The 72089-nt window shown below is 38.0% G+C and overlaps 3 protein-coding genes, 1 long non-coding RNA gene and 1 pseudogene across 4 annotated transcripts in view; 1 reads left to right on the forward strand and 4 right to left on the reverse strand.

Annotated features, from left to right (window-relative positions):
* LOC6051769 overlaps positions 1–2914 on the reverse strand; it is a 5901-nt gene extending 2987 nt beyond the window's left edge. Inside the window, exon 1 of the long non-coding RNA XR_005277378.1 lies at positions 2664–2914. This is a non-coding gene — a long non-coding RNA (uncharacterized LOC6051769). The remainder of the gene's footprint in view (positions 1–2663) is intronic.
* Positions 2915–10778: 7864 nt separating this feature from the next.
* Positions 10779–12678, reverse strand: LOC6051766 (annotated as a pseudogene).
* A 1364-nt stretch (positions 12679–14042) lies between these two features.
* On the reverse strand, positions 14043–14676 carry LOC6051761 (transmembrane protein 234 homolog). The gene is made up of 2 exons (XM_001868113.2): positions 14216–14676; positions 14043–14163 (listed from the first exon to the last, which is right to left on the reverse strand). The coding sequence occupies exons 1-2, from the start codon at positions 14577–14579 to the stop codon at positions 14096–14098; spliced, it is 432 nt and encodes a 143-aa protein (XP_001868148.2). The 5' UTR covers positions 14580–14676; the 3' UTR covers positions 14043–14095.
* Positions 14677–14941: 265 nt separating this feature from the next.
* LOC6051762 lies at positions 14942–51411 on the reverse strand. The gene is made up of 10 exons (XM_038253826.1): positions 51382–51411; positions 22074–22158; positions 21535–21951; positions 17080–19040; positions 16893–17021; positions 16550–16839; positions 16349–16490; positions 15982–16292; positions 15829–15920; positions 14942–15772 (listed from the first exon to the last, which is right to left on the reverse strand). The coding sequence occupies exons 3-10, from the start codon at positions 21695–21697 to the stop codon at positions 15270–15272; spliced, it is 3591 nt and encodes a 1196-aa protein (XP_038109754.1). The 5' UTR covers positions 21698–21951; positions 22074–22158; positions 51382–51411; the 3' UTR covers positions 14942–15269.
* Positions 24611–26583, forward strand: LOC6051763 (trypsin-7). Its single transcript, XM_001868115.2, has 5 exons — positions 24611–24813; positions 24870–25272; positions 25328–25472; positions 25743–25935; positions 26215–26583. Exons 1-5 carry the CDS (start codon positions 24611–24613, stop codon positions 26537–26539), a joined length of 1269 nt encoding a protein of 422 aa, XP_001868150.2. The 3' UTR covers positions 26540–26583.
* Positions 51412–72089: the final 20678 nt, after the last annotated feature.

A 72089-nucleotide genomic window follows, 5' to 3' on the forward strand; every position in this document is an offset into this window, starting at 1 on the left:
CAACAATGCCAACGGTCGTTACCACTCGCCTAGGGTGGCTCCTCAGACCATTCACCTTCCCAAAAATCGTCCAACTCCAAGCGAAACTTACTTGAGGATACCGTGGAGATTTTCCCTTAAAAAGTGGAGCATCAACACTTCCCGTCTTCCAATTCCCTTTCCTTGTCCCTGGTGCGCGGTGGAGATGGGAGCGGCCGGCAATGGACGGCTGCCATGGTGGTGAGAATCTGGTTCAGGTGGAATTGGTTCTATTCCCAATTATCGATTCCTAGGCAACTTGGGCTTAGACAATCATCACATCACATGGCGAAATCCAGTCTGCAATCCGCTAAAATCACCGTCTCCTAGCGAAGCGAAGCGAAGCGAAGCGAAGCGAAGCGATAAGATTTAGTAAAGCACATCAAAAGTTATGCTTAAAAAACTACTGCATATAAATTTCACAATTTGCAAAAAATTGTGGTTTTTGTATGGAAACCTGCCATATTATATATTTTTAGAAAGGTTCTGAAATGGCCTTTCTTGTGGATTAAGAATTTGCAAGATCTGACTAACCTATCTAAAATTACAAGCAGTTTAAAAAATGGTCTGGATTTACATAACCTCAAATGGTCGGGTCTGATCGCCACAAAAAAGCCGTGTAGAGGGATGCTATTTTCCTCAAAAGCGGTGTCTGTATAATCTTGACAAAAAGTCTGTAGGTAGTCTGTTTTTTTTTTACTCATCACTTTTTTTTTATTAGGACCTATTAGGTGCTGCAATCACGGTAGGGGAGATCCATAAACCATGTGGACACTTTAGGGGGGTTGGAATCACTCTATAAATGAGAGGAAGGCGTCAACCATTAAGTAACGTTTTTTTTTTATCTGAAAAAGCACACAATTTTGAATCAAACTGCCTCGAAAGCTCAAAAGTGATGAAAATGCATATGGGACATTTATGCGATCAGGGGCAGTTTAAGTGTACAAAAATTTCCAATCCTTGAGCTATAGTGCACGATGGATGAATTAATTTCTGAAAAAAATATTATTAATTTGACAAACTTGATTTTTTTAAAAGCACTCGATAAAATTTAGAATGTTATTAACGTTGAAATCTTTAAGTATTCACTTAGTTTACGGAATGGTTCTTGTCTGTTTCAGGGGGATCATCATCTAATTAATTTTTAAATTCTTGATTTGCTTAAAAATACTGCCTGCAAATTTATTTCAATTTTTCTATGATCAAACTAGAGAGGAGAGAGCAATCATTAGTTTTCAAAATATCTAATTCGATGCCTCTGGGCTCTCTTGTACTAAGCTTGTAGGCATTACTATCTTGTTAGCACAAAAGAGTACAGAGGCATCGAAGTATTGACAAAACCTATTTTTTCTGATTTTTTTTTTTTTGCGGTATTGTACATTTGAATTTCTCAAAATTGAGAATATTTATTTAAACATGCAAAATATGATTCATTTCAAATTTAGTTCAGTCGATTAGAGTTCTTTAAAAGTTGTGATGTTTTTCGACAATTTTTTTATGCCTCCCATTTTTTAGGCCGATTTCGAAGAGACAACGTTAACTTTGAAAAATATTTGCAATCAAAATTGAAGCTAAACGACGAAAAAAAATTGGCAATGGCCTTAGTAGACATAGATTAATTCAATCACCATCAAAAAATGGTTTTAGCATTAAATTTTCTGTTAAAAATGTACTTCCTTATCAGCCAAGATAATGAATAATAGAAATTTATGTAAATTTTAATGTAATAGTTAAAATAACGTACTAAGCTACCAACTAAATTTAGACTGAAGAAAAAACAAGCAAATCAAATTACAACTCTGTCTCTACATTTTCAAATTTCAACATTTCCCCATTAATCAAACCAACTGCAGCAACCAACTGAAACCAGGAAAACTGGTCAGCAAGTCAAACCACCGGCACGGCGCACCACCACTGATTGCAGTTCTCGGGAAGTAAAATTGACGTCAATCCAACTCGAGTCCACAACTAATTTCCCATCCTCACGCGATATCCCACGATGTGGGGAGCAGAAAGAGAAAAAACAAAACTTTCACACCGGCAATCAAGGATGCTCAAATAAATATCTAATTTCTTCCAATCGATCCCTCCGCGCACCACACGTGTTCCGCGCGACTGGAGTTTTTCCTGGGAAATTTGTACTCCTCCCAGTGCCCGTGATTAGCGGGTTAAGTTGTAACTCTCGCTCAGGACTTCGTGCACTCAAACAAACAGGATAAAAAAACTGGGGAAAACGGGGAAAATCTCCCATCCGTCCGTCACTCACATCAGGACACAGGCAGCGATAAAAACAAACACACGCACTCAAAAAAGGGACGAGGAGGAAAGACACTTGTGGATGTTTCACAGCGCGATGTTTCTCTTAAAAGGATCGAATTCAAATGGGGTTTACACGCGTCACACGAGGGGTTTGTTCTTGGAAGAGATAAATATTTGAGGAAAACTTTGCCGGGATTCGTCTTAGGTTTCCAATTTTCCCCAAAACGTGTTTGTTCTGTAAATTTGTATTGTTTTCCTTGATTTACTGCTATTTGAGATCAAAATTGATATTACTTTTCCACCGAAATCGCTCAAATGTTTCTTCTGAAGCTTCAATAAGTCACACTTTGAATCAATTTTCCACGACTTTTCCGCCGAATTCTCACCTCACAGGTCGCGACACAATAGGCCCCCACAAAGACCGTGCACACAATCTGGTTTTTTCCTTTTAAAAAAATCTTCAAACACTGACACAAATTGGCTAGAGCAAAAAAGGGTGGACAGAAGGTAGAAGAGGGAAAGTACCACCACCCACGACGGGGAGAAACACGAGAGACGAAACAAGCTTTTCTTGGCGAGAGTTCAGCTGGTGGCCGCACCGCTCAAAGTCAGAGCTCGTTATGAGACGATTCGGTCGATGTCGTCGGCTAAAATACACAAATTTTCCACGAGGAGACTGGCTGGCGAGACACGGAGGGAAAAAGCAAAGTTCCAACATGTGCGGGAAAAGCTCGCTCGGTTCCAGGTTGGGAGAGCGAGCGCGAAAGTTGCGAGAGAGTCGATGGAACTGGGGGAAAACTTGTGACTTCATTCATGAAAATTTTCCGAGCTTTATGTGCTTGTGTGTCGTTGGTAAATAGAAAGGGTGATTGGAAGTTGAGAACATGAAGGTCCTTTAGCTGGAAATCATACAGCTCGTTTTTTCTGCATCTTTTATTTGTTTATGCACAGAAAAAAAAGATGGTATTATTCATCAGGAAATGGTGCCAGATTTTGTGGCAAAAAATGATTAATTTTACCCCAGAAAATGATGAATATTCATCAGTTTTTTATGAATATTCATCAGGTTCACATTTTTACACATTTTTTATGTAATATTACTCAAAAAAATAGGTAATATTTAACCTACCAAATTTTCAACATTCCAAAATTCAACCTTTTTTTTTGTGTGGCTAACGAGAATTTTTGAAGCGTTTTGGCCTAAAATAATTAGATACGTACTTTTTTTTTTGTTTGACAATTAGCGTGGTTCTATCCAAACTAGGCCTTTTAATGAAAAAAACTAGTACATTTGAAAACATAGTGGAATAATGAATACACTTACAGATCAAATGAAAGCTTTGTCTGCTGATTTGAAGATCTCAGGACCAAACTCACTACTGTAAAAATGTTTAAATGATTTTTTACGAAATACGAATATTTTACGAAACAAATCCAAAAATTCATTAGCAGGATTATGAGATAAGATTTTTTGAAAAAATAAATCAGGTTTCGGTATATCAATCGAGATCAAAGCGCCGTGCTTCTCCATCGAAATGAGTTTCGTGAACATTTTGCTGGAGGCGCTTGGTACGTTATGTTTAGTTAATGTACCAAATTCGGAAAATTTTATTTTTCAGAATATCATGTATCAAATTCCTGGTAATATACCTTAGATTTTTTTTTAAGTTTCAATAAATTTTATTTTTTTGTGTTTTTGAATACCTTTTTTTTGGCGGTTTCAAGAACATCAGAAAGGAAAAAAATAGTTTGAAGGACCTCCAGAATTATTCACAATTTTAAAACGTGAAACATACTGAAAAATCATAGAAAAATAATTAATGCTATGGGGAACAGAAACAGCCGTCAGTTTTTTAACGTTATTTTCGTGAAAATCGATAGAAAACGTATGTTTTAAAGAATCCAATTATGTAAAAGATCACCCTTATCGCCAAACAAAAAACAATGATTCAATAATTTTGGCCAAGAACCTCGCATGAAAAATTTTAGCAAATCGGAACACTTTTTATCGGGTTCCAGCTGGTTTGACGTGTAATCGCTGTATAGCCTTATTTTATTCAAAAACATTGATTTAAAAAAATAAATAATTTGACGATAAACAAATCAATTTAAAAAAAAAACTAAAATGTTGATGGATTTTTTCTGGAAGGAAAACCAGTCCATGCTATCAATTAAATAATCTCGTCATATACAACTGCAAAATTGCTGAAACAATTTTTTTTTTAATTTCAATTGATTATTTTCTGTGCATTTTTTATGAGTTAATAACGTATACAATTTTTAAAATTTGTTAAATAATTGCATCGTTCTCTTAAAGATTTAAAGCTTAAAAACCAAAAAAGATAATCTTCAAATACCTGCTTATTATGCGTTGTTGTTATATTAAAAATTTACGTTAAAAAATCTATTATAAAATATAACAATAAGCAATCATAAATAAATTGCATTTCCTTGATGTATTTGTTCACTAAAGAGATTTATTGCATAAAACAATTTTAATAATATTCAAAACAAAAAGTATTCTATACAAACATGCATCAATTTTGCTGCTATCTTTTATTTTATTTATATATTTTCTACAGAAAATGTCAACAATAGACACTAACATTAAACCGTCAAATCTTCTGAAACTTGGCCCAGAGACACTTAACAGTCGTAAACAGCAAATTCCATAATAATCTCGAATGGAATATTCTTTAAATTGCTGAAATTTAATTGGTTTAAATATTTTAAAATCGGTCGTAACATTTATGATTTCTTGTAATCATCCAAAACCTGCAATTTTTTTGATTTAATTTCAAAAGTAAAACTAAACCTTGCATTGAAATACCCTCTGATTTTAGGTGTTGATCTATTCCAGAATGTCCCTCTCCATGATTTTTTTTTAAATATGCAAAAACACAATTTTAAACCATTTCAAATATTTGAGCGGATTTTTTTGATTGAATTTTTTTGCATTGATTCAATTTTAATCATTGATTGTTGCAACTTAGAATGTGTGTTCCACCGCTAAAAAATATATTTTCAGCTGAAATTCAATACATGCTCAGAAGAATTTGATTTGGCTAACTTTAAAAATCCATTCCAACAACTCTTTCCAAGACACAAATTAGATATGAAAATCTTCTCTTTAAAATATTGTTTTTTTTATTTGGTAATCAGGCCGTTGCCAACATTTTTCCAAATTTATGTGAACCCCTCCCCCTTCAAATATGATCCGAAAAATCGAGGGGCAAAAAAATATTTTTTTTAAACTAAAATTTTTCAATGGAAATAGCAGTTTTAAAAATCTAGCGGAGTTTAGACGTTACAAGTTCGAAAAAAGTTTAAAAAAAGTATTTTTTCATAAATTCAAAGAATTTTTTGAACTACGCTTTTTTCCTTCCTCATCATACTAAGGAAAAGCTACAAAAATGTACTTCTTAATTAGACCTCTCAGACCCCCCTTCACGTATACATATCTACTAAGGACCAAAATCCGAACAAATGTCTGTGTGTGTGGTAGGATGTTGATCAAAAAATTGTCACTCGATCCGTCTTGGGGTCTCATAAGTCACTAATGAATATTTTTAATTTTAGTTATTGCGGGAATCAGGATTAATTATCATTCCGCTGCGATCGTATCCCGCCGTTGCGGAAATCGCAGAGGTCCCTTAGTAGGCTCAATTGTTGACAACCTCGATCAACATGCTTGATTTCATATCTGAATTAGTCACGTGGCTGCAAAAAATCTGACATAAGCAAAGCATGCTCGGGATGCCATGCTGGTTTTTGGTACCTTGAAGTGACACGTGGTCGTAAAATGCGTTGCGCTGATCAAAGTACGCTTTATAGTCGCAGCCAACCAACAGTTCAGAACAGACCGCCGCACTTTGCGCAGTAGCCAGACTGACACTCTCTAGAACCGCAGAATGTTAAAATATCTTTAGCTATGCTAAAAAAACTAATTTGACTAAAATCTGGAAGATTCCAAGGTAATCCAAGTTTTTTTCCAAAATTATTCGATTAAAAAAAATAATGTTGAGTCATTGAGCTCAACAATCCTTTCATATTTTTTTTATTTATATGGAATAAATAACATTTTTAATTAAATACATCATTTTTGTTGAAAAAGGATTACAAAAAATCGATATAAAGTGTATTAAATTGACAAATTGTGCATCCGCCACTCTTTCAATCACTTGAGACCATCATTTTGTCCGCTGATCAAACATCATCATCATCCCGTCCCGTGACAGTTGAACAACCAAGTTTCGGTTCTCCGTGGCCCCTCTCCATCCTCGTTTCCCACCACACCTCCCACGTGGCCCAAACGCGACCGTGACACGCTTTCACCCCGCCCAAAAAAAGTGGAGAATCCTGGACTCTGTGTTCAAAACTTCTGCTCTCTTCAAGTACATGAACCAGCGCGTGCTTGCACTCCTCAGATGCCCCAAAGCTCCGAGACCAAAAAGCTTATCAAGAGAGAGAGAGAGAGAGAGAAAGAGCTGGAGAGCATAACAAACATAAACAAAACCGGACACACTCCGGAGGATGCTCTCGTCGCGTGTTTGTGTGCTGCGGATGACATTCTCTCCTGAAGAAACAGGACCAACTAGGAAATGTACCGGAAAATCTAGGAGTTGGGAACGTCCTCGTGTGTTTGTTGGTTCTTGATGCCTCCCTCGCTGGTTTGAGCACGTGTGCAGATTCATTTGCTTGAAAAAAGTTATTTATTCATCAACAAATCTTCTTAAATTTTAATTTCTTATAAAAAATCATTTTATTATTTCTCTTTTTTCAAACTTGACTTTACAGAATAATCCTTTTCGAAAAGTTTAGCAAGAAACTGTTGTTGAAAACGTTTTCAAACCCAAAGTCCAGCCAAAGCCTCACTCGAAACTATGTTGGCAAGGTCTAGGGAAGCTTTTGAAGCTCGGCTGAACAAAACATGTTTTTCCACCCTCCGAATGGTGGCGAGTTGCGGAGGAGCCGCAGAACAATAAATTTTCATCTGTATTTTTTTTTCGCTTTGAACACGAATGTTTGCTGAGTCGGCTGCCGCGCGAAACAATTGCGGACGAATGCAGTGGAGCTTCGTTTGAAAAAGAAGGATTTCAACTCACAGAAGAAGGAAAAATGATGCGAGAATAGGACAGCACGTGTTCGGATTGAGACTTTTTTTATTGATGTTGTATTTTGTATTTGGCAAACACTTATCTACATTGATCTCGGCATTGACAACGAGGAAAACTTCAAATGAGAAAACCCAAAAATTGTAGTAAAAGCAAACAAGTTGTTTAATGTTTGTTAAAAAATATTTCAACACAAGTTTTTAAATGTGTGCAATAAATTAACATTTTAATTAAAAATCCAATGAAAAAGTTGTAACACAAATTTTCGAAGCTTGCAGGAAATGAATCTTCTAAGATTTTTCCCAACGACTATAATTAGTTAAATCAGGGTCAAGGATGCAAAGAGTTTCAAAGAAGACGGCAGTTGTTTTTCCAGCCCCTTTTTGGCTTATGCAACGCAACGTTTTTTGATGTCGAGAATTGTGCTCAATCAGCATGGAATCGATTGGATGCCAAGGGAGATTTTCACTTGCATCCAACAGAAAGAGGGTAAAAAGTGGAAAGTACAATCTAGATTATTTTCATTTTAGTTTTGTGATCAAATACTGGAATTAAAAAAATGTCTTTCTTTATGGGTACGGTGGCAAAAATCGAGAGGCGAAAAAAAATTATTGTTTTTTGAAGCTTAAAATCAGTCAGAAATAGAGCGTCCAATTTCCCGTCCCGGGAAAAAAGTTCCCGGGATTTCCCGGAAAAAATATTTTCCGTTTCCCGGGAAATTTGTAAATTTCCCGGGAATTCCCGAAATACAAGCGGAAGTAAACATTTTCTTACCTTTTTGGCACCCATGTTTTGAAATCATACAAAAAATAATAATTAGAGAACCTTATTTGATTTTATTCATTTCAATCTGCTATTCATATTGAAATAATCAGCTAGTCTGTAAATTTCATGTCAAGGTTTGATTCAGATAATATTTATTTCTGAAGCACAACTAGGAATATTGTTTGCTTATATGTTGGGCAACAAAAATTACGCTATTATGGAATGAATATTACCTTTTTTATTTTCGACAACCTATTTTAACATTTTTTTTTTGTTAAATCTTTTGAAAATAAGATATTCATCATTTTTGTTTACCTTGACCATATTGGATGAAAATTGAATTGATATAATTTAATTTTTCAAAAAGGGTTGTTCGAGAAGTGTTCGAGAAATAACTGTTTAAGTTATAAAGTTTTAAAATGATAAAATATCGGTTAATTTCAACCACTTTAACACTATAAAAAATTGTTATAATCTAATTAATTTATTAGGCCATATAACTAAAATCATACCATAAACAGAACCATGAAAAATCATTTAAAAACAACTTCGTATCATATGAAATTTACCCGAAGAATGCAACCATATTTCAAAAACTCGCTTCAAATATTGTAAAACTTTGTGTTGTGATTTCATGAAGTAATGTTTCAAGTTAAATAAAGCTAGAAATTAGATTTTTAAAGCAAATTCAATGATCATCTATTTATTCAAATGTTGAAAATACTTGTTCTGAAATAAGTAATTTGCCATAAAAAACATTATTTCAGCATGATATTTTTTTCCATTTCAACTTTATTGACACTGAGACAAATTTAAAAGCAATTTTATTGTTGTGGAGCGTAGATTTTCACTCTCCAAACACTTTGATTAAAAAAATACTTCTCAACAAAAATACCAAGATTTTTTTTTGATTTTGTACGATTTGAAAAACAGCATAAAAAATTTGAAAATATATAATATTTTCTCAAAGATGCATGATTTTTTTAAAAGCATTCATCCATTAATTGATCCTATCACTCAATATGACCATTAAAGTTGCTGTTCTATACCATTCTGTTGCAAAATATTAATCAGCAGGAGCAGAATAATTTTCGCTAAATTAAAATTTTCCGGGAATTCCCGGGATTTCCCGGGAAATTTGTTGAAATATTTCCCGTTTCCCGGGAATTTTGTAACCCTGGTAAATTGGACGCTCTAGTCAGAAATGCATTTCCCTGCATTGATAATTATATTTAGCGTGTTTGAGCTCGTTTTATTTTTTTTTTAATTTCTGTGAAAAACGAGCCCAAACATGCTAAATATGATTATCAATGCAGGAAAATGCATTTCTGATTGTTTTCAGTCGATTAGACTTCTATTTCCATTATAATTTTGAAGATCTTTGAAAAAAATATTTCTTTTGCTCCCGCATTTTTCAGGCCAATCTTGATATAATCTTTTAAAAATATTTGCAACGGTCTTATTTGAAAACAAAAAAAAGAAAAATTCTAAAAAATCCAATTCAAAGTGATTTTTGGATTTGAAAAAAAATTCTAATCGTAATTATTTTGCTTTGTAAAATTAGTGTAAGACTTGTGCTAAAAAATATTCGTTTTGCAATTCGTTACACACACTATTGTAGCCGAGTTGCATAAATACGACGAGTGCTGAAAAATCGAGTTTTGCAACGAATTCCATCCAAAATTTTTGCAATTCTGAATTAATAGTTTTCCGAAATGTTCAACTTTTCAGCATTCAAAACAGTGCTGAAAAGTACTACTTTTCACAATTGTGTTTTTTTTTTTGTGTGGAAAAGTAGGCCGTTTCGTCTCTCCCGAAGGACAGGAAAAGAAAAAGCTGAATTCTGGAGCAATACGAGAAAAGGGCGGATTAGCATTTTGACAGTTTGAACTATTTTGTTAATACTCAATTTTTAGGATTTTTATTTACAAAACTCGAAGTGTAAAACAATAGCTGGCCTTCCCAGCTACTTTTCAACATTTCATTGTTTGGTAAATAGTCAGTTGTTGTCTCGGAGTTTCGAAAACACTCGAAAATGAATTACAAAAATTAAAGCGGCCAGCCCTACTGCGCCGTATTTACCGCAGAGAGGATTTTGAGAACGGATCACGTTTCACAGAATCTACAGGGGAGGAAGGATGCGTGGACATAACGCTCCGATTTATGATTGCATTCGTGTTGTGCAGGGTGTGTTGTGTGTAATAATATATGATTTAGGAGGAAGGCGTGGGGCCAGGCCAAGACCAAAGCTGTCCCAAATCGCATTTCACTCCACTCGCTGGCCACCTCTTCAGGAAAACAGGATTCATCAACGAAGCAGCCCACGAACACTTCCAAACTCCCTCATTATGGCGCTGGCCGGTCGGCTGCTTGATTCGAGCTTTTAGAACTTTTTTTTTCCTTTCACAAAAAACACAAAAACCTTACAAGCTATTTGTTTTTCCTTTCCATAAACACATCTTTTGACGTTTCGGAAATAGGAGGGTGTCTTTTGAGCTCAAAACAATTTTATTTTTATTATATTTAAAATTTTATTTAGTATTCAAACATTTTCAAACAGTGCAAAGGTTAACTAAAAATCACGAGCAGTTCAACAAGCATAACACAAAGTCAAGGAACGCATTAGTACAAGCTTCGCACGGTCGTGATCCGCTCGGCCGGCAGGGACCCACGACCTTGACGAAGCATTAGAACCGGACGCACCAGACAGTAGTACAGCAGCTCAACGAGGCTAAGCAAGCTGACTCCCATGCACAGACCCAGAACTCCGCCACAGTTGGCAATAAAGTCCGTCCAGCCAAACAGCTCGTTGCGCTTCATAGCCATGTACTGAGCCTGCTTGAAGTAAATCCCCAGCTTGGCGAAGTTTATGCTGCAAATTAAAAAGATCCTTATACATCTGGACGACTGTTCAAATAGTTACAAACCTGGTAATGTTCTTCAGCACATCCGCTGGGATTCGTGATTTGTAACGCAGCTCAAACGACTTAAGAAAATCGTACTTGGTTTGGGTGATCTCGGTGTCGTACTCGATCGAGTTGCATGCTGGTAGACAACGGCACTGATCTACGCAAAGCGATTCCTTCCCGATACTTTCGCTCGCGATCAGCAGTTGAACTTTATTCTCAGCCTGGATGCAACACTCAAGTTGATAGCTTTCGCAAATCTTAGTCCTTCCATCGTGAGGCATCGAGAACCGGACGCAACTGCACAGCTTACGAGTGTAGTTTGTGAGGCATTCCAGCTCGCAGTTGGCCTGATTGTAGATCGCAAAGAACTGGAGCTTGCGTTCGTGGCTGAAGAAGCAGCGGCGTCGGGAAGGGGTATAGCTGTGTAATGATTTTGACGTAAGAATGATCTCTGGTTTGATCACGATTGTAACTTCGTGGTTGAACGTTAAGCGGAGAAATTTTTTCGAAGTTACGGGATATTCTGCTGGGGAGTGCAGCAATACCTTGAAACCTTGAGCTTCACGACAGTGGTAATCCTCGTATGATGTTGGGATCTGCAGCTGTAGGTAGATTCCTGATTCGAATCCTGAACCTAAGATTCGACTCGGAAAGGTTAGAAGGCCTGCTCGTGGATCGTACCCATCGTCTAAAGATCAGCTTGACGAATTGTACAAATTCGTAGAGTAGTGGTAATCGTTATGAAGATTCTCCTCCCGGAAAATCTCCTTCTGTGGTAGAAGATTGAAGGTATAACAAATGCCTTCATCTGTTAACGTTTCCTTGAACCTATCTATACAAGAGTACATGCTCATTCGGCACTGCAACAGGACTTTCTTGGGCTTTCCTGGGGATATCCGCCGTAGCGTTTCCACGATGTTACCTTGCAAGTTATACTTTGCCAGCATGGATTGATAAGGTTTGTGATGGTAATGGCGATCGCAGATTTGAATCAAACTCAACAATGTTTGAATCCTGAAAGCATTTCCCATCATTCAATGAATCAACTCATTTAAAATACTCACTCTTCTTCATTAACGGTATCTTTTCCTGTATTCCCTTCGAAAACCTTCTCCGACAGAGCCGAAAAGTTCAAACACTCCGGGCGGAACTTTGTCTCCGGGCAGATCGTCACCGCTGGGAAGGGAATCTGCAGCACGGACGTGGGCTTCTCGTCGAAGCTCACAATGACCGGTTTGTGCTCCCAGCGGTAGTAGATGTTCTGGATGAGTCGCGCACAGCCGTAGATCGATAGGATGAGCATCGCGACCCACCAGAAGCGTTCCCAGCGGGATCGTTGCGCGGATCCAATGTAGTTGATGCAGTGGATTGAACTGTGCGAGCAATATTCTCGGAACAGGTCACCGATTCGCTTGCGGAGGGTGGTTAGAGGATTTATTGATTTTGATTCCTTAGGGTTTGGGAATTCCTTGATGTAGAGTGGCAAAACCGTGTTAGGGGTTAATTTATTATATGTTTGTACTTTTGTCTGGAACATTTTTGCTTCTATTCTGTGACAAATGTGAGTATGGAATGATTTGTGTTTCAACAAATTTTGACCAGGATACATCCATTAGTTAATCAATTTGACTAACGACTATTTCATTGCTTTAATGCTAGTGCACTCTGTTCATTAGGTAATCACAATGTAAATGAAAAAACCAAATCGACATTAACACCTTATAATGTGACCCCTCTGAAACCTTGCGTGTATCGTTCTTTTTGCGACAAGACTCCGCCTCCCGGGACTCCTAAGTGTGAGGGTATATGGCACAAGGAGAGGGCACCGAATTCCTATACACTCAAACTACGATGGTTTAACACTGTTTGTTTGTTGTTAAACGAACGGGGTTACTTTTTAGTTTGACACCATGGCTTTCTACCAAAGCAAGATGGCGAGTACCTATGATATACAGCCTTGGTTTGACACCCCTTTTACACGGAATGCACACACACTACCAAACGTTTCTTTTCTTATAGTGTGCGTGAGCGCCGTGTAAAAAGTGACAGTTCGTCACTTTTTAGTTTGACTTTGACCAACCAACGGGGTACAAAGTAAAAAAGGGTCAAACGAAAAAGTGAGTAACCACCGGGTAGAGTGTATTTACAATTGTAATTCTTTGCGTCCGCCTCGGGATTCGAACCGGTGACCTCTGGATTGTGAGAACAGTGCGCGGCCTGATTGATTCACACAGGCAGACGTAACAATGTAAATAATGAACAGCAATAACATTAGGTGTAATTTATTTGAACAACGATTTGTTTTTGTACAAATTTGCAATTAATCTTTCCCCTTTATGTCCGGCAAAAACCGATCATGTTGCATTAAAAGTACAAAGTTTCCGTTTGGTCCTTAGTTTAATTGAAATCGTAGTTGCAAACAAATAAATATTTTTTTCATCAATTCAAAGAGATTATCATGAGAGTAATATAATTATAACAAAAATATTGCTAGAAAAAAAATTAAATTATTTAATATAATATCCAGTTTTTACATCCATGAAAAACAGAAATTCTGCATACTTTTAATTGAAAACAAAACATAATTACTCGAGAATTTGGATTTCGACTTCTTATTTCTGAATATCAATATTATTTGTTAATTTTTCGATTTGATTTTCTTCAGTTATTAAAAAACACAAAATTAGTGGAAGCATTAAAAACTCATAATTTTTCATTGCAAAGCAACACGAACATATTCACTAAGTTTTAAATGTTTACAGCTATGACAAGCCTGTTTCCGATTGAAGTCACTGATCTCACTCAAAGCGATTTTAATTGGATGCCTGCCATCTTATGTAAACTGCAATTTGTCGAAGATGTCACTTTACAATTTGAACACAATGAATATAAATCAACTGCTATTTTTACTTTCACACGGCATGTCATGGTAGAGTAAACAAACAAATGGCTTATTTTGATTTTATTTCATGTTTTTTTTTTTATTAGATCAACGATAACAAGTTCCTTTCAAGTCATTTCTAGCTGATATCACATAACTTTTTCTATACTGCATAAAATTGTTCCTGCAATCACAAGACCCATTCCAGTGTAGGTTTCTAAAATAAAACAATGTTATTCATAAAAATATTTAAAAATCTCAAAACTCACTCCAACTTCCACCCTGTTCCCCCAGCATCCGCGCCGAAATGGCCGTAAACACAAACGTCAACGAGTTGGCCGCCGGAACGACCAGCGACAGCTCCGACCGCTGCAGGGCAAACACGTACACCACACTTCCGGCCTGGTTCAGCGCCAGCGGAAGCAAATACTGCCAGCGGGACAGCAAAAACTTGAGCTCCAGCCAAATCTGACCCAGCCTGGTGTCCGCCTGGAGACTATTCACACCGAGCGTTCCCCGCCGGATAAACGGATTGGTGGCGCCCCAGAAGATCGCCACTACGACGATTAGCAGCAGCGAGATAAGATCCGGTGGCGGTTTGCTGCTATCGGCCGGGGCTGCGTCCGCGAGCATTTTCTTTCATTATTTTTGGGGATTTTCTGGATATTGAATTGATGATATTCGTTTATGAACCTAACAAGTTTGTTGCTTGTTTACACAACAGTAAACATATGAGTTTGACGTTTGAAGCTTCAAGGAGGAACGCCGCTGAAGTGAAACGAGGAACTCAGCGCTCAGGAACTCACCTTCAACATCAGCGTTCAGTACTCAAACTTGTTTTTTGGAGGTGGCGACTCCATCTGGCGGACAATAGCTAAACGTGATACAACGTGTATTAATGCTGGTAGACTCATGTGTAGTAAATCAGAAAAGTTTGAGATTTGAGAGATTTAAAACTAAAATATGTAGTCCCTTCAGAAAAAAAAACTCACGTCTTAGTGCATATCTCGAGTTTGACTCATTCTTTATTACATTTTAGTACACATATTTTATCCTTTTTGCTAGTTAAAATTTCTCACAAAACAAACGTTATACTTTTCTGTAACAATTTCCCATCTGCTGTTATACTTTTACGCAAAGATAGTAGAGGTGATCAGCTTTTAAAATATCCAAAACATCTAATTAAAACTCACTCTACCACGTGTGTCGATCACAAACAATAAATAGAAATCCGTGAGAAGTTGCTTAAAACGAGGGAGGATTACTTTTACATCTGTCGCGATTAGATTTTCGTCAGCGTGTTGTGTTAAACGCGCACGCGGGTTAGATTCTCCGATGCTTCTGCAGCGTGTTAGTTCTCGAGCTACTGGATTGCGCGGCCGTCAGCGACCTCCTCGGCAGCGAGTGCGTCTGATGACCTCCGCTACGATGAGGAGTTCCACCACCACCACCACTGCCGTACCCGGTCCTCGAATTCTCGAACGACGAACTCTTGTCCGAGTCCAGATCGTCTTTCGATCCGGTGTGACTTCGGCGCGTCTTCTGCTTGGTGCGACTCAACGTCGACTGGCTGTGGGATCGGTTCTTCAGCGGGCGTGGCAGCGTAGACACCGGTCGGGACACCGTCTGCTGCTGCTGGTGCTGGTCGTTGTGGTAGTTGATCTCGTACCCTTCCCGGATGTGTTTGGGCTTCCACGGTGCTAGCACCGAGATCGAGCGCGAGATGGTCCGCGTCATCGGCTGGACCTTCTTCGAGCTGTTCAACGACTCCCTGGAGAAGGCCATCCGGTGCGCGTTTGCAATGTGCGGATGCGGGATGTCACCAACTGGAAGAGGCGTTGGGTAAGTGAGACGTTCAAAGGATCAATCTTACAGAACTCACCGGTTGTAGCATGCAGGAACACAACACTGCGTTGACTCTGCTGACTAGATTCGCCCTCAGTTCCGGAGCTATCATGAACGCGATCCGTCTCTCTACAAAAGATCAACCATTAGTACTACAAACAAACCCATCCCTTGCATCAACCGCTCTCACCTTGTCAGACTTCCTCGTCGCTCGAAGGAACGTGCCGGTTTTTGCGGTCCGGCCGGCGGTTTCCGGTGCTGCTGTTCGCTACGACTTCGGCTGGATCGTTGCTGGTGGTAGCGCTCCTGCGATTCCTGCAGATCAACGCTGTTCTCCCGCGATCGACTGTAGCTCTTGCGGCCACTAGCCGTAGCCCGCTCCGGGGTGTAGTCCCTGCTCATGCTGTGCTGCCGCCGGGCCGGATAGGTGGTCGACGGTGACGGTGAGCGCATCCTCGAGTAGCTCGTCGAGTGCTCGGAAATGTCGTAGAGATCTTTTCGCTGCAAAGACAAATTGTTACAATTTGATAAAAGTCCTCGCGGTCAAGTGATCTTACCTTGGGATCAGTTTGACGTACGTCTTCGTCCAAGTTCTGCATCGACGTAGATCTGTACCGTGTCTCTCGGATCTTTGGTGTCGCTTCCAAATCGTAAGCGCTTTGATATCTCTTGTCCACCTTAGATAGTGAAGACTTGGAACTGAAAAAGCAATCCATCGTTAGTCTACAATCAACCTCCAACAACTACGCCTAACTTACCGACTAGGTCTGTACGGTGCCTGATCGCCCAACTCGTTGTCGGTGTCGCCGAAGAAGCGCAGACTCTTCTGCTGCTTCGCTCCGCTCGCGGACTTTGCATCGGTGCTGAGCTGCGACTTCGAGTCGGACTTCTTCCGGGACAGCCGATCGAACGACTTGAACCAATCCGAGCGGGAAGCCTTCGCTTCGCTACCGCTGGTCTTGGTGCTCTTGAACGACAGCGACCGCTTCGTGGTCGATGGGCTGGACTTGGGCGTAGACAGACGCCGGCGCGTTGCGATGTCAGGGACCTGATGAAACATACAATTAATATATTTTCAAGGATCTTCTTAGTTGATCTCACCTTCGACTGGTACTGCTCCTCGTACCGCAGTCTGTCCTCACTGCGAACGCTACCATGCCTGGAGTCCTTCTTGTCCGATTCGCCCATCTTGACCAGCTTCTTCTTGGTTGAACTCATGAATTGTTTAACCTGAAACGACACAAGTTCTGTAAACACTTTCAAACCTCAGCCCAACCCACCACATTACCTTCGCCAAACCTCCGACCTTCTTGTCCTGCTTCAGCGACGACTTCAGCTCTTTACCGTGTCCCCGATCTGTCCCGTACTCGTCCAGCCGAGGATCGAACCGACTACCATCGTCAATGCTTCGCTCCCGATGAGAGTAGATCCGTCGTGGTTTCCGCAGGCAGCTTGTCGTATGGGCTCGCTCATTCCGTATCAATCCCTCGCAGGCCACAATGTTCTGCGCCAGCGAAAATTTTCGTCCCGTTGGGAATTCAGTGCTGAACGAATCCTTCCTGAAATCATTCTCTATCCCGGAGTCGCCTTTGTCCTGCCGAACGATGCTGTTGTCCTGCAGGTTCCGGGTAAAGTTCTGCACCTCCCTTCGCTCCACCGAACCATCCCGCTCGAACGTCGTCCTCGTAGTTTTGATGTCTTCCACATTCTTGCTCGGGTACTTGAACCGCTCGACGAACTCTTCCGCGTACGGCTTGCCGTCACGGTTGATCACCGTCTTGGTGACGAATGTCTCAACGTACTGATTCTTTGCATTCGAACGCTGTATCCGCCCTTCTTCGACGGGAGGTGGAGACACTGTACGTCGTCGGATCGGTGATTCGCTGGCCATCCGATCGACACTTCTCCGAACGAGTCCATGCTGGTGGTAGTTCTCGTACCGGGAGCTACCGGCTGCTCTTCCCAAGTCTCGTTCAGGTGACGCTTTGTCCAGCAGCTCACGGGATCCGATGCGGTTACGGAACCGTGACTGGAGGATCTCGCGACGTTGGCTGAGTTCGTGGAATTCCGGAAGGTACTCCTTTCCATCCGCTTGACCTCGGTAGCTGGTACTGTAGCTGTGTGTGACGTATCGCTCTGGAGCTGAATACTTTACGGTTGGGGTGATGTGATCTTCGTCGGAATTGGTGAACGAGTCTCCCGTGCTGGTTTTGACGTACGACGTAGAGAACCGTTTGCTGTAGTCGATTCCGAGTCCTTCGTCTTCGTCGCTTATGTTGTAGGTCTTGAATTTGGTTCGCGGAAAGTTGTCTGTTTCATCCAGGGTGTATTTAGGGAGCGGTGGACTGGGTCGCTTCATGGTGAGGTACTCCTTGGCGGCCATTCTACTGCTGTCGTCTTCGAGGTCTTGGATTGGACTAGATTTTTTGACTTCTTCGTCACTGGCTACGTATTGGTTGCGAACGGTGTGCTTCTCCTTGCCTTCATTACTGAGGACGACCTGGGCGTAGACTATGGGTTCCCCAGGTCGGGTGTACGAGAAGCCGTCACGGACGATCTGTGCCGGTGGAGGTGAGGTGTGTCGTTCGCTGGACAGTCGTTTCACGATGTTCTCCACGGTAACTCCTTTGGTGAGGTTCGGCTTTTCCGGCGGAAGCTGGGAACTGTGCAGTCTTTCCTGGGATTTGGACGTTTGACGCAGCAGTGCGATCGTTTCCATTACTGGCTTTGAAGTAGCTCGGGCTGGGAAGGCTTCCTGGGTGTACGCCGTCAATGGATCTACGGGCTTGGTGTATTCCAGTGGGGATGCCTCGATGATCGGAGTTAGTGGGTCATTTTTAAGCTCCTGTGTGTTCCGACGAGGTGTTCTACGGTCCCGTACTGGACGACCTTGCCCAACGTCACTCTTGCTACGCGTTACGGTCGGCCTAGGTTTGTCTTCAACCGGCTTCGCACCGCTTTCGGTCTTCGTCGTCGCTTTGAACAGACTCAGCAGGTTCTTCTGCGGCTTCTTGGACGCAGCGTCACTGGAGCTACGCGTGACAGTCGCCTTGTCACGTGACTTTCTCAACGGAAGTGAGTTGAATTTGTCCTCCTGAGAGTCTGTGCTACGCACGCGGTTCCGATCGATACGATCCGCTTGAGCGAGCACAAATTCGGCCTCCTTGCGGAGTGCCTCGGCGGACAAGTTCTGCGGTTCCTTTCGAACAGCTGAATTGGTTGGAAAGGTTCGTGGTTCCGAACGAGATCCTGCAAAAATGAATTATGAAATTAAAGTATTTTAAGCAGAAGCTAAGGATATCATTAAGGTTGCGGGGTAAGGTAGCCTACACCAATTGACCCGGCGCTCATCCGCGATTGGCCACAACAAGCTCTCCAGTTTGGAGTACCCCCCTCAATGCATAGATGACCCACTCTCGCGCACGATCATCCTTGACCGTCAACAAGACGCGTCGCGACGATCCAAGCACGCTTCGACGGACCCACTTGGCCGTAATTTACGAGACTAGTAGGCTTTGTTTGAGCCCCAACCCGCAAATCAACGCATCCAGGGCCTACTACAGCCAAACTGCACCTCGCAGAAGGTTATTATTTATGCATCGCGCCAAAGTGCTACCTCTCCAAGAGCCCCCGAAGTCTCTCTCGGAGGTGTTGTTGTTGTTGTTGCGCGTTGTTGTCTAAGGGCGCGGACAAGGCAAAAGTACCAAAGTAGCACTTGTTTGTTTTTCTTTTCTCCCCAGCCTACTGCGAAGCTGCTCACCAATTCCGTCCAAAGCGGCCCCAAAGGAGGAGAAAAGTGGTGTTTATGTGCTCTTTCTCTTCCGAGGGGCCCGCTACGATCGGTCCGTGTAGGTGGCCAATGGTTGGCCAAGTGGCCCCTGGTAGCATGAATAAATCAACGAGGTTCGCGCGCCGCCGCCGCCGCCGACTATGTTTTATGCTAAGCGGAACATAATTTCGAACAGCTAAAACGCTTAGGAGGACGCCTTCTGTGGTGGCGAGCTATAAATCGAATCAACGGCAAGCACACTGTGATTCGCGGGCCTTCACAAATAAGGTATTTGGGCTGGGCAATTTTGCGATGACGTTAATAAATTGGATTGGGCCGGAAATAAATCAGGAGGGCAAACAGAATGAGTTTGAAGTTCACTACAATGTTGTGCTGTTGGGATATTGCTGCAGTTGAATGTGATCATTTAAAAAATCGTTTTGCTCAGCAATCTCAAAGGTAAGTTTCAAAACCCTTTTTTGTAAATTTTAGTTAAAAAAACAAACAATGAAGCTTGAAAATGACCACACTACATTATAAATGATTCTTAGAGCAAATTTCAAATACTTATAAAAATCATGCCTCTAAAAAATATCAAAAAACAGTTTTAGAAATTTTATTTTATTTTTTTGACAAGGTCAATATCTTACTAAGAACAGTAAAATTGCATTTCCTGCTTTACTTTTAACAAGATTAAACCTAAATCAAACTCAATCGTTCCGATTTGACCGCAAAACCGTCCGATCCACATAGCCCTCCCACGGATCAGTCGCGTGGTGGCCTGCAAAACTTCCGCTCGTAAAATAGCGGCTAGTTTTACGGAACCGCACCAAGATCTTCCTACGTTACGTAAGATCAAGATCATTTCTCGCCCACGAAGAATCTGGATCGCACGTCGATTTCACGTTTATTGTAACCCACCGCGATTTCTCATTGTTCCGCCATATGTAGAGTCTTGGCCTGCTCTACGGTGGAGATTAGCATTTCTCAAGGCTTGCTATGGGTGTTCCGACGACCGGCAGGTCGGAGTGAATTAGAATTCCTCGAATCCTCCCTCCTGAACCAGCGGAGTGCGCAGCATGATGACATGTGCTATTAGTTAAGTGATTCTCCCCGCGCCGTGGTTCCATTCTAGCGGAACCAAATCCTAACCTCGTCCGAACCCGACCCGGGCGAAAAACGACGAGGCGAGGAAGTTTATAGCGTTAAATTCTTGTTTTGTAAATTTGCATCTTCCCCCTCGCTCGGGGACTGAAAATGTGGGCACAAAGTCGAGGAAATGAACACGGCATCAGAACGGCTCTGAACTCTTCTTATCTGGCCCGGCACACTGCCACGCATTTCAGTCGGAATGACGTAAGGCGGCGCTGTTAATTGTCAAGTGTCATTAGGTCTAACAAATTGTGCTAAAATGTCCGGCACATTTCCGTGCCGCAAGTGTGGAATTCCTGGGCGCATGTCTGGGAATAACAGGATTTCCAGACACTCTGATTCATGCTGTGGAGGTCGAACTGTCCGGGAGATACTTGCTCTAATGACAATTAAGAAAGTGGTGTTCCCCTAGGTAGCAACAATGTCACTTTGACAGGAGTTGTAACCGAGGGGTGTGTTTTCCATCGTGTGGTGATCAATGTATCTTTTATACTTTTTGACAAAAGTAGCAAGTGTTGAGCCCCTTGGTTGGTAACTGTCTCTTTGACAGGTTACACGAGTAACCAAGGGGTGCGACAGTGTATTTTTTAAAGGTGAATATAAAAATTAGCAATACAAGCCCAAAACAAACCAGCTAAAGCGCAAACTACAATTAGACGTAGTTAGTGGAGGTGCTACAACAGGAACTGTGCAATTCAACGCAAAACAGGAAGCTAATTAGTCGGTTAGCGTGCATTACAAACGAACATCGGATGACAACGTCAAAACTCAAAAAACGGCACAAACAAGCGTAACAGTACAGAATACAAAATTTTGACAAACCAATTCTTTTGACATGCACGTCCCGATTGAAGGACACAGTCCGCGGTCCGGCTGCGGAGGCGGCAGCAGAGGTCACAGGGGTCACCGGCCCGTTGCTCTGCGGCGGCGTAGTCGTTTTTGAACTGCTTCCGAGGGTGCCGACCGCGTGGGCAACATCCGTCATTCTGCGCTAGCGCGAACCAAAGCCGGCCACCTAACCTAACCTCAACCGCGCATGCTCTAGAGATTCTACTCCCAGCTCTAATAGGTCCTCCTTTTGGCCACTCTACAGGCTCATTATACCGCGGAAAAAGGGAAAAGGTATAAGGTAGGCTGTGAACTACGAACTACGAATGTCTACGGTTGCTTCGATTCATCTATATTTACATATACGAAACGACCTAACCTACAAAGTATGCCAACCAGCACAGAGATAATCTAGGATTTGGAAAAGAGGAAACATTTGGGAAAGTACTCGAGTGAGTCATGTTTCGTTAATGTGCTAAATCATGCTAGTGACTTTAAATTCGTTGCAAGAAGCCAAGCCAGACCATACTTACGTTCTGTGCGGTCCTATTGTCTTATCCACTAGTCAATCAGACTTCTTTTCAGGTACTTATTTTTGCGCAATGTCTCGAGGTCAGTCTGGAATAAAAGGAAGAAAAAAGAGAAACAACATAAATTGATTGATCACAAACCCGGCAATCGATCATGGACCCCCCAAACGCGGAATATCCTCAACCACCCCTCTGTCATAACCATATTCATATCTTTCGAGGTCATCGCGGAGGCTTCTTCTGGTTGAACTCTGCGCAGGCATCCCCATTATCAGAGAGTCCAATGTACTCCCCGCGAACCAACAAGGTCTCTCGGATGCATCTGCCATATACATTTCACTGTAGGCAGTTATTGGTCATTAACAACAACAACAGCATCTACAGCAGGGGTGACCAAAGTACGGCCCGCGGGCCAAACGTGGCCCGCGAGGTGATTTTTTGTGGCCCGCGGACTCATTCTGAAAGATCATGTAAAGTAGCCCTTCGACCCATCCGTAACATGATTTTAAAATTCTTATAAATTTAGACTATTTTTTGTGAACAACTTTATTTTTGTTTATTTATCTTAAATAAATGGTTTATCCATGCTTTGATTCCGACTATATGACACAAATATTTTGTTGAAAAATATATTTTAATGAAAGTTTAAATGTGATTTAAAATTGTAATTTCGTCAAAAAAAATCATCCAACCTTTCTGGAAATGAGTTATAAAACGTTCAAATTTTACTAAAAAAATAGCAAAAACATAAGGATTTACTAGTTAAAAAGTTACAACGCATCATTTCTTTCTGGGCTAAGCCTCAAACTTATTTTACCCTTAGAAACTTTTAATCTCGGGATGCGAACTTATGACATTTGTGTTATGAATGTAATTGTCAAACGTCTGATAAAAAATATGGAAAATTTTATTGGAATTTGAAGAATAATTGTTGAAATCCCCTTTTGCAATGATATATGTTATTTTTAGGCACACTAAAAATATTTTTTATGTTTTCCCCTTTTTTTTAAATAATAATTAAAATTTAAAGAAAAATACAAGTGTTGATTTTTTCTTAAATTTTCATTATATTTGAAAAATTACTCATCTTAAGCCACAAAATGATCAACCACCCTTAACCCGTGGTATTTTAACTTTTATCAAACATGTTTGCAGAAGCCAATTGCAATGAAAAGCTCATGGAAAATTTATAATTTTTTAAAGTTTTGTTGATTTTAATAAATTTAAACCAACTGAGTAGAAGCTTCTTTGAACAAAACTGTTGAGAAACTGTCATTTTTTGTTCTCTAATATTTAAATGACGAAAATTAAAAAAAAAAAAACAGAGTTATCTTAAAAAAATCAGCTTATCAAAGCATTTTCAGTCTTATAGATTATAATAACGTAATTCAATTTATTGCATAATTTTTTTTTCACAGTTGGCCCGCAAGCTTATGTGAGCTTCAAATTTGGCCCGCCATTCAAAAACTTTGAGCACCCCTGATCTACAGCGAGGTGGACGACCCAGAAGGAAGTAACCGCTCAAGTACATCGCACCAAATTTGCGTTGATCGTGAGCGCAGACGGGGTAATAGGGTGTAATATGGTTGTATGGAAAAAAAATGAAGTTGTACAAATTCAGCGAGCACAGCAATTTTTCAGTTCCTTTTGGGGTCCTAAACAACTCCCCAAAGTTTGGGAACGATTGGTTTAGTCCTCACTTTGCGCAAAGCGATTCAATTTTCCATATAAATTTGTATGGGATAAACCATTTTTTTGGATTTTGATATTTATAAAATCCACGTTTCACGCTGTACTAAAACCGGATTCATATTCGGATGCTCTGGAAGGTGCTCTACAACTTTCCCGAAGAGAGTATGGTGCTAACTTGCTCCTAAAAAAAGATACAGCGTGTTCAAAACTCGTCTAAAACGTGTTTTTTGCGCCAAAATCACGTTTTAGACGAGTTTTGAGGACGCTGTATCTTCTTTCAGGGACAAGCTAGCACCATACTCTCTTCGGGAAAGTTGTAGAGCACATTCCAGAGCATCCGAATATGAATCCGGTTTTAGTACAGCGTGAAACGTGGATTTTATAAATATCAAAACTCAAAAAAATGGGTTTTCCCATACAAATTTATATGGAAAATTGAATCACTTTGCGCAAAGTGAGGACTAAACCAATCGTTCCCAAACTTTGGGGAGTTGTTTAGGACCCCAAAAGGAACTGAAAAATTGCTGTGCTGGAAAATCGATTTTGATATTACACCCTAACGGGGTAATCGTAGTCGGCTGCGTGAAACGACAGGGGGTGCTAGAACAGTAGGCGACGACAATGACTTGATTTAGTCGCCGGATGACTAGATCTGGGTGGATTACCGTAGGAGTAGCGGATATTGTCAAGTACCAATTAGAAGAGCTTTGATTTAATCTAATTGTTGCACGCGTTGCAGAACAATGCTTAAGTGGTACATATGCCAGATTGATAGACGTTCGAGTACCCTTCACGTCCCTATAAATTGGATGATCCGGCCATAAATCAAGCAGTACTAAACGTTCAGAATGATTCGTTCATTGCTAATCATTGCTGCTTTCGCTGCACAAACGACTGTCGAATCTCGGATCGTCAATGGAAAGGTAGTCGACATCCGGGACTATCCACACCAGGTAGCCTTGTTGGACCCAACTGACCCGGAGGATGGTCAATTCTGTGGTGGCTCCATAATTGCGGAACGTTGGGTCCTGACCGCTGGCCACTGCGTTTGGTAAGAAGTGACACCTTAAAAATTTGAGCTACTTCAATCTTGTGGTCCTTTACCAGGTCGCTCCTAGTCTCACAGCTCGCTATCCGAGCTGGATCGTCATACCACGCCCGTGGAGGTCAGCTAATCGCCGTGACACGGAAGGTCATCCATCCCGACTACAACAGCGTGACTTTCGACAGGGATTACGCCCTGTTGAACCTGGCAAAACCGTTGGCCTTGAACGATAATGTGGCCATCGCCAACCTTGCGGACGCTGGTGAAGCCTTCCAGCCTGGAACTGTTTGTACCGTCAGCGGATGGGGCATGACGCTGTACAACGGGCCGGCGCACCAGCTACGGGCCGTCGATGTACCGATTGCCGACCACGATCGGTGTCGTAGGAATTACGATTCGAAACATGTCGTTACAAGTTATATGCTTTGCGCGGGATATGACGCAGGTGGGAAGGATGCTTGTTTGGTAGGGAATCTCCTTTGATGGATTTGGATTCATTAGTAACGATTCAATATTACAGGGTGATTCTGGTGGTCCGTTGACCTGTTTCGGGAAGGTGGCCGGAGTTGTGTCCGTCGGATGGGGATGTGCCGCTAGAGATTTGTACGGAATTTATGCTGACGTAGCGAAAGCACGTGACTGGATTCAATCCCAGATTAATGCATGAGAATAAAGTCTGATAATTTCATCAAAAATAGTAGTATTATTGATTTCGTCAGATACCACGTTATCACATCTTGTACTTTTCCCACGCGACACTTGAGTTTGATTGCCGAGTCTTGTTATCATCACGAGCATCTTGAAGCAATACGATTTTTCAAATAAATTGAACCGACTAATTTCAAGTATCAAGCCATACCAAGTATAAAATAAGCCGTCTATCGGGGAATTCCTCATACAAAATTTTGCAATGTTTCTCAAAGTTCTTCTACTAGTGGCTGCTGCTGTAGCAGTTCGCGCTGCATCCCCGGATGAGTTTCGCATCTACAACGGTCAAACCGCCTACATCCGGAACATCCCGCACCAGGTAGCCCTGCTGAACGTGTCCAAACCTGCCACGAATCAGCACTTTTGTGGTGGATCCCTGATAGGACCTCAGTGGATCCTAACTGCAGCGCATTGTGTTGTGTAAGTATTTCGAAGAGATTTTGGAGAAGTTATACCTGATTTATTTCTCTCGTAGTGACTACAAACCGGCAGAGCTGAATGTACGCGTAGGATCTTCCTACTTTGCTCAAAAAGGAAGAGTTGTTCCGATCTCAAGGATCGTGGTTCACCCAAGGTTCAAGCCTTCAAACATGGACAATGACTTGGCTCTGCTCAAGATAACCTACGAAGTGTTTGCAACTGGAGGAGCAATGCGGCTTTCCGTACCACTTCCGAAGTCCACCGAAGTGTTCGCCAAAGGAACCAGCTGTACGATCAGTGGGTGGAGAATGGACGTAAAAGTTCAGTCCTGAAGGAAGCTACCATTCCGATAGCGAACCGTAAGCTTTGCATCAGAAACTACGCTGGCGCACTGATATCCGTCACGGATAACATGATCTGTGCCGGATTTTTCAACGCTACCAAGGACACTTGCGCAGGTGACTCCGGTGGTCCACTGACCTGCAAGGGAAAGCTGGTTGGTGTAACGTCCTTCGGAAAAGGTTGTTCCGTGAAGAACTACCCCGGACTGTACGCCTCGGTTGCCAAGGCCAGAACTTGGATCACCCAAGAAACGGGAATTTGATACAAATATCGCAGAATAAAGACAACTTGAGCATCCCAAAAAAACTCAATCATTATCAATCGAAGGTCTCCAAATCAAATCTATGCTGAACAAAACGTCTTGCCCGGAGCAATCGGCCACTTGTGGCCGAAAGGAGGTTGCCTTCTAGCGCCAACAAACAGCAAACTGCGGTAGACCCCTCGGACCTTTTAAGGAGTCGTCAATGATTACCACTCACGGTGTGAGGCCCCACCGGAGTTTCAAGTGATCTTGTGCAGGTCTAACTTTTTTTTCTCGCCTCTCTCTGTTTGCGTCCAATCCAATGTCGGCGATGATAATGAAATAATGATTTGACGGAGGAAATAGACTTTGAGCGGATGTCCCCTGCTGCTTGTTGGGTGGTGGAGGGAAAAAAGAGCAGTCTGGACGTGATTCCGATAAAAATGTTAATGATGAGCTTAAAAGGAGTTTGAGCAATGATTAGACGACTGGGGAATGAAGATGAGTAGGCATTGACACACATTTGCAGTGAATTGTACTTTCGTAGAAGTATAATATTTCTAAAGGGGCTGTCCGCAAACCACGTGGACTATGCATGCCAATGTGACAATTGTCCACGTAGGTGATTTGAAATTTCCAAAATAAGTGGTTGGTGGATGGCCCCATATTTTCTCCAAACTATTGCTATTTAGAGAACTTAAAAATTTTCGAGATCAGGAGATCATTTCTGGAATCCCAATAAAAAAAAAACAAACGAATAACTATGAAAATCTACATCAAGAACAGAAAACAAACAAAAAAACATTTCTGATCAGAACTCAGTCTTGCATCACCAGCAGCACTCTCGTTGTTGATGCACAAAAGCTTCTTAATTTATTCCACACCACGTCCGACCGACCGGTTCTTCTCGCCTATATAATTCAATTAGCAGACCCCCTCCTGAGAAGTGACGACCTTCCGAAACGCTTCTTCTACCTCTACTGCTTCTTCTAGTCCATCACACCAAAAACAGCCAAGGGATTACAGCTGATGCTTGTTCAGATGCAATTTTTCCGCCGTGTCTAATGGACACTCTCAATTTCAGCCGAGAGTTCATCATCATTTCAGCAACGCCACTACTTCTTCAAAAGAGCTTTTGCCGAAAAAATAAAAAAAACGCCTCAAAACAAAGTCGAAGAATCGGCGAAGACGTGTGAAATATCGGCTGAAACTGCGATGATTGGAAAATTAGCAAATATTTCAAAGCAAACAAATTGGGTGAGGAAAATGATTCAACCCTCGAACAGCCAACTTCGTGACTTGATCGATTGGCGCGAAGCTAATCGATCCCAAAAGTTGCGACGATCTAGACCGCAGAATGATGATCTGTTTGGCGGATTTGACTTGGATAACGAACCTCACTGAGGAGCTGCTGATGGGTCACGATCGCTACCTGAATTACGACTGCGTGATCAAGAATGAATAAATCACAGAGAAAAAAATATAAATGCACAAATTAAAAACAATCCAACTTGATTTGATAAAATTTCCTTATTTTCAACTACTTCAAATTTAGATAAACTCACAATAAATTTGTACTGTGCAACTCAAACAGCAGCTGGTTGACGCAACCAGAAATCAATCGCGACGACGATGACGACGACGCGTCCCGTCAATCAATTGCGCGTCACGGGGCCTCGAGCCAAGTGGCCACGATTCGCACCAGAATGGGACTGCAAGACTGTAAAGCACCCGGGTAAGGTATCGTTTTGTTATTCTTGGCCGTCTTGTGTGTGTTTTAGGATTTGATTGAACTGATTTGCATTTTTCGTGCGAATTTGGCCATTGGTCGCATTTCCTGGAAGAGTTGGGGGATAGTATAGTTCTTCGTCATTTCTTCGATGAATAATAAAGATAATTGCTTGCTGACAGTTTGAATTTTGAGAATCAGGCATAAACTTTATTATTCATTTCGTGTGTTTGGTGAGCAATATTTTAATTTCGTGATGTCAGATAAAATTAATATTTTTGTTAGCTGCCAGTATGACTTCTCTTTGAATAGCTTTAAAATGAAGTTAATTTTTTTTATAGAGTTTTTTAGCCGAAGGCTGGTTCAACTATAGTATTGAAATTTCAATCAAATCTCTTAAAAATTAAAACATTGAAAAACTGACATCAGGATTTAAACTTTTGAAAAGTTCTAAGATTCATGACATGTTTTTGTTTTCAACCAAATAAGATGTAATTTCCAGAATCTTGAACCTTTGATCTGGATTTATTACAAATTTCGTTAATTTAGTTGACACATCAGAAAAAAAATGTTTTGAGGTCACAGTCGCAAAAACATCTAATAAAATCGTTAACAAATTTCAGACCTATCCTGTTAATTATAAAAATAGGTTGAAAACAACAAAAGTTATTTATTATTGAACAACAAAAAAAAGCTGTTGTCGTCTTCTTTAAAAAAAATTGAGGCCGCTGCAAATATTTTCCAAACATTAAATTCAAAAAACTTTAAAATTTTAATGAAAATAGAAGTCTAATCAAATGAAACAATTTGAAATGAATTTTCCTGTGTTTAAAATCTTGTTGAGCATGTCTGGGATCGATCAAAAATAATTTGCATTTCTGGGAAATACCGCTATACAGTACTGCAAAAAGTTTTTTTTCGTTAATACTTAGTTTTTTTTGAAAATTAATATGCAAAACAACTTAGAAGGTGAAACATGCATTTAAAATACTTTTTTCTATTCAAATTTTAATTCCATGGCTTGTAATTTCAATTTATATACATTTTTATTTTTTTGTAATTATTCATGAGAATCAAAATTAATCCGAATTAAAAGTATGAAATTCGGATAATTTAACCGCAAAACATAAATTTGCGATTTATTTTGTAAATTCACCCTGATTATTTTAAGCAACCATTGTTCTCTTAAATTTTTTATGTTCCTTTCTGTTTTTTTTTTTTAATTTTGGTTTCGAAATTTAAAAATAAGATAGGTTAATTTTACCTAAAAAAATGCTCCAGAAAGTCAATCACGCTTAAGTTGGTTTTATAATACAGTTGTAAAACGAAATCTATAAAAAAAATATATAATTTTCCGAATAAAAAAAACCGTTGCTTGCTCCACCTTCAGGAGGTTTGTCACGAGGTTTGTACCTTTCTCAAATTAATGTTTTTTTCTAGGTTACAATATCCGACCTTGAAATATTGAGATACTCAACATTTCGACGTCGTCGTGCTATCTTGTCGCACCCGCCATTTCGACGTTCCGAGAAAACGCGTTTTAATGTTTGACCTCGGATAAACAAAAAGTAGAGCACGCAATATAAACAATAACAAACACGTTTTGTTTGGCTGACCATTCTGTGCATTGTCCCGAAGTTTGGTTGAAATTGGTTGCTGGAGTCCCGAATTATAATTAAAAATGTTTACGGTAGTCTAACTTGTACGTGCGTCAAACGCGTTCTGATCTGAAATCCCTTTGGCCAATTGTCGCACTTACATCAATTTTCAGGGAGTGACAAGATAGCACGACAAGATCGAAACTACTTTCATAAGTAAAGTGACAAAAATGCACGAAGTTTTTTCGGTTTTTGTTGAATATATCAGGATTGAAATCGAATTTTGGGGATCTGTGAAGGTCAAAAGGTGAGACATTGTGAGCTGCACATGGCGTTCTTACCTCAATTTTGTCCAAAATGCACGTACGACAAGTTAGCACGATGGCGACGATTTGATAAGGTTGTCAGATCTTCAGTTTCTTAATCTCATCTAGAAGTTATTATAATTACTTGTCACTCGATTTATCCAAAGCTGGGTTCAAACATCGATTTCATCAAAAAAAATCATAAAATTTGCGATCCGGCCTCCTTTGATCCAAACAAGCAAGGTTTTTCATACAAGTCTCCATATAAATTTGAGGCTGTCCATAGAATAGTGCTATCCAAATATTCGAAAATTTGTACCCTGAGAAGCGATTTTCTGATTGATTTGGTGTCTTCGGCAATGTTGTAGATAATGAATAGGACTATTCAGAAAAAATAGGTACACAGAAAAACGGTGGCAATTTCCTCAACTCTTGAAAAAAATATTTTCAGATGTTTTAAATCACGGCTTACATTCAAAAGGCCCTAAACCATATGTTGGCCCTTTTGAAATGTCAATCGTGAACCTTAAAAATCGAAAAATATTGTTTTCGAATGCTTGTGAAATTTTTTCACGGTGTTAAATATTTAACATTAAAAACCTGATCAAAAGTTTTCATGAAACCATTGTTTTGAAATTTTTCGTACCATAGCATTTGAACACTTTGTTCGTGGTTCCCAAATTCACGAACGCTTGTTCACGATTTTGGAATCTTTTTTCTGCGTGTAGCAGAAAAGGTTCAGCTTCATGAAGAAGTAATCATTTTTTTCCTGCTAGCATTTCAAATAGCGCCATGTACATACAGCCTTTATGTAAAACATAGCGCTTTCTGAACGACGACGTTTACGACGGATTGTTTGATATTTAGCATATTTGGGATTTTTTAACATTTCTGAGTAATATTTGTCAGATTATTTTGTCCAAATTTCCTTACGAAAATAGCTAAACTGCCTCTCGTTAGGAACTAGAAATTATTTGCTTTAAAAAGCCAACATTAATTTAGTCAACTTTTATTGCAGAACTTCAATTTGAACAGCTCATAAACAACCCAGCAAACTTTACTGTCTACTCCGACATGACTCCACTAATCGAGTACCTCCGTTCATCTCAATTACACATATTAAATCACAATTTAGCCCATATAATTACGTCCCATGTTCGCGTAGCCATGAATCAGTTCAAAGCGATTACCTCCTCACTGAGCGGACTCAACGCAGCTATGAGGTAGTCATCACCCTCCGACGTCGCCATCGCCGTCGTCCATCCTAACATATTCCCCCACGAAAACGCTGTAAAGGTCAATGTAAATTCAATTATATCCTCAGAACCAACAACTCCACGAAATGCGTGCGTGCCCGCGAATGAACTGCACGAACTTCTTCGAAACCCCCGAGCTGACGCGGGATTTTCGAGTAGGAGCTGGCTACCAGGAACTGACCGCGCGCGCGCGGGAAACCTGAAATTATTTCATTAAAGATCTCCCCGACTTTGGCTCACAATGAACCGTTGCGCTCGCGCGTTGGCACCTACGAACAGGCAATAAATAAATCAATCCCTGCTGGTTGAATGCTGCTGCTGCGGCTGCATTAGAGAGACCTGTGGGTTGACGGCATTTACGGACGCCCCCTCGCCGCCGTCGTTTTCACCTTGGTCGCGAAGATCATCGCGCAGAAGCCCAAAAGGTGCTAATAACGACCGCAAACCACGACGACGATGTGACGCGTTGACGACAGTCGTCGAAAGTGGCAAGCCGTGTTACACGGGGGTTTGTTCCGCCGCGGAGGTCGACCGCGGTGATCGATGGGGACAATGTCAATGTCGGAAATTCAACACCCGCGCCCCACGGAGCGCTTCCGCGATGCTCCAAATATGGTAGCGGATCGAGGAGGTCCGATGAACTCTGCAGGCTCGGGGGTTCAAGCCGTGAAGAATTGAAGAATGAGCTTATTACGGACCATTATCGCAGAATTTATTGACTGATTAATTGCGGTCTGAACGAGCCGCCGTTGCCCGAGGGGTCGTAAATTTCCTTTCTGTCCGGATCCGTTCCAGTTGCCACCGGGTATTCGGTTGAAGAATGAAGGGGGCTGAACCAGGAACATCCAGCGAACATAAAGTCGCGGAGAATCTCCGCCGTTGACATCCGTGGAAGGGGAGGCGACCTTCGAAAGGGATTTTATTGCAGGTCGTGAAGTCCGGGCGGTTTGTGGTGAGTGCAAACAACCCGGGTGCGGTTTCGGTCTGAATTTAAAGGTCCGCTCGTGTGTGTGTTTTGTGTTGATGTGTGGGGAGTTCAGGTTCAAGTAGGGGAACAGTCGAGCCGCCGAGTACCGCGAAAGATTTAATTATTCCGGTTTTCAACTGCAACTGCACACGAGCCAGCCATTCTTTCTCTTGTTTTGCGGTTTTGTGAATGTAATGGAGCTGAAAACAAGGAGTACATCTGATATTCTTAACCAGGTGCATAACTCGAAATAATAAAAGCATAATTACTTTGGCATGGGTTTACCTTGAGATCATTGATATCTGGATTTACTGTCAAGAAAAACCACGCTCCAAACAAAAAGTTTAAACTTCGCCGAAGACACCAACCGAAAAAATACAAAAAATAACTTCACGAAATGGGCCGATTGCTTAAAGAATTGCTCTCGTTTAAGGGTGCACAGCAACGAAGGAAGTTGTTGTCTTCTTATACCAAAATAGTCAAACTTACGGACCCAATCCTGCAATATTGGTAATGTAAAATTAATCAAACTTTGTTGTAAATTACTTTGTGGACCGTACTTTAGGGGATGAATAAAAAAAATATTTCAATAGTACCCGTAGTTTTGAAGATACTAAAATGTCTGTTACAAAAATCTTGGTGCAAAAGCTCTGGTTGATGTGCACCGTTAAGGCCAAATTGGAACGTCACTGTTGTAGTCCTTGAGGAAATGAACTTTTGCATGACAAAGTTCTCCCACACAAACATTCCCTGCTCATCGAAAACCGGTTCCCAATTTGCTCAAAACATGAAAAAAAACAATGTTATCTCTCTCTCCCTCCAAAAAGCGTGTGACATCTTTAAGGACCCCGTCGATGATCTCTCCCCGATTACGAAGAAATTAAAAATTTCAGGTTTCGGAATCTTTTTTCCTGTTTCTTGGTGTTGTTTTTTTAACGTTGGTGAATGTTTATGCTAATTTTCTGCACGCGGAAAAGTGGTTTAACATAAAGATATCATCTGAACAAAGATCTCGCGGACATGTTTACGGCCAGATCGCCGATTTCGGTGGCTCAAGGCCACTCTCGTGCGATCAGCGTTATTGTGTGTTGTAAATTTTAAGCTGAAAATTGTTTTTTTATAACACCAACATAAAGCGATCAACATCGCCGTAACCCCTTCTTTGAAGTCCTTCGGCGGGGAAGACGCGAACCAGATATTGAGCCCTATTGTCGACACCACAAAATAGTGGTCATTAAGACGGCCCAAGGTCAGGGTACCCGGTCCTGTCATTATCCCTCCGACCAGATGAGATCGACCACATTTCAAACCGCATCATGATTTAGCAACTATTCGAAATGTCAGCCACTTGTTATGCTGGACCCACGGCTGCACTCCGGCTTTTCAGCTCAACGTCAACACACACAAAAAAATAGTAGCAGAAAAAAGAACGGTTCAAGTGACCACCATCTGTGTCCACTCGGTGGCGGTAGCAGGTTCAAAAACCAGCTCTCTATTCGTTTTGTCATTCCAACACCTCCGACATTTGCATATTTTGCAGCCCCGGTCAAGGAATGCAGAATACCTGCTGCAGAATCGTAGAAGCAGCAACCTTGCTACAAATTTAAATATGAGCAAGGTTCGTCGTCGCTGACGCAGCAGTCGCTGAGAACGCCCCGCGGAACTTCCCAGAAGAGCGACAGAGCAGGCCAGGAGGGAGGATCGCTCCCAGCCTACCTTGGGAAGGCTTCCAAGGTTGCGAAATGCAAAGTCGGTGGCACTAATGATTGCGATTTCATTGCGCTGCAGTTATTGATTTACGGCACACAGTGCGCGTCATCCACTGAAAGAAACCAACATAGCAAAATCAAATGCTTTTTCACGTGAGTTGCTCCAAAATCCAACACAATAAATTTACATGCTTTTCCTTTGACCTGCGCGTGTTTCACATGTCAATTGGATGTGAAAATCATTTGAAGCCAGCTGATTGATTGCGAAAAACCCTTCACGTTTGTTTCGAGTGGATTTCACGTGAGTTTCATTATCCATTGGTTTCAACGTGAAAATCACGTTAGTTCCAAATGTTTACTTATGTGGCGAAAAATTTTCCAGAAGTATGATGGCCACGGACGAAGATGGTTGTTTTTACTTGTCGGCCTAAAAACGTCTGCGTTTTTTAAATATTTGTTTAAAAAAAGCTCTGAGAAGTGCAAAATCAACGGAGCAGTAAGTATAAACAAAAACGGACCAGTAAAGTTTCATAAAATTTTAAAAAAGATCATATTCGTCTATTTTTTTACAGGAATCAAATTCCAGCTCAAGGTCTGCTTCAGAATCCGCTCATCCGACCCAATGATCCGAAAGTTCACCGGAACATTCGCTATGATTCGGCGGTCGGCGACAACAGCTTTACTCCGGCCAATGATTGCAAGCGGTGCTTCCCGGAGTCCGCCATGGGAAAACCATCAAGATATACGGATCGCGTGGACACGGTATTGCTCAAACATACGGCGCAGCATGAAAGTGGCTTATGTGTGCATTTATAAAAAATAGATTTGTGCGTGATAAATTTAACTGTTTTTTTTTTTCTGAATAAATATGGTTGAAAAAATACGAAAAACTAAACTCTTTATTTAAACATATGAAAGTCACTGAAAAAAACATTTAATTTTTACTACAAATTCATATCATATTCATGAGCCAAGCATTACAAGGTCATGTGAGCTTCCATGTAAAATTAACGTGTTTTGTACATGGATTCACAGTGTCACGCGATTACATTTTTTCAAGTGCTTTACATATGGAATTCACATGCTATGTCGTATGGGGCAGATTCATGTGTAAAACATGTGATATTACTATGTGCTTTTCTTTCAGTGTCGTGCGTCAGTAAAACGTCGTGATTGTGCTATCTTGCCATATGTCGCTTTTTGACGTTTTGAGAAAAATGCGTTTCTCGAAATCTACAGCACGAAAAGTAAACATTTGACGAACTGACAGTGTTGTGCGTTGTACAAAAATTTGTTTTCAAAGGTGACAAAACAGCCTCTGACAGAAATAATAATTGGCAATTTATCGCACTTGTCAAGATAGCACGATCAAAATTTGTTTCACATGGAGAGTGACAACATTATACTTATTTATGGTTTTTGTTGGTTTTTGATTGAATTCGAGTTTTAAAGTTATGAAATGGTGAAGCATTGAAAGCTCAAATGGCGTCCTTAACTCAAATTAGCCAAAAAATCATGTGAGACAAGATAGCACGATTACGACGAAAGCTTACTTTATGACAAACAATTGAGTAGTAACAGTTCAATAGGGCGAATCTGCTTTTGTAAACAAGCAGTCTATCCCAGGGGGGCGACATCTATATCTCAGTACAGGCAGCTTAACCGCAGCCATCATCAGCTGTCAATTACGGCACCAGAACAAAAGAGAGCTGTTATTTACGGCACCAAAACAAAGCCAGAAAAAAGGAACAGCTGTTCATTGCGGAACCAAAACAAAGCAACTGCGCACTGTAAAAAAGTACAAAAACTGCTGAAAGAGATTGATTTTTTTTTATGTAAAATTATATCGCAATTTACGTTCAATTGGTAGTGTATGTTTTTGTAATGGTTTTTCTCAATTTATGTTCAAAATAAACTACTAAAATTGGATAATTTCGAGCACATCTGGCCGATAACCTTATTTAAAGTTGTACTTTTATCACATGATACGTTTTACTTAACTACTGTGTAATTTGACTTTTACCATAGTAATTAAAAAATATGTTATAAAAATAATGAAATATAAATAAAAAAAATATTTTTGTTTTTACTGTGCGCAGCCTCCGAGCAAAATCAATCTAAACCCCCAAGATGGCTGCCTTTAGCATCCCCCTGGTCTATCCCTTTCTTACGTGACGTGAACTGTCACTTGAGCAAAAGGGACAGACTGCTTGTTTACAAATGCAGATTCGCCCTACTGAAATGTTGCTACGGAATTGTGGGAAACGATACACTTGGCGTTGCTCAGAGACTGACTAATGGGTTCATTTTCGTAATAAGTTTTGAATTACATTACAAAAAAGCTAAACGATTTGAAACATTGAAGTAAGAGAGTTTTTCCACGTTTTCGCAAAACAATTGTTCTTTGTATTTTTTTTATTCGAACGAATCTTCGTTCATAAGTCAAAAGAACCCATTTTACATACAAAATGGGTATGGGATTTTTGGAAAATATGAAATGAATATCTGTTAATCTTATATGTTTAAGAGGACTAAAAAGGCATCTTCTGCTTTCGAAGTAAGGATGGAGCGACATCTGGTACCGGGGATATGAATTTTTAAATGCACAATCAAATTGGCAACTGAAAAAAAAACATTACTCAATTTTTCTAAAGTGCACTGTCCTCAAGTTATAGGCATTAAAAGGTGAATTTATCGAAAAAACAGTTTTTAACAAATTAAACATACTGCATAAATAAAAAGCACTCCTGCAAACAAATTTTCGAAATTCCTAAAAATTTCTAGGTTTTTGATTTGTTGTTCGGACTACTGGTTGCTGAGCCAATTGCCAATTAAAGTTTAAATTTCATGAAAAATTAGTTTTTCTCAGTGTTTCTTAAACATTTGGTCGACTTTCATGCTTAAAAATGAAACATTAATGAAATTTTCTGCTCTCTCTCTTTTGGCTAATTAACATTTAGTGCTGAAAAGTCACAAAAATAGGATTTTCCGCGGGACTATTTATTTCTAAAATGATCAAATTGCCATTCACAACTGTGCCCAGGCCACCAAGTCGATCTGACCCTTTTCAGGGTACAGATTTTCGAAAATTCACATGCTTTTCTTGTATCAACGACCTCAAAATTGGTTGATTTCATCCAATCAAAAACGACTAAATTCTCGAAAAAAAGGCGAAATTTTAGAGAATTACTCAAGTTTTAAAACATAAAAATATTATATCTTATTGCGACTGAATCACAAATTTGATGAATGATTAATATTGAACAAAAGAAAATGTTACAAATTTTATGAAATAAATAACATTTTGACTGGTTACGGAAACCTAAAATTGGGAAATTATTTTAATGATTCAAGAGCATAATATACACTTATCAAAATACACAAAAGGAAAAAAAACAATTTATTTATTCATGTGAATATTATGCATTTTAATTATATTAAACATGAAATTTTGTCTTTACTGATTTGAACACTCTAATTCTCCATACAAACTTTTGAGAAAGACCTTTCGGCCCTGTCTAAATATTTTTGAAGTGCAAATATTTCTGGGAACTCCAAACTTCATGCTTCCCCTCGAGTTGAGTCTGCGCAGAAATTTTGTTGGTCGGTGAAATGCTAATGCAATATGTAATTTTATATCGTGATTCAATAATTTCAAGTTCCTTTAACCTTTCGGATATTCGAAACTTCGAATAATTGAAGCTTCGGAAAATCGAGTCTATACTGTAGTGAGTTTAAGTGAATTCCGCAAAACTTGCTAGAATATTCAATATTCGTTTTCTCAAGCTGACGAAATTCCCCATTCTCCTTTACCTTATTTTTTTTATATTTTAAACATTAAATTGAACCTGGGGTCATTTCAAGCATAGCTTCTGCATACTAACTAGACCATCAAAAAACAAGCCGTAAATAATCGTTCCCGATAGGTCACTAATCCCTTTAGATTCTACCAAGTCGATCCTCCAGCGCATCCCTCGAATAAAATTTGCATGCCGATCGAGGCGATAAAATTTATATGGCTATATTCGGCCAATCACTTTCAGAATTCAAATTGATACACCTCAGGTGGCAATTGTCGGCGTCGGGCGTCACGACGCAGACCAGCCAGTCCGCCAAATATGTTAATTTCCCGCCAATTTTAGTGCCAACTGCCATTTGGCTTAAGCCCGTTTTAATGTCACCCTCTAAATAGTTCCAGTTTTTCAAGCTAAATCGGCTCCTTCGAACTCAACGCGGAATTAGGTGGAGGCTGTGTTTGGGGACTTAGTCAAAGTGGTTTTTCGCTCGACGTTGACTGATTGAAAAACTGCGAATAACATATGTGAAACAATTTGAATCTGGTAGCGGCAATTAAGTCTCCTGACTGTTGAGCTTGTGTGCGTTGAGTAATTGCACGGTGGTCGTTCACAAATTGGCTTTTAAATTAATTCGCGTATGGAATTGGTTCAATTTCAGCAATTCAATTAATGGTGATGCTTCAAAGAAGCTTTTCCGAAAGGCGGTACGCATCAAACAGAATTTGGTGCGTTTACAAGGACCGAAACCTAATGAACAGTTTAAGCCGGTTCGTCACTTCTTAAAGAGGGGTCTCAAGAAACCGGAAGAAACCAACGCGAATCGCTAATTGGACAGTTGATCACTCAATTAGTGTCTCAACGCCGGCTGGAGGTCAGCTCCCCGAAAAGAATACCACGCACCTCCAACATCCCACTTTAAACTAGGTTACGAATTTCATTCAATGCAAATTCTGCCCTTCTGCCACTCTGATGTCATGCGCTCTCGTCGTTGGCCCCAAATCGATGTTTGCCTCCAAGGTAGTTAAAAATGCTGGCTACAAACTCCTTCTTCCGGCCCTCAACTCCACAAGACCTGCTGCGCTCGCGCACTAAATGGCCAAATATTTAACCACTGACGCCAGTCAAAGTGATTAATTCAGACCGTGCCGCTGTGGCATGTGTCACACCTACACACCGCCAAATGACAGCAAATAAACTATGACTTTGTTTGCAAGTCGAACACACAACAAAAAAAAGACTCGCCAAACAATTGACGGCACGTTTTCGCTATTTTATGGCAAATTAAGGTGACGGCGCGCGGTTAGCGCGAAGAAAGAAATGAGTTGAGGAGTGCAGCAGCGAGCGAAAAAAAAAACAATTAAAAAGTGACTTGATTTTATTGCCCTGTGCGCAAGCGACGAACCGCCAAGCAAGTTGACGTTTGTCGTTTTTATGGCCATTTGGCTGGGGTTTCCTGTCGGTTTGGGTGCAAAGTAAGGGCGGTTTTCCGAACTCGATTTGGCGAACAAAAGGAGTTGACACAAGGGGGGCAAGGATCAGTTGGGGAGTAGTTGTGCGGGAAAGGAACATGAATATTTAATTAGGAGTGGTTTAATGACGACTTTCCATTTTATTATTCATAATTGCATATCATCTATGGTTATGAAATTGTGCATTTATGAAAATATTGGTCAATCAATCAAGTCAAGACATACAAATTTCGATACAAATTTGAGGGGTAGTCATACAAAAAATGCAATGTAAATGATCTTGAGAAGCAATTTTCTGATCGATTCATCTCACTAGAAAAAGCTACTTACTTTCAAGGTCATCAAAAATTTAATCTTTTGAGTTCTTGAACATAGTACAGTTATGTTTTATAGCAGCTGTACCTATGCATTGTCAAGCTTTTTTTAAAATAAAAAAAATTTTAAACTCCAAATAAACAAATTTATCAATTGAAACATTCACGAAATCATTTTCGAAGTCATGACTCACAACATATATTGAAATCATTCTCACCAACATACACCCAGCATAAAAGTGAAATTGTTCCACCGTCAACAAACCAGCCATCAGTCGGACCGTCAAGGTGAACCTGCAACCTCAACAAGGCACTCTCTTAAAAAGGGAATCTGCACCGACCCCACTGCCTCTCCACCCCCTTTTAGAACCCACCATCAGTGCCGAAGCCGAGCGCATATTTTTCTTTCGCACGGCCAACATTGCATAATATCTCTAGACCCGTTGAACTCGAAAGAAGGTGCCTACCCGTGGTCCAACTGCAAATAGTTTCGGAACGCACACACGGTCGGACATCTCGTCCAAACTGGCGGTCCCTGGGCCGGAGGGTGGTCGACGAAAGTTATCATTGGATAGTGGTGTACAAAAGTCCGTGTCCGTGTTTAGAATAAATTTTAAGATATTTGTTGTGGATTTTTGACGAAATTCGTTTCACCAAATTTATACCACTTTTTCAATAATTTAAACCCACTGTGCAAGAGTTGAGAAACTTCGACATTCGCCGTAAAAGGAGAGAGCAACCATCAACCGATTATTCGCGAGCTGCAGTTTGCTCACAACTCGAGGGGACCTTGCCGTAGGGCTCCCAAATGGTCATCAACGGGGACGGAGCACGAGGTGAGCCTACCCCATTCATAATTGCTCGCACCCAGGTTGACGACTCGTCATCGATGGTCGTCATATTTTTGCATGACACAACAAAGGAGAGGACAGACCCCAATCCGGGCGGATTTAGGCCAGTGCGGTAATTGGCCAGATACCATATTTGTCTCGGCGCCCTCTATTGCGGACTATATTGATTAATTGCGACCTGCCAGCCACTTTTCTTCCAGCCTCTCGGGCAAGTGATCTCCCGCGGTTCGATCAGCTGCTGCTGCGGCAAACCAACTACGGCCGAGGTCGATCGGTGATCAGTACAAATTACGCCACTTCTTAGAGGTTCCCGCAAGCGCGTGACGTGATCACAGCTCGTTGATACCCGGCTGTCGGCGGCAAATTAATTTATTAAATAAATTAAAACTGTTGTGGTGGCGCGGAGTTTCTCCGGCGCAAACAAACTAATCGACCGGATCACCGCAGGTTCTGTTCGCGATTCTCAATTTTCAAGGACCCCCGAGTCATGGTTCTTCGAAAACCGCGGCGGCGTCGGGAAATTGGAGCACGATTTGTGAGTCTAAAGTTCCCCCCAGCCGCAACTCAAAGGCAGTCAGGAAACAATTGCTTGCTCTTCAATAATAATGAGTTCTTCAAACGATTGGGAACCGCCCACCTACCTTGGCTTTGGCGCGCCGGTTTGCGGTCGTCTCTTGTTTGTTGTTTTGCGGACGACGCGCGGAGTTCGCGCCACTTAATTACAGCCGCATAACCGCGACCTGGCACGGCATTTTAGGCACCAAACACACCGCGTTAGTTACGATCGGGTGAAGGAGGAATGTGAAAATTGATAATTTGTGACGAACGATTAGGCTTTGAGTTTTAATTATTTGATAACAATCACCTTCCCTTTATTAAAACCGAAAAAAATAAAATTGACTTATGTTGATCAACCACATTCCATATTGCTTTGTCACGGAGGGATGATTGGGAATGCAGGAATGAGAGAGAAAATGAGAATTTCACACGGGATTTGTGTGAACTCGAGATAGAGAACGACAATTCTTTAGCTTAAAATTTCACGACGGAAAGAAAGACAGTGAAATTTGGGAGATAAGATTTCGGACAGAGTCATAAGTACTAAAAAATATTTAAAATGATTCAAAATAATGACTCACAGAAGAAAAATTTCATTGCATTAGTTTCAGCAGATTGCAGGTCTATTTATATGTTTTTAAATAAATTATTTTTTTAATATGTTTAGCTCATTTACCTTACAATACTTTTTGTAGGGAAAAGGAGAGCCAAATTCTGAATCAATAACTATAATAAATTACTACGTGCATTATTACATTAACGTCTCTGACAAAAATTCATCTAATATCAATGAACTTAAGCAAATATTGTTTTTCTTAAGTTTGAAAAAGCCACAAAGTTTCCATGCGATTGAAAATGCAAAAATGAAAAAAATAATAATAGCAAACATAGTTTTTTCAAAATTTAAAACTCGATTGTACAATTATTTTCCTAAAATAATTATTTTCTTTACAATTTAATTGTTGTTCTCCATGTTTTTTATGCGAATGTATGACAAAAGGTTGAATGCCAAAAGGTCTTTTTTTTTAAACTTATAACGTTTGCCTTAACGCATACATATTGTAAAAGAGCTATAAAAAGGTATTTTGAACGGTTTTTATTATTTTCACTGCTTTCATTAAAATTAAGAGATCTTCTAGAAAAAACTTGCTCACGGATTTTTGAAGACTTTTTGGAAAAGGAGGGGGAAAGACGGGGGATTTAATCCTAAAAATAAAAAAAAAATTTTGGTTCGGATTTGAAAAAAAATTAAAGGATGAATTAAAAAAGAAAAAAACATGCAAAGAAACAAGTTTTTTTAACTGTTTTTGTTGAATGAAAAAAGCCACGAGAATATTCCGACCATATTTTTCATGTATAATATAAAAGCTGAAAAAAATTTAAGAAGAATGTTTTTATTAGGAACTGCTTATGTTTAAAAAATAATTAATTAATTAGATAAGTTTAGATTATTAGAACTGCTCATGTTTAAAAAATGAAAAAAATCTCACCAAAATGCTACAACAATCAAGAATAGTTTTTTTTAAATAACGTAAACCGGGGTGACTTTGATAGGATTTTGTTGACGTTTTTCTCAAGATTATTATTTTTAAAACATGGACTGGGGTAGGCCACACAAAGTCCATGCACTATTTTTTAAAAAAAGTTTTTTAAATAGGGTTTGGAAAAATAGTTACGTTAAAAATTCTTAGTTTAAATTCCGGGGTGACTTTGATAGTCATATTTTTTCTTATTTAAATCAGATTTAAGGTGTTCAAACTATATTTTTGCGACAAATGTACCATCACTTAGGTTGCTGATATAGTTTAATAGAAACAAAATCAATGTTTATATTTAGTTAACTAAGTTTATAAGCTTTTCAACAAAATACATATAAATTTCAGGTAAAATTGTTATAATTTTGGAATTTTTCCTTAAATTCGTTAAAACTAGTTTTGTTTATAAAATTATCGATTTATATTGCATTTTATACTGAATTCAAAGCACGAATCACAAATTTTCACATTTTACATGAAATTTGTTCAACTGAAATTGCCATTAAATTTGGAGATTTTATTGAATTGTGTTTTAAAAACACATATAACTTATTATTTACAAACTTATTTTACCATCTCCTAGTTGAAAATTGTCCGAAGAATCCGAAAATGCAGTCCGTTTTCCGATTCAAAATCATGTTCATTGAAAAAATCATGACACTTTGAGAAGTTTTAAATAATGCATTTCATCGACATTTTCTTAGTTTTAGTTAACTAACTATTTTAAATTTTCAAAATTTTATGAAAAGTTCTTCTTCAGGTACTTTAAACACTTCTCTACCCCGGTCAGTATGATTCCAAACCATTCCGTATGTAATTTATTTGTACTCTTCATTTTGCGTAAAAATCTCAAACCTATCAAAGTCACCCCGGCTATCAAAGTCACCCCGTTTTACGGTATATAAACATAAAATCACTTTTTCAAAAACCTGCTTGCTTATGTTTGGAGGAATCGAATGAACTCACAAATTATTACAATCATTAAGAATGGTTTTTTTTTGTAAAGAATGGAAAATCCCTCCAAATATATTTAGAAGTCAGACTTTTTCTTTTTTGAGAACTGCATATGTTTCAAAGAATGGGTCATCTCAAAACTCATAATGTTACTACAACAATTTTTTTTTTTCAAGGAATGGGAAAGCTCTCAAAAAATGCTATGGAAATAATTCTATTTATTTGATAGAACTGCTCCGTATTCACAAAAAATAACAAATTTGTTTGCAAGAAAATACATTTTTCAATTTTTTTATAGAAGTTTATAATTGTTTTTATATATTTGTTTTCGACCTTTTGTCTTGTTTGAAAATTTTAAATTTTTAAGCTCTGTGGAAAAGAAAAAGAATTTCAGTTTCGACTGCAAAAAAAAACAGAAAACAACCTGTCAAAAGCCAGACACAAGCCGCAGGCTTGCGTGATGAATTATGGGTTCTCGTCAAAGTTCTAGGTCGGGAAAAACTTCAAGAAAGCCGTTAAAACTGTCGGTCACACCACGGCGGTCATATATCTTCCGCGCCCGGAGTTCGCCACCGGTGGCATTGATGCCTTCCTTCAAAAACAAAACGCCATCACGCCACACCACAATCGGTTTGTTGTTAGTGGTTAGGCTTCACCCACAAAAGTGCTCACCGACAAATCAATTACATCGTGTCTAACCCACTAACTTGTTAATAAACCCCCTGCTCTTCTCCTCGTTGAAATTGTTCCAACACGATCCGATCATATTCATTTTACATAATTTTTTATGCTTATTACCCTCCTCTCCCGTCTGACGAAAAATTATGTCACCATATTAGCAATTTTTCCTCCTTTTCGGGGCCCACCCCACTCCTGGTCTTCAAAACACTACCGTGGAAACTTGCCACGCTGGGGAATGCCCCCCGGGGGCCCTCTTCCAATGATGTCTTTTGAGGCCGAAGAAGCATGACTTTGATGTGCTGATCGCTCACCGAAACCACTGGGCGACGAGCAAAAAGTGCTAAAAATAATCGTAAAATATGCAACGCTCGGTGCAGAAACTTTGATCGTTCGTCAATGGGTGGTTGCGAGGTGGGTTTTTATGCTTTTCTAAAAACAATCAAGCGAATAATTGAACAAATAATTTAAGAAATTCTTTTAAACATCATTACAAATTTAAAATCAACTTAAAAAATAGTTTCAAACCCACCGTGTCGCTGCCGTTGTTGTCGTCGGCCGTGGGATGTTTTGCAACCAACCAGTCGTCAAACACACTGTGCTCATCTGCAGACTCTTGTAGACTTTGAAGCATCGACAGCAGCAGCAGTGCAAATTTTTATGCCCTCGAGGTGTATTTTGGCTTTCGATCGAAGGAGCCTTTTTTGTGTGCCTCCTTTGCATTATTATTATTCATGTGTGCACGCCAATGCCTTCTTTTTTTGCTGCAGTAGAGAAGCCGACTTCTAATAAATATGCTTATGAGCGAGAGCAGAAAAAAATATCTGTGTTTGTGTGTGAAAAATGCACCACGCAAAAAAAAATCAAGAAGAAAAATCGAATCTACATGAAACGAAGCTGCCGATATGCAATCGACGATCGACGACTCCCATTGACAGTGGGACGCCGCCCCTTTTCAAAGTGATTGAAATCTGGTTAAAGAGGCGCCTTCGGATGGCGAAATTGCCCTAGGGCAATGGGGGCGACCAGGGTGGTCAAGATTGATGTAAATGTTTAAGAATTAAAAAAAATAACTTTTGTAGGCTAAAAATGAGGAAACATCTAAAGCAAAAAAAAATAAAAATAAAATTGGATACACAGAGATGTAAACTAAACTTGTTGAAATCAGCAAGAGAAGTGATTTATAAACATTATCTATCTTTTGTTACAAAAGTAAAACAAGTGATTATGAGTAGGGTGAGTAGGGTGTCCTAAAAAACAAGATGATACGAGTTCAACCAGAATTTGATATATAATTGTGAAACTTTTTTTTTTTCATTCAACAACAATAACACAAAAAGTAGTGTTAAACTTGCGGATTGCGATTTTCAGAAAAACAAAAAAAATATTACCATTGCCAATAGGTCCACAAAGTTGAAATGTTTGTTGCCATAGCAAGTTAAATATTTTTGTTCAAGATTTTTTGCATTTCTTCTGTCTGTGTTTGCTATGGCAACACACATTTCAACTTTGTGGACCTATTGGCAATGGTAATATTTTTTTCTTCTGAAAATCGCAATCCGTAAGTTTAACACTACTTTTTGTTTTATTGTTGTTGAATGAAAAAAAAAAGTTTCACAATTATATATCAAATTCTGGTTGAACTCGTATAATCTTGTTTTTTAGGACACCCTACTCACCCATCTCATAATCACAAGATTTTGTTTTGGGATGTAAATCTATAATTTTATATAATTGAAAATTTCCCACTGAATATTTTTGCATTTCAAAAATGCAGAAATAAAGCGATTTTGGTTTAAAAAATAGCTTTTTTTCAAAGAATAATTCTTTATAGAATCTCAATTTTATCATAAGTCTAAGCTAAATCTATAAAGTCTGGCTTATAAAACCGCATGTATACTTTTTATAATTTAAACTTTAAATTTGAATTCTTGAAAAACTTATTTTATATTTAACGATTTTTCTTATATTTCAAGGGACTGGAAAGGCATCTCTTGCGCTGCTGTTTAAAATTTTGCAAAACCTTTTACTAAATTTCATTTTTTTTTTAAATAGTGAATTTAAAAAAAAACTAAATTGAAATATTATCTAGCAAATTTTCATGAATCATTGTTTATGCAATCTGCAATCAAAAATGTCAAAACCCTCTGCTGCCCAATTTTTTTCGATTTTTTTTATTTTTTCCGTGTTCAGTAGGTCATTTTGAGCAACTTTTGTCTTCACTTTACTTTTACTTTACTTTACTTTTCATGTTTTGTGTATCTCTGGATCCATTTTTAGTTCTTAATTATGCATTTATCTTGTTTAGTATTTGTTTGTTTCTGATAGTATTTGGCTTATTCTACCACCTCCTATAATTACTTTTTGCCTTTTGATTTTTTTCATGTTTTACAGGCACTTTTTTAATTTTTTTGCTATTTTTACATTTTTTTATTGGACTGATGGTTGCTGACATACAGCCTCCTATTGATTAAATTTGGTGAAAAATTATCTCAGTGTCATCTAATTAGCACTCATTTTTCAACTCTCGATACACTCAACCCCTGGTGGTTGGTCACTTTTTCGTTTGACACTTTTTTAGTTTGCACCCCGTTTATTGGTCAAAGTCAAACTAAAAAGTGACGAACTGTCACTTTTTACACGGCGCTCACGCACACTATCAAAACAAACGTTTTATAGTGTGTGTGAACTCCGAGTAAAAGGGGTGTCAAACTCAAAAGTGGCCCCGTTCGTTTGACAACAGGGCGTCATCCATAAAGTATGTCACGCTAAAATCGGCCTCTCCCCCCCTAGAGCGTGACGTACTTTATGGATGACTCCCAGTTGGTGCCAAACCATCGGAGTTTGAGTGTATCTCGGAAACTATTGAATCGATATTCAGTGTTCGAAATAAAACTATTATGAATTTTTCTGCTTTTTTCTATAAAAAATAATTAAAGATTTCTTTAATATTTTCAAATATCCGTTCAACATTGTCTAAAAAAGAAAGTTGCAAGGAAAATTGTTGGAAATTTTCTCAGCTAAACGATTTTTTTCCATAAGGTTATTTTCACACTTAAAAAACCTAACTTTTTTTTTTTAATTTACCATAAAATGGTTGTTACTTAAAACCCCTACATTTAATTAAAAAAAATGTTAAGCCATTTTTGAATGATATGGTTTCGTTTGATTGTTTTGACAATATTTTGAATATTTAAAAAAAAATATTTTTGTGATATTTATCTCTAGTACCAGATTTTCCATATAATCATATGAAAAAAAAACTTAAAATAAAAAATACTTTTTTGGGAATTCAATTTTTAGTGATAACATGTCAAGTAACGCAATCATCAAAAAAAATACGTGTACCTATTTATTTGAAAAGTTTCAACCATAAGCTACACTGAAATAAAGAAAAAGTTAAAAATTCCTATATTCTAAGAATTTTGCCAACTTTCCTCATTTAGTAATTCGAAAAACCCAATTACTAAATAATGAAAAGAGGCAAAATTTAGAAAAAAATAATTTTGAACTTTTTTTTAATTTAGTGTGCGACTTTACCCAAGACACCAAATCGATCAGGAAATTCCTTCTCAAGATACAGATTTTTTTATATTTACGTAAAAATTACTGTAGCTAGATATGGTGAACAGCCATTTTCTGGTCACGATCAGGCATAAAATAACCTTCAAAAATTTGGGAGGGTTTTGAGCAGATCCGGCTTTCCTCAAAACATTTTAATAATGTATGATGGGAATTTGTAATGGAAAACCATCTTTTAAGTTATTAAACTTTTGTATTTTATTTTTTTCTAGCAATTCACAAACTGATACAATAGCGTTCATGTGTTTGTTCAAGAAAATTTGTTTAAACTTTCTCGAAAACGTTGCTTAATCCACCTTTAGGTGGGTGGTGCCTTCCTTACATTCATAAAGTTAATACACTACAGAGCCTCAAAAAGAGTATAAAAAAGACTTATTTTTATCAAAATATCTGAGATCCGGCCTAAAAAAAAGTGTATAACACTTAAGCGCTTATAACTTTTAATAGGGTTATCAGATTATCATCGTTTTGGGCTCATTGGAAAGGTCTTTTGATTACCTATACAAAGACAGGTCGCATGATAGATCCGGACAACGTTTTCATCAAAATATTCGAGATCCGGCCCCCAAAAAGTGCATAAATAACACTTAAGTGCTTATAACTTTTTATAGGGGTTTCAGATCTTCAACGTTTTGGGCTTGTTGGAAAGGTCTTCTAAATACCTTTCTAAAAATGTATAGCATGACGGGTTTTCTTACAAAAACCACCCTTTTTACAATCTTCCGGACTTTATTCGAAATTGTTTTTTTAGCATAACTTTTGAAGTACTTTACAAAAATTCATAATATTAACTAGGGTCTTGTGGGACCCCAAGACGGATCGAATGAGACCAAAACGGTCAAATCGGTTCAGCCAATCCGGAGATAATCGTGTGCATATTTTTCGGTGCACGGACTCACATCCTGACACACGCACAGACATTTGATTCTGAGTCGATAGGTATACGTGAAGGTGGGTCTACGAGGTCTAATAAAGAAGTTCATATTTCGAGTGATTTTATAGCCTTTCCTCATTGAGGTGAGGAAGGCAAAAAGTTTTGTCTTATCTTGTTCCTGGAAAAAGATACAGGGTGCTCAAAACTAGTCTAAAAATTCAAAATCACCCTCAAAAGTGTTCAAACATCCTTCCGAGCCGAAAAGCGTCGGTTCTTTCGACGCCATGAGGTGATTTTGTTGCAAAAGATATATTTTTAGTCATATTTTTCTTTTAAAGGAAATAGCAAATTAAAACAAATGTCAAACAAGCAAACAATATGCAAAAAATAAACATAACTGCCCTTAAACTTGTCATGTTGGCAAGATCATGAAACCTGCGAAGCAAATATTTCTTTGTTGGAACAAACTCAACATGAAGTAATAAAACTAGTTGAGCCGTAAAGTGGACTTAAATGCCTTCCCACCTTAGAACAATGCACATCACCTTAAAACAACAATTCCAAGTCAATCGTAGGCCCTCGGTAAGCAGTTCAATTTGCATCGATGATCATAAATCATCGCACCCTCCCTCTCTCTCTCTCGCTGTAGACATGACCACGACCTGCGAGGTGTGGAATTTTAAGGCTCAAACACGCATAAATAAGCCTCATTCGATGGACTTCTAAGAAGAAACTCCTCACAGGTTGAGTTCGTGCCCACCAGCTCGAAACCCTACAATCCACTTCATTCATTACCACTCTTGAGGTGTACTTTATACATATCATCATCGCCGCCACGGTACCGGTTAGAAAAGGTGAAAATAACCATATGACCTGTCTTCCCGTGTGTCCTACTCCCCCGACGCCATCGCGCAGGCACTTTGTATAAATTTAAATAAACAACTATCGTTTCTTTTCTGTCACTCGCTCGCAAAGTCCCGAAATGCTTCTTGCTTCTTGGCCTGGTCTGGCCCCCGCGGGATCTCGTGGACCAAAACCAACGTCCACGACGACGGCGGCGGTCGTCGATCGCGTTTATTGCATATGATTAAGACTCTATTTACGACGATGACATCATGACGATTTCTTTCCGAGAGAAAAAGTTGTCACCGCAGACCCAGAAATGTGAGCGAAACCGGGTTGAGCCGCCAACCCGGTTGACACTGACTGTAAGTGGGCTGAAGGCCGTTGCATGGAGAACGGTGGGGCAGAATATCGGGGAATCAATAAGGGATCATCCACAAACCACGTGGACACTTTTTTGGAAATCTCAACCCCCCCCCCCCTCGTGGACAATTGCCCATACAAAAAAAAATCTTTTTGTATGGAGCGTGGACAATCGCTATACCCCCAAAGTGTCCACGTGGTTTATGGATGGTCCCTAAGGAACGGTTCTCATTAGTGGTGATCCGGATTGGATTTAAAAGTCCTAACAAAAAGCATACTTCATTAGAATAACGATTGGCCAACCTTGCAAAGTTACGACCTAGCTTAACTGCCGGGCTGGCAGGTTTCAATCACGACCTCTTATGCAAATCGAGTCCTTCAGCGAAACGCCGCGCGTTGTACTTCATGTTGGACTTCGTCATGAGCTAGTATTTCATGGGTACCACACATACTGTGTGTACTTAGCATGTCACCATCGCGATCATTCAGCCTGACCAGATACCACGTACTTTAGATGTCATAGATGCGAGCAAGAAACGGGCATTTTAACAGCACTCGTGGATGCAATTGATCATTTTCATGTAAATTGCAGCAGAACCGCCTCAAAAAACAATTTTCTAAGGTTTTTTACTAAATTTATTTGGGATTTTTCTTCAACTTGAATCTCGGAAATGATACTTATTGAACAAACAATGGCAAAAAATTATATTATTCACCAAATTTCCAATCACACCGATCAAACAACACACAGCGTGCGCGGTTCGTCGCTTGTCACGCATATTCGGTCGTTGAGCTCACCCGGTAAAAAATCGGCGTGTCTTTCCCAAGTGAGAGCCAAATTTCTTCCACTATTCCGGCGCGATAATGTCACACCTGAATCTGGCAAGCTATTCAGCGAAGAAGCCTCCTCCGAGAGGGTGTGAGCAAAAACACACCACGAGCGAGAGAGAGAATCTCATTAAATGCTTGTTTTGGTTGTTATTCAAGCTGTTTGATTGTTGTGGAATCTTCCCATTTGTTTGGCGAAAATAAACGATAACGTCAGGTTTTGACAATCTTGACATTGGCGAGTGAATGTTTGAAACTGACTCGACAAATGATTATTTAGGCTTTCTCGAGTGATGTTAAGCCGTTTTGAAAAGTGAATCTCGCGTCGCAAATATTTGCTGACGATCTTTCTTCGAAAAGCAAAACAGCAAATGTACGCATACAAAAGAATTCAATTAAGGGATTTGATTTCACTTTGTTTTGTTTGGGTCGAGGAACAAACGATAAATCACTTAGGCAGACTTATTTTTTTTTGGGTGGGGAAACTCCACGGGGGTCAATTTGCATTGGCACATGCATGACAGGTTTTAATGAGGAGAAGAGTTTTCAAGCCTGAAACAGCAGGACGGCAATTACCGTAATGATTCAGTCCATGTTTGGGGCTGATATGTTAATTTCAAGGGGACAATTCCGGCCCCCGGCAGGGTACTTACTCAATTTTGTTCACGAAGTATTGGGTAATCTGGAAGGAGATAAAGAAAGCCTTTGTCAGTTTTAATTGCATTTTAAATGGTTAAATTGCGGGATACTCATCTATATTTTAATCAAAATCTCCCCAAGCGTTCAAATCACGATCATTGTGAATATCTTCATCATCATTACCCTAATTTCCCCCCGAAAACGCGCAATAACCCCGAAAAATTACCAACAGCTTCCCTACTGACCTCCCAAGGTCCAATAATTAAGCCACTTCCAAAAACCCCCCGCCCAAATGTTCTACCCGTGGTCCAGAAACTCACTGGGCGGGCCCTATTTCATGCTCGACTGACCGCGCGCGGTGGCAAACAAAGCGGCAGGTCCCACCCCGAAGTCCCGGCCGCTCGAGATTGCCCCATTGTGTAAGCCGAAATGGCCCCGGGCCAGGTCGGCCAAGGTCATCGCGAGTAAGCGCGCCAAATCCAATTACCAGCTTATTGTCATCTTAAATGATCCCGCTCTTCCTCCAGCGTGGTCGGCTACACCAAAGAATGCCCGAGGAAACGAGAATTGCTGGGTAGTAGTAACATGACTTGATAGAGCAACAAATTGTGTTTTTTTGATTCTTTTTTTAATTTTTTTTAAACCGGTTCAAAACATGGACTGTTATTTTAGAACATTTTGTTGTTATTCCTACTAATGTGGTTCAATTGAAAACAAATCCTGTTAGCTTTCACCCGCTCTCTTCAACTCGGGTCATCAAAATCTTCCGAAGCCGCTACATCAGCGGTGCGAGAAGATCAATCACTCGGGAAACCATTACACCGATCAAAGTCGCGCCAAGTCAATAAGCCAGAGCAAGACAGCTGCGATGGATTGACGTGAAGGTGGAGGTCGCGTTTTTGGCTCGAGAACGCCTCGAGTGTGCGCGGGAGCCCCACACGCAAAAGCGCGAGGCGACCTTCCGTGACACCCACGCCTGCCAGAAAGAACGAACGAACGAGCTAACGTTTACGGCGGACCAGTTCCTACGTGTTCTAAAGCGGTGTCGATATGTAAACGACGACGACGCTGATGGGGCGTTCAGAACGAAGCGAAAAGGTTTCTTAACCTTCTACCGCCCACCTGGGGAAGTTTATGGAGGTGAGATTCTTGACTTTTTTTGAATTGATGTATTTTTTTTGCATAGGAATTCGGAGCAGTTTTGCTCGCTTCTTTTGTTTTGAACATTTTTTGTGGTAATTATCAATATTAATCGTGATATATTTATCTATTTTCTAGAACAAATCAATATCTCAGACACAAAAATTAAATATTGTACAAAAAAAACCTTACTGCTCTAATGTATGCGATAATATCACTATCATCTGAGCAGTTCTCACAGATTTCGGTCATTCGATTTTTTTTTGTATTTTTTAATCTGTTAATTGTTAATTTAATTTAATTGGTCTTTATCGGTGAATCTGGCTGAAACTTTTGTGGTGCCTTCAGTATGTCCAAAGAAACCATTTTGCATCATTAGTTTGTCCATATATACACACTAAAAAAATATGAATTCCACACATAACGTAAAGATAAATCTAATGTAAAATGAATTCATTTAATCAATAATGTGATGTAAAATTATGGCTGGTTTCACGTACATCGCCAGTTTTCGGCTAAAATATCAAAGCTGAACATTAAATAATCAAAGCCGTAAGAATCCATTTCTTTAAACTTAATTTTACGTCTCTTATGATGCACATAGCTGGAGCGTGTATTTTGATGTAATTTTAAGTGTACTTCAACTGAAATTCACGTCAGTTCATCTAACAGTGTAGCGAGCCACTCGAAATGTCAGCCATGTTGAATCGCGAGACAAGTTGCTGTCGGAACGGTCGGAACAGCTCGGCCGGTGCTACAATTCCCGTAAATTAGGGCAGATTTGGCAAGTACCTGCCAACTGAAGCAACAAAATCACACTCAAAGGTAAGATAAACATAGTTATCAATTAATTTTATAATTGTTGCTTATTGGTTGTTTGTTTCTGTTTCAGGATGCGAAAAACAAAACGGACGGATTTTCCCTGCAGCAGCTTGGAGGACCGAAAGAACTCTTCCGGCAGGCCTATGTTTCGGTTGTCTGTATGGAACCTGCCTCAGAACGTTCTGAGACATCTTCCGAAACATGAATCGGAAGAGGAGTGGGATTTCATCGTCGTCTTAGTTCCAACGATGACGGTTCCGACTCACGGACACGGAACACCGTCAGCCGCCGTACGGACAAAGATGGATTGAGTTGTGCTTACGCCAACTATTCGTCCACGGTAGCATCCAGCAGGACTAGAGACCACCCAATGTTCCACGAAACGGGCGTTCGTTGTTCCGCAGCTTACTTCACGGATGGAATCAGGTAAGCTGAAGTTTACCTTGAATAACAGCAGTTGAATGAAAAAAGTGTTTATTTTTCTAGGTTAAATTGCATCGCCAATCATCATCCGGCTGGATCCGGAACCGGCTTGAGATTTGCAACAAAACGATCTCCCCAGAAGTAGATGCGTTCTCGGTGCACAGCTTGGATAATAAGAGGCCGCCAACAGCAATCGGCGGATGGTTCTTCCGAGACGGAACGTGGAAAGGCGTTTTCAGTGAGTCAGTGTTTAAATCAAGTCAACTTTGTATTTTTGGTAACTTCTTGATCCAGTGCAAGTGTTGCTTGAAACAAGCGAAGAAAATGATCAAATTCTAAATGTAAATGTAGCGTTTCTAGTCGTAAAATAAAAAAAAACAAACTAAAAGTGACTCTTTTCAATTTTCTAACCTAAAAACCCCAGCGAATTTATTTTGAATTTAGCAAAATTACATCAACTTAAAATTACATCATCTCTTATTCAATTAGCGTAAAATTCAACGCACATATGGGTGTCTCGTTAGGTTCATGTAATTTCCAAATCTGATGTAATATTGTGTCAAATCAGACGCTCCAGTTATGTGCATCAAAAAGACATAAAATTACATGATTATTTTTTGGTGTGTATTTCCATATAAATTTGGCAGCTGTCCATACAAAATAATGTATGAAAATTCAAAAATCTGTATCTTAGGAAGGAATTTTTTGATCGATTTGGTGTCTTCGGCATAGTTGTAGGTATGAATAAGGACTACACTGAAAAAAAATGATACACGGTAAAAAAATGGTGATTTTTTATTTAACTTTTTGTCACCAAAACTTGATTTGCAAAAAACACTTTTATTATTTTTTTATATGTTTTAGGGGACATCAAATGCCAACTTTTCAGAAATTTCCAGGTTGTGCAAAAAATCTTTGACCGAGTTAAGAATTTTTTAATCAATACTGATTTTTTCAAAAAAATCGAAATATTGGTCGCAACAATTTTTCAACTTCATTTTTCGATGTAAAATCAAATTTGCAATCAAAAAGTATTCCACTGAAATTTTGATAAAGTGCACCGTTTTCAAGTTAAAGCCATTTTATTTTTTAAGGTAACTTTTTTGAAAATAGTTGCAGTTTTTATTTTTTTTAATAAGTGCACATGTTTGGCCACCTTTGAAAAAATATTTTTGAATAGAAAATGAGAAAATTCTCTATATTTTGCTTTTTTGAACTTTGTTGATACGACCCTTAGTTGCTGAGATATTGCCATGAAGAGGTTCAAAAACGGGAAAATTGATGTTTTCCAAGTCTCACCCAAACAACCCACCATTTTCTAATGTCGATATCTCAGCAACTAAAGGTCCGATTTACGATGTTAAAATATGAAACATTCGTGAAATTTTCCGATCTCTTCGAAAAAAATGTTTTCAAATTTTATGAAACAAGACCAACATTTCAAAAGGGCCAAACATTCAATTTTACGCCCTTTTGAAATGGTAGTCTTGATTTAAAAATTAGTAAAGTATTTTTTTCGAAAAGATCGGAAAATTTCACGAATGTTTCATGCATTAACATTGAAAATCGTACCATTAGATGCTGATATATCGTCATTAGAAAATGGTGAGTTGTTTTGGTGAGATTTAGAAAATTCAATTTTCGTGTTACTTTTTCTTAAAGCGGCTCTATCTCAGCAACCCGAGGTCCAATCTTCAATGTCTCTTAACCAATTTTATAGCAAATTTTCTGAACTTTTCAAAAAAAAAAATTTAGAAATGATCACTCATGGTCACTATTTTTAAAAATCGAAAAACTGCAAATATTTCGCTAAAATCAAACTTTCGGTGGCTATATCTTGAAAACAGAGCCCTTTATCAAAAAATCTGTAAAGTACTTTTCGATTGCAAATTCAATTTTGCATTAAAAAATAATGTCAAATTTGTTTTTTCATGAAACTTCGATTTTTTTCCATTATTTTCTATTTTTTCAAAAATTCATAACTCGGCGGCAGATTTTTTGACCGTGTTTCTCTATGACTCAAAAGTTGCGGATTTTTGTCCCCTTAAACATATCAAAAAATCTCGAAGATCAAAAAATATGTATTTTGGGAAATTGAGTTTTAGTGAAAAAAAATTATTAAAAAATCTGCAATTTTTCCCGTGTACCTATTTTTTTCTCAATAGTCCTCAACAATACCTACAACTTTGCCGAAGACACCAATATGATTAGAATATTCACTCAAAAGTTACAGCTGTTTAAATATTTACATACCATTTTTGTATGGACAGCAGCCAAAATTGTATGGAGACACAAAGTTTGAGTCAAATAAAAAAAATCAAAAAAAAATCCATTTCCAGTTTTGGTGGAGAATTGCTCAGCTATAAAAAGAAAGGCAAAGTAATTTCTTAAATAATGATTTGATGTAAACTATTTTTGTTTGATTTGCCATTTTCTGAGACATGAACACTTTTTTGATATTTTTAATAAGGAAATTATTATCAAAAAAAAATAAACTTCATGATTAATTTCTGTGACTTTAACGATTTCTTTAAATGAATTAAGTTTTCAGCTTTTTGAACCAAAATAGAATTTTCAAAAAATGTTTCTTGATTAGTTTTTGCATTATTGTTAACAAGAATATTTCTAAGAATACAAAGAGACGAGTTGTTCCTTTTAATTCCGCTATATATTATATATAGCGGAATTAAAAGGAACAACTCGTCTCTTTGTATTCTTAGTAATGCATTCTGCTAAAACGCTCAACCAAAACACAAGAATATTTCGGATAAAACGATTAGTATTTTTCGGAATTTATAATAAAATCACTAATATTATTTGTTTCCTCTAAATTTATGAATCATGAACTTTTGTCGTATTTTTTTCAAATCCTGAAAATCTAAATTTTGCAATTCTTTGAAGGTTCCTCCAAATCATCGACCGAAACTCCTCCCAAAAGTCATTGCCCGAGCATTTGATCGGTACCCCATCGCTGCGATTGCCGTTTTCGACTTTGTTTGTTCCCAAACTGCGCTCTCCGGAACCCCGCCAAAGATGATCATCAGGGTAGCAAGAGGTAGCAGTTAAATGCTCATTTGGATTTTTATCTCGCGCAAGCACTCTTTGATGGGATTCTGCGGCTATTTTCAGCTCGCAACTACACTTGCTAGAACCCCGTGCGCTCTCGTGTAAGCCGATTTAGTTCTTTTTTTTTTTTGGTACATAAGTAAAGGGGCAGGTCTGAATGTCATCCGCGGTGGGATCATTAGCTAGATTCCTGGAAGCGGACGTCTGGAATTTGCCAAATGATGACTTTCGGAAGGGTTAATCTCCGTCCAGAGTTAGGGGGGGGGGGGGGTGCCCTGATGGTCACGTAAAAAGTGTTTGTGTGTGGACCTTTTGTGATAATTTGAATGATTTTTGCTGATTAGTTCCACGAAGCACAATGTTTTGACACCGCGCAGTCACTCCCAAATCCGGCTTATCCTCATAATTTTGACCAATCCCATAAGTCAAAACGCGACCCCCCTGCGAGCGGCCATCCCGGAGTTTGGAGTCGGCAGGTCTACGCAGAAGGTGTCAATTCAACTGACCACGCCGCGGCGTGGTCTTCTCGAAGCGATGATTTTCTGCGAATGATTGCCCATTTTTCTTTCATTCCCGAAAGCTTAATCCAGAATCAAGCCAAGTCACCTTTAATTTTCGATAATTGCTTCGATTCTGGAGTCCGGTTGCTCGCTTGGTGGGGGCTGAGGTAGATAAATAAAACTCCTCTCTCCCCGCGGGATTAATCGGGAATCGAACCCGGGTCACTCTGCGTGGGTTCGCACTTCTCCGCTGGTGTCATTAATCCTCTTTATGAGTATCATCATTCAACGCGCGCTGATTTGGGTTGCGCAGTTTTCGGGACTCTCCGAGAGTTCCTGGAGTTGTCGAGTCATTGTGTCCAGATTGCGCGCGCGTTGTTTGGACCGTCTGATCACGATCGCGCAAGCGTCCCGTCGAATACTAATCGAAAAGTTCAAAATTTGGATGTCAACAATGCGCCGATGGGCAGAATAACCCCACGCGGGTCGGGTAATTTTGGAGGGGGCGGATCGCGCCGTAAGATCGTGACCACCATGCTGACAAGTGCCCGATCAATTGTTAGGTATCTCTTCACTTTAATAGAGATCTTTGCCAGTGATGGGCAAAAACGATTCAAAAAATCAATACAATTTCACTTCTATCAAAACCCTCAAATTGAAAATCGAACTTTTCACACCGCTGGGGCCAATACCTCACCGAAGAGGTAACGATCTGAACCACCTTGGCTTTTTGGCTTGTGACTGCTGAACTGCTCTTTTCGTGCTCACTTATTGGAAGGTGTGGGAGTTTGGACAGGTTTCGCTTTTTTTCTGCAAATTGACTTCATCTGACCGCTCGCTCGCGATCGAGAGGTACAATTTTAACCAGTTCAAGCCTAGCGCGCGTAGCTTGACCAAGTGTTTTGTGGTTTGTGCAAAATTTTGGGGTCCGAGATCGAGTGTGCGCAAAAAGGTGCCACATTTTGAGCGCATTCACTACTATACACTACAGTTTTTTTTTTTTTCGTTGTTGTTGAGTTATGTAATTGAACAACTATTACACCCTCCCACGAGCGCCAAGATCGGATTGGGTGGAGAAATACCTCACACACAGCCGCAGATCATTGAACCAGATGCCATATTTGTGGCACCAGGGAGAACATTTTTGATTAATACAATTGGTCAGCCTAATTTGGGTGCCGTATTAAGTTACCGAAATTGAAAAATGGACTGTCAAAACATGTGGAGACTGAATGTAGTTATCTTAATAAATGTCTGTCTCAATCTATTCAAGCAAATTATTATTTCAGTTTGATTTTTAAATGCTCAGTAATATAAAAGCATGAAAAAACTCAAATATAAAAAAATCAATTCAATTCAATTCAATTCTGTTTATTTCTTTAGTTATCGTTTAACAATAGTTTGTATAGGTGCAGTAAAGAGTTTTGGGGGATCCTTACAGCTGTGACTAATACATTTACCTCAATAGATGGAAATAAAGTTTGTTGAAAAACGAAACGGAAAACAGGAAAACACTCGCAAAAAAACCTGTTGCAATTATATAAAAAAAAATCTAGAAAGTTTTTTTTTCAACACGAGTCGAATGAGATTTACTTCATATTCATGAAGTGTGCGGAAAAATTAAGTTTAGTTTTTATCCAATTTTGAACATTTTTGAAATTTAGTTAACTATAATATCTGGAGCAACACGAGAAAAGGGCGGATAAGCATTTTGACAGCTCGAACTATTTTGCAAATTCCGAGCCAACAGGTAACTTTTTCACAAAACCCGAAATGTTAAACAATAGTTGGCCTTCTCAGCTATCAATCAACACTGCGGGTTTTTTCAAATAGTTACTTGTTGGCTCGAAATTTGCAAAATAGTTCTGGCTGTCAAAATGCTTATGCGCCCTTTTCAAATGTTGCCTTAGATATGGAAAACTATAATAAATAGCATTATTTTAATGCTCTCACAGTGACATGTTTTTCTCAATAAAAAATTGTTCGAATCGGAATACTGACTGCATCATCGGATTCAGGATTCGGATGATGGCAACACATTTTTTTTTTTTTTTTTGTTTTGAAAAAGTCAATTTCTAATGAATTTTGATCAACATTTGAACTTTTTATCCACTTAACCTAAAATTTTTACACGTTATATAGAAAAGTAACTGAACGTAGTTGAACATACATTTCATTGAGAATTTTTCAAACGGAACATTTAAAGTAAACTTTTAGGCATAAATAAAATGACATACCATCGTCACCCCGGTATTTTTGAAATATCAGTTTTCATCGAAATTATTTTTTAGAGCACAAATATTTTTTTTTGTTGTAAAAACATACATGGACATTGAGTGACCTACCCCAGTACATGTTTTAAAAATATAAATCTAGAGACAATTTTTACCATTCGAATAAGATTTTAAAAATAAATTGAAATCCTATCAATGTCACTCCGGTTTACGGTTCATTTTATATTAACAATTCCAAAAAGTACAATTTGAATTAGACTTTTCTGTAAAACGGTTGTTTTATTTGCTTGGATGTTGTTTGCCTTAAAGATATGCGCCCAAGATTTTTTTAAGGCATGGATTAGGACTAGACCGAAACAAAATGATACAAGTATTTTTTTGCTGATTTTGTAAATAACTAGTTAATTAGACATTGTTTCAAAAAAAATACATTTTTATTTTAGTTTACTTACTGATATGTTTTTTAAGGACATTTAATGCATTTTTCCAAAAATTCAAAAAAAGAAAAAAAAGGAAAAAATTTACATATTTAAAAAACAATTGTGATTATTCAAAAAAATCCACAAAAAGGTGAAATTTTTTTTTTAATTTTTTAATTTTTAATTTCATTTTTTGTTACTAAAAGTTGATTTGCAAAAAAAAAACACTATTTTTTTTTCTTTATCTTATATGTTTTAGGGGACATCAAATGCCAACTTTTCAGGAATTTCCAGAATGGGCATAAAATTTTTGACCGAGTTATGATTTTTTTAATCATTACATTTTTTTCAAAAAATCGAAATACTGGTCGCAATTTTTTTTCAACTTTTGGATGTAAAATCGAATTTGCAATCAAAAAGTAATTTAGTGACATTTTGATATAGTGCACCGTTTTCAAGTTATAGCCATTTTTAGGTAACTTTTTGAAATAAATGTTTTTGAAGAGCTGAGAAGATTCTCTATATTTTGCATTTTTGAACTTTGCTAATACGACCCTTAGTTGCTGAGATATTGCCGTGCAAAGATTTAAAAACATGAAAATTGATGTTTTCTAAGTCTCACCCAAAAAACCCACCATTTTCATTTCAATGTTAAAATATGAAATTAAAATTTTTCAATCTTTTCGATAAAAAATACTTTCAATTTTTTTTTAAATCAAGACTTACATTTCAAACGGGCTAAACATTCAATATAATGCCTTTTTGAAATGTTAGTGTTGATCAAAAAAAATTAAAATATTTTTTTCGAAAATATCGGATAATTTCACGAATGTTTCATATATCACATTGTAAATCGGACGATTAGTTGCTGAGATATCAACGTTAGAAAATGGTGGGTTGTTTGGGTGAGACTTAGAAAAAAACAATTGTCTTGTTTTTAAATCATTGCATGGAAATATCTCAGCAACTAAGGGTCGTATCAACAAAGTTCAAAAATGCAAAATATAGAGAATTTTCTCAGCCTTTCAAAAACATTTATTTTTCAAGAGTAGGCAAACATGTGCACTAATTTGAAAAAAATAATAACTGCTACTATTTTCAAAAAAAAGTTACCTAAAAATGGATATAACTCGAAAACGGTGCACCTTATCAAAATGTCACCAAAGTACTTTTTGATTGCAAATTTGATTTTACATCGAAAATGAAATTGAAAAATTTTTGCGACCAATATTTCGATTTTTTGAAAAAATCAGTATTGATTAAAAAATTCATAACTCGGTCAAAGATTTTTTGCCCAATCTGGAAATTTCTGAAAAGTTAGCAACATATCAGAAAATAAAAAAAAAATTAGTTTTTTTCTGCAAATCAAGTTTAAGGGACAAAAAGTGAAATTAAAAATTACCAAATTTTTTTTACCATGTATCATATTTTTTCAGTGTAGTCCTTATCCATACCTACAACTTTGCCGAAGACACAAAATCGATCAAAAAAATCATTCCAAAGATACAGATTTTAGAATTTTCATAAATCATTTTTGTATGGACAGCTGCTAAATTTGTATGGAAAATTATATGGACAATCTAATGATGCAAAATCGCTTCTTTGGGCATACCAAAGGCACCAAAAAAGCTTCAGTTGGATTAAAAAATACAAAAATTAAAATTAAAGAAATAATACCGATTCCGTAGAAAATTTCTCTGCCATAGAACGACAATGACATTTAAAATTTGTTTTTTGTTTTGCGTTTTGGATTTGGTTGTATGATTTGTTTCATATAATTTTGCCAATGCCAAATTTAAAAAAAAAACATATTAAACCCAGGTTTGCAGTGTTTATGTTCATCAATTCATGATTAAATGAAAAAAATCCTCTTCCACTATTGCCGCTTATGCAAATAATGACAAAGTTTGATTTTTATTGTACATTTGTTTTGATCAAATTTTTATTTTTTCCCATTCACATTTTAGAAAACATAACCAAACAGAGAAATATTCGAGCATAAAACTAACCAGCAAACATTTGAGTGATTTATGCTTCAAATCATTAAAAGAACGTTTAACAGATACTAACCACATTATAAACAATCATCAAACTCAACAAAATTTCCCATCGTTTCACCTCCAATCGCCACCGATTATTCTACGTTCAGTTTTTATCAGTCTGGGCTTTTATTTTGATTTATTTGCCACTTTCGCAGTCTGCTGCATCCAAATTCAACCAAACAACAACAGAAAAGTCCCATAAAAAACAACAAAACAGACAACGCGCGAAACGCGCAGCTTTTTGTTGCCTACGCCAGTAAGCTTCCAAGCCTCGAAGATTGATCGCGATTGTGATTGTGAGGTTCGTCGAAGAAGGTGACTTTCGGGCGACCATTTTCAAGCTTGGTGATAATCTTGCAACAACGGAAAAAAAGGCGGCTTCCAAATGGGGGAAAAATTGCAGCGCCCAAAATCAGTCAAGGGAATAATGAGATAATAAATGTACCTCTCTTTTTTTTAGGCGGGAGAGCTTTTTGGTTGGATTTATGGGCTTTTTTCTGAGTCGTCGTCGTAAAGTCTCAAAGTCGTCGCAAACGGACAATGGGGGGAGGTTTTCCCTGCTTTTCAGAGGTGAGCCGAGTGTGGAAATTAATTTGTGATTATCGATGGGCTTCTTTGCGACGCAGCTCTTTCACTCACGCTGCTGGTTCATTCATTTTGCTTGTGATAATCAGTTTCGTTGAGGAACGTTAAACGACGATGACGACGACGACGGTGCGCTGCTTGAATGAATTTTAAATTAGAGGTAAGAAGTCGTTGGTTTGCATCAATGTCCAAAAATTTAAGAGTTAGGGTGGTTCCAAATTTGTTTTGTTACTTTTTATCACAAATTTCTATAAATTATGATGGAAACCTGTATTTTTTTCGCAATTTGTAAAATTACATTGTTTTTTCTTAAAATGGAACATCCCAACTTAAGCTAAGCTCACTAACATGGCTAGAAGTGATAGTCAAAGCGGTGAATTTTAAAAACAAATTTTTCCCTCTATGAAATTAAGTGATGGTAACGATTTGGAGACGCAGTCACCATCGCGAGAGAGCGGCTTATGTAAAAAAAAAGATCGTCAGGGCGTCTCTTGTCGTGAATGTTAATGCCCTTTTGGCCTGTCCCCGGCAGCTTCTGAGGCTGCCAAACCAAAGTCAGATGCCGCCGGGGATGGTGGCATGTGAGGTGTCCATGAATATTGATTAAAAGCAAAAATATGAACGGCACCGACCGTTCATTGATTTGGGGAGGTTTTTTTCGGACGCTTTGGCAAATGTGCGATTTATGACAACTCGCGGATTTCTCGCTGCTGATGGGACTTTTGACCTTAGAGGGATGGGGAGATATTTTCGAGTTTCTCCACGGGAGATTTATGGAAAATTTAGGCACGCGCGCACCTTAATCCTCTTTCTGCAGCGAGGCTCAAATTACTGGGTGGGGTTGGGATTGGACTCGATATCGTGATGAATAAAAGTTAAGTTGCTTCCTGGGAAGAGAAATTGTAAGGTTGTATGAGAAACAGTCCTTTACAAACAGAAACAATATTATTTAAGGGTACATAGCAACCAGGGAAGATGTTGTCTTCTTTATCCAATATTGCTATACTTACGCACCCATTTTAGTTTGATTGTAGAGCAATTCCAGCCCAAAACAAGATTTTTTTAGGCACATTTTTCTCGACCCTCTCCGATTTCAATGAAACTTTGTAGACATGTTATCCTAGGCATATATAAGCCATTTTTGTGTATATGGAGCCAGTTACACTGGATAGTGACATTTGAGAAGGGCGTAAGTGTTTTAAATATTTTTGTATTTCGTAATTTAAATATTGCTGTATCTCGAAGCCGTTGCATCGTATCAAAAAGTGGTCAAAGACAAACTTGTAGGAAATTTGACGGGCTTTCCGAAAAAAATACACTGAAAGAAAAAAACAATCTACTTTTATGAGATTTTTTGATTTTTAAGTTTAAAAGTCAAATTTGAAGGTGAGCCCACGATTATTTTTCGCTCAAAATTTTTGTGAAAATAACCTAAGATGTTACAAAAAGACTCACGAAAAATGCAGGATAGAGCAACTCACCTAAAAAAATACAAAAATCATTTACTGAAACTGTTTTTTTGAAAAGTGCTCTAAACGTCAAAATTTTCAAAATCCGAATACGGGAATCGATTCTCCAGACAATTTTACATAAAAGTCTCGATATTGACCATTGTCGTAAGTCCAATCCTTGTGAAGTTACAGCGGTTTTAAAAAAAAAATGTTGAAAAAATAGGTTTTTTGATGGTTTTTGGCAATTTCTATATGACAGACTTGATTTTTCAGTTTCGAAAATATTTTTACCGAAAAGCTCGTCTAATTTCCCATAAGTTTGTCTTTGACCACATTTCATTTGGATGTATGGGCTTTTTTTGAATTTTGACGTTTAGAGCACTTTTCAAAAAAACAGTTTCAGTAAATGATTTTTGTATTTTTTTTAGGTGAGTTCCTCCATCCTGCATTTTTCGTGAGTCTTTTTGTAACATCTTAGGCTATTTTCACAAAAATTTTGAGCGAAAAATAATCGTGGGCTCACCTTCAAATTTGACTTTTAAACTTAAAAATCAAAAAATCTCATAAAAGTAGAGTGTTTTTTTCTTTCAGTGTATTTTTTCGGAAAGCCCGTCAAATTTCCTACAAGTTTGTCTTTGACCACTTTTTGATACGATGCAACGGCTTCGAGATACAGCAATATTTAAATTACGAAATACAAAAATATTTAAAACACTTACGCCCTTCTCAAATGTCACTATCCAGTGTAACTGGCTCCATATACACAAAAATGGCTTATATATGCCTAGGATAACATGTCTACAAAGTTTCATTGAAATCGGAGAGGGTCGGGTACAACCGATTCCCTATTTGACATGGAATTGCTCTGTAAAAATAGTCAAACTTTGTTGTAAACCATTTTGTCTAACATCTAAGCCTCTAAGGGAATAATCAAATTAAATGAAGTACCGATTATTCTCGTAGCAATAAAAATGAAGAAATCTGATAAACCAAAGTCAAGGATTACTAGACCCTGGTTGATGTGTACCGTTAAAGATATTTTTATAGTAAAAGAAGACAATTAAACTCATTATAAACAACATAAATGTGTTTCTTTTCAAAAAGTATGCTTGAGATGAGGAATTACATACAACATACAATTACAATCATAATAAAAAAAAACAAAAAAAAGTCCAAAAATATGTAAAATAAATTCCATGTTATTATACATAACCTTGCATACACCAACTGCGATAAATTATACAAAATCAAATTAATTCTCTTGGTATCTTGATTTTGAAACACTTTTTAAGGCAAAATCTCATGAAATTAGTTAAAGCACATCAGATATGAGCAATTCTCAACGCATGAGCTTTTTTAATTTATTTTTTTGTATTTTTTAATCTGGATGAAACTTTTTGGAGGAGTTATTTTTTATCAATTTGGTGTATTGGGTAAGGGTAGGGTTGGATGAAAAAATAAAACGCGATTTTTTTAAATCACTTGTTGTCATCTTTTCAAAAAAATCCGGAAAGATGATTTAATCTTGTGTTTTTCAAATAATATAAAAAAATAGTCAAATACAGTTTTTGACTTCATTCATGTGCCAAAAATTTGAAAAATCGACCTTTTAAATTGTTAGTCTTGATTCCTAAGGTATCAAAAAATGATTCTGTAGAGTTAGGAAAATTTCGCAAAATTTTCATTTTTAAGCATTGAAAATCGTACCAATAGTTTGGTGATAAAAAACCAAGCCTTATTACTAGAAAAAAAAACTCGTTTCGTGTTATTTTCTAACTTTACATTTCCAGCAAGGTTGTATCAAACGAAGTTGACTTTATAGCTGTCAGCCACCATTGCTAGTACCAACCACTAGTGTCTTCCTTTTTATCTACAAGGACTTCGCCGCCCTGGGCTCCTAAGTGTATGAAAGTATGGCACGGAGCGACGGCGCCGAATACCCATATTTACACAAAGAATTTTAGAGCGCCCGCCGCGGGATTCGAACCGGCGACCTCTGGATTTGAGTCCAGTGCGCGGTCCGATTGATCCACACGTATCAACAAAGCTCAAAAAAACAATATGTAGCGATTTTTTCAGTTTTCGATTATTTTTTTTTCAAAAATGAGTGAACATGTGCATTTTTTTTTAAAGAGAAAAAACTGCGACTTTTTTCAAAGAAGTTGATTTATCAAAAGTCCACTAAAGTACTCTTTGATTGAAAATTTGATTTTATATTGAAAAAATAATCAAACGTTTTATTTGACCTTTTGAGATTTGAGGAATATCATTTATAAAAAAATCATAGCATGGTCAAAGATTCTTTGCCCTTTCTGGAATTTTCTGAGAAGATGGACCTCCAAAAAACATTTAGAAAAAAATCATGTATCGAATAAACTGTAACATTGGAACATAAAAATCATTGAAAATATTTCCAAATTATCACTCAAACATCATGAAAATGGAAAAAAACCCAATCTTTACAAAATGTTTCAACATTTTACTGCAATCCGATAAATTTTTTTAAAACTTTGAGAAATCAGGGTTTTAAAATGCATATTCAGCAATTCTCCACGAAACAGCATGATTCGAAAAAAAAGTTCTCCGATCGGGCTCAACATTTTTTTCTCGGGTTTCCTTGGCCGAAATAATTATACTTTTATTTTTTTGTTTGGCCATTAGGGTGACCTACGCCGTGTTAGGGTGGTCCGAAAAATTGCCATTTTTGTCGATTTTTGCAAAAACCACATTTTTCAAAAAATCATAACTCTGCACTTAAACTTAAAATGCTCTTTCGGAGGTCTCGCAACCAAAGAGCCCATGTCTAAATATTTCTGTCAGATTCCTCGGAAAATTTTACATGATATATCAAAAAATGGTGAAGTTATGTTTTTAATATTCCGAGATATGATTTTTTGCAAATAAAATCCGGGAAAATTATGAAATCAGCCAAAAAACAACTTTTTTCACTAAAACTGCGATAACTTTGAAATTTAAGTGATGATCTATACATGTTTGGGTACCAAAAATTGAAAGACGCAACTTACAATAAAAAAAAAATGATACAAAAATGCAAAAGCCTTATTCAAAATCATATTATTTTTTTGCTTCCTTCGTATCAGATCGGGGTCAGAAAGAAAGTCACTGAAAACAAATTAAGTCCAATTATTAAAATAAACTAAAGTCTTCTAAAATTCTAATCACAGTTATGAGTGTATCTATTGAAAATTAAACAAGAGTTCTGCTTTTAATCTGTGTTCTATAACAATGCAATTAAAAAAAACGAAGTGTGTCTTAATTTAAAAATGAAAAAAAAAATCAAAGAAAAATGATTTAATACCGATGATAAAACTAAGTTCTAAATTTGAAAGTAGTAAGTTCAGATAGTTAAATTTATTTTTCGAATTCAGAATTCAAAATTCAATGCATAACAAAACAAAAATAATGGAAAAAAACACATAATAATTTAATTTGATTACGGAAGTTTGTCGAAATTAGGAAACAAATAATATATAAAATTATGCAAAAATTCTGGAAAAAAATTGAAAGATTTTAAAATACCCTCTAGACTTCATTATCCGGAGTGTTAGAGAAAAATCACTTCAGATAACCGTTTCAAAAAAATGTTTGTCTTATTTTAACAAATTTTACAAATTTGACTCCAAAAGTGCTCTAAAGAGATATGTAATTCAAAACAGCGAATATGGTGGTGATTAGGGCTGGTGATTTTTCGCGATTTTACCGAAGCCGCGTAATCCGTGAAATTTGCCCTTGGCCGTGAAATCTGGTCAACACCGTGAAATGCAGCGAAATTCGAAAAATCACTTGAAAAATTGATCTTCAGTGTTTGAAAACTTTGATTTTTGAATTGAAACAGATTGAACTATTTTGAATTTTAAATCTCTGTTAAAGTTAGTAAAATAACGATAAATAAGTTGAATAACGTGAGAAAAATTTCAAATTTATTTGAATATTTTAGGTAGTAATTTAGTTTTTTATTCAACTTTTATTCATGTTGATAAAAATTGCATTTTCAAGTATTTTAAAATGTTTGATTTTTTTGCTATTATCAATACCAAATGCTGCAAAAACTGTTATGGATGGAGCTTTGCTTAAACTTATTTGAAATAATAAAATATTACAATTCTACTTTGGGTGTACTAAAAATGGTTTTTGTTTGGAGAGACTTTACCAAATTATTTTAATATTAAAATTTTAAAGTCTTGCAGATGTAAAACTGTACAAAATTGAATTCATACAAAATTTGCAATGAATACTAATATTTTGTTTTTGAACTATTTTTAATTTTCAAAGTCACTTTCCTCTACACAATAATACTAAAAAAAACATATTTTTGAATTTATTTCAAGCAGATTTTTGAGTGCCGTGAAATTGCCGTGAAATTCCAATATTTTGGAATTGTCATGCCGCGAAATTTCAATGTTTGAGCCGGAAAAATCACTAGCCATAGTGGTGATGGACTGTTGAGTCAATTTATTTGGTAGTAAAACGTGTAATTAAAGACTCAAATATGAATAATTTCAGGTCACTGAACTTATATTTGACATTAAAATAAAAAATAAAAACTTTTATCATTTCTTGATTATCCAGTCCAGTCTAGAGTCAAGACTGTTTTTTTCTGTAGGGTATTTTCTTCGTGCCATATTTTATTCCCAAAAATTGCGTAGAAAGGTTTTGAATTACCTGTTACGCCGTTCAATATTTTAAACACTCTTAACTATGCAAACAAAAACTCACCCGCTAAACAAAAAAGACAACGACTCCAAACGCTAATCGTCGTCGAGTAATCAGATGTATCAGCTCGTCAAAAGTGCAGTTTAGCTCAACTTGTTTTTTTTATCTGCCACAGTATTTCCGGTGCGATGACTTGCTCTCCTACGCGCCAGTTGACCAATAAAACACAGGTCGACAGCTTCCTTCCAGCAGCAGTTTATTCCCACACAAAAAAAAACAAAAACGAATCACTGTTTTGTATTCTTATGAACTTTGTTACTTTTGATGGAGTTGGATGAAAAACACTTGACGATTTTTGCGAAATCCTCTTGAAAACAAACACTCAACAAATGGCACTGCTGATTCCGGTGTAGATGATGCTTCGTTTATTTTTTGTATGTACTTCAGATAATTACATCCACAACAATTCACCTGTTTGCCCCCTGTCGGGTTCGTCACTTGAGGCTTGATGAAATCACCGATTTTCAAACCGAAATCTGCGAAAGAGTTGACAGGTTGCTTTCCCAACTATTCCACCGAAAGGAGCTAATTTGCATTCAAGAACAAACCAACACACCCACACACTACTAAACTAGTAGTGCTCTGTGCACTAACAGAACAGAACAAACACACCACACACTTTGCACGAAACGGCTGAGTAAACGACTCTCAACGACTTTGACGACGACGACGACGACGAGAAAATGCGACAAAACAAGTGCGCGCGACACCGCGATCGAACTGAGACTGCAAAAATTTACAAATCAAATCCGCGGCTCTACCTGTTTGACTCTGGGTTGACTCGGCTCAACCGCATACCCCTACGTATTCAACGTGAGAACTTCGTACCAATAAGCCAAAAGAGAACTTGGCGACCAAAAACGTGACGACGACGCCGACGCCAATGTCGACGATATTGGAAGAGTCGATCGACCGAAAAGCTCTCCGAGCTTTTTTGGCTCTCTGTTGGGGTTTCTCTCACGAGCCGATAGTTCTCTGAGAATTGACGATCGCGGATCATCGCGATCTGACTTCATTCATGCGGAGCGGACTAGCAGAACGTCGGAGAGATACTACAACCAAGCAAGTAGTGGTGGCTTAGTAAATATGCTAATCGGGGTTTTGTGGTTTCAGTTGTGTGGTGAACTAGAACGGATAGTGGTCTGAGTGACTTCCTCCAGATAATGCTGGAACTGGTTTTCAGAATGCACTTGCGTGCTTGCTTAGTAAACAACTGTTTACTGAATGAGGAAACCGGAGGAACGCCACCGAGAGTGATGTAAGAAGAAAATGCAAATTTCACAAGAATATAATAATAATTTTATTTTCCGAAAATCTAATGCCAAAAAAAACGAACTAAGAAGAGAATAAATTACAACAATAGACGGCAGAAATTTAAAATAAAGGTTGCAAATTTCAGGCCAAATTTCAAAACAAAAATATCAAAAAAATATTATGACTTCAGACAACTTACTACTGTCAAAAGCTTTAAAAAATTGTAAGAGCCATTCAATTTTTTTGTCTTTTCCGATTTCCATTTTACTTGTTAATGTCAAATAATAGCAAGTTTGAGAAAGAATGAAACCTTATATGTTAAAATATTTGAAAATAGAAGATTTTTTATCACGAATCAATACATTTATCTAATAACTCAAAATTGGTACACAACGTTTATAGAAATTTTTACAAAAAAAAAGTTTTTCGGTTCGTGCACCAACAATCTCATATTGGTAAACAAACGACGTAATTTTGCTAGTGTTGTTCGGTAGCTCATATCAGACCAGAAATAATCACTTTTTTCAATGCATTTAATGAAACTTTAACTTACATATTTCGAGCGCTACTGAAAATTTTAAATTTCAAGGCTAAAATTTAAAAAAGGCTCACCCTAAAATTTTCATACTTATATATATATACAGCAATTCCCCACGAAAACAGCATGGAAAAAAACAAAAGTGCTCGGATCGGGCTCAACATTTTTCTGGGGGTTCCCTAGCCGAAATAATTAGACCCGTATTTTTTTGTTTGGCCATTAGGGTGACCTACGCTGTGTTAGGGTGGTCTGAAAAATGGCCATTTTCGTCGATTTTCGCAAAAACCACTTTTTTTGAAAAATCATAACTCCTCGCCATTTTAACCGATTTCAATTGTCTTATACGCAAATGAAAGGTGATAAGTTGACCTTTCAAAGAAAAATAGTAAGAAGTTTCAAAAATCTAGCCTAACATGTGAAAAGGGCGTATGAAACTTTAAAATGCCGTTTTGGCGGTGTCTGGACCAAAGAGCTTATGTCTGGAAATATTTTTATCGGATTCCCCGGACATTTTTACATAATATACTAAAAAATGGGAGGAGTTCATTAACAGGATTCCGAGATATGATTTTTTGAAAATAAAATCCGTGTTTTTTGACGCGCCGTGCGCAAAAACCGGAGAATGACGAAATTGGCAGAAAATCAACTTTTTTCACTAAAACTGCGATAACTTTAAAATTTTAGCGATGACCTATAGATGTTTGGGTATCAAAAGTTGCGTCTTTTGATTACGAAAATACATATATATACAGCAATTCCCCACGAAAACAGCATGGAAAAAAACAAAAGTGCTCGGATCGGGCTCAAAATTTTTCTGGGGGTTCCCTGGCCGAAATAATTAGACCCGTATTTTTTTGTTTGGCTATTAGGGTGACCTACGCCGTGTTAGGGTGGTCTGAAAAATGGCCATTTTCGTCGATTTTCGCAAAAACCACTTTTTATATATATATATATATATATATTTCATTAAAATTGCTGCTCTTTATTTAGTTTTAGATAAAACATAGATACAACTCAAAAGTTTTTTATTTTTCTAAGTTTTATTTTCTTTTATTGGACAACAAAATAACAAAAAGGCTAAAACCTATTTGAAAAATATTTTTTCATAGAACCAAAAACATTTTTAACATAAAATATGAATCACAAATAATAGTTTCTTCCTCAATTTTTAATATTATGATGACTTAAATCTGTTAAAAATTTTAACTTCTTGAATTAGGATATGAAAATAGCTTGTTGGTATAAATAGGAAATCAAATTGGAAAATTTATGAGTAAATTTATGTTTTATACATTTTCTTTACCATGCAAATTTATATGGAATTTCTCAATGCATATTTTTCCTAAATAAATTATTTAAATTTCTTATGCAATTCAATTTCAAGTATGGTTGAAGTATCCTTATAAATATAGGTAATGTAATGGTTTAGTAAGCAGTTTTTTTTAGATAATGTAGAAATAAGAAGAAGATTTTGTTTAAATAAAAAAAATCACAAAATCTTCGAAGAAGGGAAA

This window comes from Culex quinquefasciatus, chromosome 2, assembly GCF_015732765.1.
Source record: "Culex quinquefasciatus strain JHB chromosome 2, VPISU_Cqui_1.0_pri_paternal, whole genome shotgun sequence".
NCBI classification, from domain to species: Eukaryota; Metazoa; Arthropoda; class Insecta; order Diptera; family Culicidae; genus Culex; species Culex quinquefasciatus.

Bases quoted from the DNA above. Each gene is read 5' to 3' on its own strand.
- LOC6051762 (XM_038253826.1), bottom strand. From the start codon at position 21,697: ATGACGGATGTTGCCCACGCGGTCGGCACCCTCGGAAGCAGTTCAAAA. The intron at 17,022-17,079 runs GTAATGTGGTGG...GTGTCGTTTCAG, and splicing joins AGGTCGGAGGTTTGGCGAAG to GTTAAACAATTCATGAGTTC. The intron at 15,921-15,981 runs GTGAGAGCGGTT...GATCTTTTGTAG, and splicing joins CGACGAGGAAGTCTGACAAG to AGAGACGGATCGCGTTCATG.
- LOC6051761 (XM_001868113.2), bottom strand. From the start codon at position 14,579: ATGCTCGCGGACGCAGCCCCGGCCGATAGCAGCAAACCGCCACCGGAT. The intron at 14,164-14,215 runs GTGAGTTTTGAG...GTTTTATTTTAG, and splicing joins GGAACAGGGTGGAAGTTGGA to AAACCTACACTGGAATGGGT.
- LOC6051763 (XM_001868115.2), top strand. From the start codon at position 24,611: ATGATTCGTTCATTGCTAATCATTGCTGCTTTCGCTGCACAAACGACT. The intron at 24,814-24,869 runs GTAAGAAGTGAC...GTCCTTTACCAG, and splicing joins ACCGCTGGCCACTGCGTTTG to GTCGCTCCTAGTCTCACAGC. The intron at 25,936-26,214 runs GTAAGTATTTCG...TGTTCGCCAAAG, and splicing joins ACTGCAGCGCATTGTGTTGT to GAACCAGCTGTACGATCAGT.